We start from the raw sequence: 62709 nt of genomic DNA, 5'->3' as shown, positions 1-62709 counted from the left end.
ACAAACAATGTTCGAGAAATGAGACGTTTAATAATGAAAAGAGGACAAGTGCGAGAACTCAACCTATGTAGTGAGTTCCATGATGGCGGAAACAATATCTCCATCGTTGGCTTTAAGAGCCTTAGTGGCTTTGGCCTTGGAAACACCAGCCTGAGTCATCACGAGCTCAACATCCTTGGCTTCAACACCGGTCTCATCAACATCATCATCATCTTCGTCTTCCTCTTGCGCAACCGCGGCTGCTTCAGCGTTAGGGGGGATCATCGACGCAACATCCGGCATCTTAAACCTCTGAGCAGCTTGAGCTTGTAGCTGAGAGCTCATATCATCTATCTTGGCCTCGCCGAATATGACATAGGTCTCAGAGTTGGGACTCTTGAACACATCCGGCTTCGAGATGACAAACAAAACCTGAAGAGGGGATATGCAAGAATCAAACATTGGTTTTCAAGAAAGATAGGATTAATTAAACAAAAAAAAAATGGTCATTACATTCTTTGATCTCTTGATAGTCACTCTGCTAACATCAGTGACAGGTTTCATTCCGAGTTTCAGCATAGCTTTGCGGCTTTTCTTCTCGCTCCTACTTTGTTTAGAGCTCTCATTGTCACCAGCTCCTTGAAAAATAAGTACAACACAAGTCACAACAACATAACCACAAGACTTTATATAGTATTAACAGAGTCTATATAAAACACAAACGATAATACACATAACAAATTCAATAAATAAATAAATAAAAACCATTTCTAATCATCACTAGAACCAACACATCGACGGAATGAATCAAATCGAGATAATAGATTATACCATCGACGTTGTCATCGTCATCGTCATCGTCATCGACATCATCGTCTTCGTCTCCGTCTTTGACATCCTCAACGACAACATCATCTTCCTTCTGCTCAATACACAGATCAGAAGAAACAATCGTCATATGACCACGAATCGAAACAAAAGAGAGAGCAAGGGAAGGGAAACGAACCTCGAGCTTCATTTGCTCTTTGATGGCTTCCTCAATCTTCACTTCTTCAACAACGGCGCCTGGCATTTTCTCCTTCTTCTTCTTCTTCTTCCTACGAAACAACCCTTTTAGACAGACAGTGCAGCGGCGATAATACTCTTTACCCTTTTTCAGTGGCTACGAATAGATACGATGAAAAGGGAGTGCTTGTGGGCTTGCTTTATTATCAGCCCAGTTTATCAATTGACTGACCCTTATAAAGCCTGTTTTAAAGTCCATTTTACATCAGTGGGCCCAGATACGATGAAGCTTGGTGTGGCGAGCAAATAAAAAGAAACCGAATAACATGTATCGAGCTGTCACGAAAAAATGAATTTAAACTGAAACTAATCAAACATAAATATCTATATGGATCTTCTTTTTTTTTTTTTTTGACTGAATCTATATGGATCTTGTTATATGGTATTTCATATTTTATTTGAACCAAAACAAATACATGAAAGTTTAAAAACCCAAAAAGCTATGACAAATCTAAACTTAATTCCAAATATGTACTCCAAAAGTATTCTAGGATTCAAATAAGTATCTTAAATATCTATAACAGAATAACTAACTTAGATACTCTGTTTAATGTAAATTTTGCTATTTATTTGGTCAAATAATAAGGTTTTATGTTTTGTCAATTGCATTAGAAGTTTAATTATGAATATGTTTGCTTATTAATTATACCAATGTTTTCTATTTTTGAAGTTTAAATAGTGTTTTCAATGTTTACAAAAGATCTGTTCGTTTACTTGTGGCGCGACATGCAAAATGCGATTAGATTTATGTTAGTTTTTATTTTTAATTTTGTTATCAAAGTTTAAATAATGTTCACTTCTAAATATAACTGAACTTTTGTTACTGTAATTTTTTTAAATTTTCACTACAAGAAAACAACGGTATTCTGACGGACATTCCGACGGAAAATGAAATCCTCGGAATATCCCGAAGAATTTCCGAGGATATTCCGAGGAAACACAAAATTTGGTTTCCTCGGAATATACCGACGAAATTCCGAGGAAATATTAATCCGTCGGAATATTCTTATGAAATACCGAGGAAAAATGTATTCCTCGGAAAAAACCAAGGAATTCCGAGGATATATTATAGCCGTTAGAGAGCCGTTGGGGGATTTAAAAATTCCGAGGAAATTCCGACGAACTAGCCGTTTCCGTCGGAATTTCCTCGGGCTGTCGGCAGGATTTCAACTATAAATATAAGCAACCCTCTTCCTCTTCATTCACTCCATATCTTCATCCTCCCTCTTACTCTCTTTACACACGAATTTGATTCATAAAAAACATGTCTTCTTCAAATTATTTTCGTTCTTGGATCGATCGACCTCATTTGGATCCGAACATGAGATTGCTTACGGAAGAATACCAACGAGGTATAACCGAATTCATGGGGTTAGTTCACCGACAACCGGAAGCAAAAACAGGTATGTTAAGATGTCCTTGCTCTAATTGTAAAAATAGAAAGGTTATTAAAGAGTGGGATGTTTGAACTCATCTATATTTGAGTGGGTTTACACGAAGTTACAAAATTTGGTATCATCATGGGGAAACTGATTATGAACATGGTAGTACTAGCGAACCTCAGCCAGCGGTTAGATTAGAAGAACCAATTAGAATGGATGTAGATTATGGTGTAGGTACTGAGCATATGGTAAATGATCATTTTAGAGGGGAAGATTTACCCAATGCACAAGCTAGGAGATTTTATGATATGTTGGATGCTGGAAAGCAACCATTGTACGAAGGTTGCAGAGATGGTCATTCAGCTTTATCATCTGCTACAAGATTGATGGGCATTAAAACATATTATAATTTGGCTGAAGACTGTGTGGATGTGATTGCTGATTTTGTAAAAGGTATTCTACCCGAGGATAATGTAGCTCCTGGTTCATACTACGAGGTTCAGAAACTCGTAGCTGGTCTTGGTTTATCGTATCAGGTAATAGATGTATGCAGCGACAACTGCATGATTTATTGGAGGGCGGATGAACAGCGGGTTACATGCAAATTTTGTGGAAAGCCACGTTATAAAGATACGAGTGGAAGAGTTCCAGTGCCATATAAAAGGATGTGGTATTTGCCTTTGACGGAAAGGTTGCAGAGGTTGTATCTGTCTGAACGCACAGCGCAACCAATGAGATGGCATGCGGAGCACTCAACAGATGGTGAGATCAGACATCCTTCAGATGCAAAAGCGTGGAAGCATTTCCATTCAAAGTATCCCGAGTTTGCGTATGAGAGAAGAAATGTCTACCTTGGATTATGTACTGATGGTTTCAGCCCGTTTGGCAAGAGTGGAAGACAGTATTCTCTATGGCCCGTCATTCTTACACCATACAACCTACCCCCAAACTTGTGCTTGCGACGAGAGTTTTTGTTTCTCTCGATTCTCGTTCCCGGACCAGAGCATCCTAAGAGATCACTTGATGTGTTTCTTCAGCCACTAATATATGAGTTGCAACAACTATGGGCTCAAGGTGCTGAAACATACGATGTTTCGTGTAAAGAAAACTTTCAAATGCGGGCAGTACTAATGTGGACAATAAGTGATTTTCCAGCATATGGTATGTTATCTGGATGGACAACGCATGGAAGGCTATCATGTCCATATTGTCAAGATAACACTGATGCTTTCCAACTAAAACACGGAAGGAAAACGTGTTGGTTTGACTGTCACAGGAGATTCCTACCACCTGATCATCCATATCGTAGGAGTAGGAATTTGTTTACGAAGAACAAGAGGGTGTTTGACAGTCCACATCCAAAAATTTGTGGGAAAGATTTGAAGACACAACTAAGAGATTTTGGTGCAGAAAGGACGCCAGACGTCGGTGGACATGAGCGTTTTCCGGTAGATGATGTTGGAGACCTACATAACTGGCACAAAAAAGTATTTTCTGGGATCTGCCATACTTGGAGGATCATCTGATAAGACATAATTTAGATGTCATGCATATTGAGAAGAACTTTTTTGACAATCTCATGAACACGATCCTTAATGTTCAAGGTAAAACAAAGGATAATTTGAAGTCAAAACTGGATTTAGTCGATATATGTGCTCGTTCAAAACTTCATGTTGATGAGAATGGTAGGGCTCCTTTTCCTATATACCGACTTGATGCAGAGGGAAAATATGCGTTCTTTGATTGGATTTCAAACGATGTGGAATTTCCAGACGGTTACGCATCTAATTTGCGTAACTGTATCGACAGAAAGGAAGAAAAGTTTATTGGCTTGAAAAGCCACGATTGCCATGTAATGATGCAGCGCCTCCTTCCGTTTGCCTCCAAGGAACTATTACCACGAAATGTTCATGAAGCAATTGCAGGGATAAGTGGTTTCTTCCGCGATTTATGCACGAGATCAGTGACTCTTGAAGGTATTGAAAATTTGAAGACTAACATAGCCGTGATTCAGTGCAACCTTGAGAAGATATTTCCTCCCTTATTTTTTGATGTTATGGAGCATCTTGTTATTCACCTGGCAAGAGAATTGGAACTTGGTGGTCCTGTGCAGTATAGATGGATGTATCTGTATGAGCGGTATATGTTCCATTTGAAGAAGATGGTGAAAAATTTAAGTAGGGTGGAAGGATCTATAGTCGCACATATGATCAATGAAGAAACTTCAAACTTTGCCGAGTACTACTTTCCAGCAGAAGTTCAGACCAAAAACAGAAGACCTGCTCGGCATGATGATAGAGGCGAACGGGCAACATATCATGTTACGGTTCCAGACATTTTCACAGACGTTGGACGACTTAGCGGAAAACCAAAGGACCGTCGACTTACTGAGCAGGAGCGCAATAATTTGCAAACATATTTGCTCACCAACTGCGAAGATGTTCTTCAATATGAGAGGTAAATAAATTAGCTTACAAATTTTTATTTTAACAAGTTGAAATTTAAATCTTAATTAATTACATTATTGTCATCATATGTACAGGATTTTCATGGCAGAAAAGCGGTTCGAATATAGATACGCCACAGAGGATGAGCTCGAAGAAATGAAGCAGAGAGAATTTTCTGGATGGATGTTTACTTATGTGAGTGCTTTAAACAAATTAAAATATCATTTATCACATATTTATACTAATTCACATTTATTGATATAACATATATATGTGCTTAATATAGGTGTCTGCTGGTTTAGCCAGAGGTGAAACATTTGACAATTGGATATGCGAGATGGTCGTTGGACCAAAATTTGTTGTGAAGTCATATCCGAGATTTTGTACCCGAGGATATGCATTCACAACTCAGAAGATGAGATGTTCGAGTACGACTTATGATGCTGGCGTTTGTTCTGCATCAGGAGATGATGTATACTACGGACACATACGTGAGATTTTGGAAATCAAGCATTTGGGCATGGTTGGATTGCGCTGTACTGTTTTCTATTGTGATTGGCACGACAACACTCTAGATCGAGGTGTGAGAACAGATGCATTTGGTGTTACATCAGTAAACTCGAGGCGAAAGCTGCAATATTATGATCATTTCATTCTTGCTTCTCAGGCCGATCAGGTAATTAAATGTTAATTATTTAGAATGATTCATCATCATGCGTATTAATTTATAATTTTACTAATAATTTTTTTAATGTTACAGGTTTGTTATATCAAGTACCCCCGGGTAAGGAACAGAAATAATCCATGGGTTACTGTTACAAGACTCAACCTGAGAGGCCGAGTTCAGGGAAGTTCTGAGCTGGAAGACCCACTACAACCAAGCACATCCGACAACTTAAGTGCAACAGAAGATTAGCTGGAGTTGGCCTTGTAGTCGAATTAACCGACTTCGGAGAGGAAGCCGTCGTTCACGTAGATGATGAACCAGTGATTGGAGAGTTTCACCAAGATCCAGATTCATCTGGTGATGATGACTCGGAAACAGACTAGCATCGACTTTTTTTTTTTTAATAGATATTCCGACGGAATTCCGAGGAAGATAAGGGTTTCCTCGGAATTCCCTCGAAATATTCCGAGGAAATTCCGAGGAACTAGGGTTTTTAAACCGAAAACAACGTTTTGCGGTTTGAATAACACTTATATAACCCTTATTAAGTGTCTTAGACTGATTATGAAGTCAAAAATTTGTTCCTTACCCTATAATAAACACTTTTCCGGTTGTATGAACGAAATCCCCACAACATAAAAGAAACACTTATACACTTTAATGAACGGTAAAGGGAATACTTTCAATTCATTTTGAAATTTGTTATTTCATGGTTTATGATCATCTATACAAAGAATTCTCTATGGTATGCATTACAATTGTATAAGAAATGAAATACGACAAAAAAATTGATGTTTTGAAATCCCAAACACTAGTTCCTCGGAGTATTCCGACGGAATTCCGAGGGATATTTAAGTATCCGTCGGAATTTCCTAGGAATATTTTCAATTAACCGGGCAAATATTTCGCGAAAATTGAAATTGGAATTCCGACGGAATTCCGACGGATACTATCCGTCGGACCCTAGGTTTTATAACCACGAGCCGTTTCTTCTTCCCCATTTCTCTCTTCTTCCTCTACGCCTCCTCTCCCTCCTCTCCGGCGATTTCCCCCTTCTCTCCGACGATATCTCCGGCGATCTCCCCCTTCTCTTACACAAATCATGTAAGGACCCTATCCCACTCTCTTAGGTTCTATGTGTTAGGTTTTAGTGTAGATTTGATAGATTTTTATTGATTGGTTAGGATTGTGATTTGGTTGTATAATAGGTTTAGAATTGTGATTTGGTTGAATAATTTGTTTTGTTGAATTGATTTAGAATTTTTTTATAAATTTTTGATTTTTTTGTATTTATAAAATCGATTTTTGTATATAAATTCGATTTTTGTGTATAAATTCGATTTTTGTATTTTATAAAACGATTTTTGCATATAAATTCGATTTTTTGGATATTACAAAACGTTTTTTGTATATAAATTCGATTTTTTGGATTTTACAAAACATTTTTAATATCTATAAAACTTTTTTTGTCATTAAAAAATATTATTTGGGATTTTTTTTTTAAAAAAAATTAAAAATATATATATATATATATTTAATATAAATTTCTATATTTATTAAACATTTTTAATATTATTAAAACTATTTTTTGTAATGATTAAACTATTTTTTAATTATTAAAACTATTTTTTGTTTATTAGAACTATTTTTATATATTTATTAAACCTTTTTAATGTCTATAAAACTTTTTTGTGATTAAAAACTATTATTTGGGATTTAAAAAAAAAAAAAAATCTTTTATATATATATTTAATATAAATTTCTATATTTATTAAACTTTTTAATATTATTAAAACTATTTTTTGTAATGATTAAACTATTTTTTATTTATTAAAACTATTTTTTGTTTATTAGAACTATTTTATATATTTATTAAACCTTTTTAATGTCTATAAAACTTTTTTTGTGATAAAAACTATTATTTGGGATTTAAAAAAAAATAAAATAATTTTTTTTATATTTGTATTATATAAATTTCTATATTTATTAAACATTTTTAATATTATTAAAACTATTTTTTGTAATGATTAAACTATTTTTTATTTATTAAAACTATTTTTTTGTTTATTAGAACTATTTTTATATATTTATTAAACATTTTTAATATCTATAAAACTTTTTTGTGATTAAAAACTATTATTTGGGATTTTTTTTTTAAAAAAAAAATTAATTTATATATTTCTATATTTATTAAATATTTTTTTTTTAATTTACAAGTCGCATGTTGATCACACCCGGCTTCGACAGTGTCGTGGTCGTGGTGGTACTGGGAGCCAGTCTCGGGATTCCAGCCATTTTCAGGATTCCCCTTCGGCCCACAGCTTCTACCATACATCTCCCTCTGATGCACCCGCTCCTGCTCCTCTCGCTTCCGCTGTTGCACCCGCTCCTGCTCCTCCGGGTCCTCCGGACGTGATGAGTGTTGCGGAGTTGGTTCGACAGCCCGGTCGTGACCATCTTCCCTATCTCACTCCGTATCCACATGGACGGGGTCAAACATGGTAATTAAACATTTTTTTTCATTAAAATTTGATTCATTATTAAACGTTTGTTCTTTTTATTAGGTTCAACCGATCCGGGAACGAGATCAGCGCATGGATCAACCGTATGATGTACTCGGCCCTCGACAAGGGACATCCGACTTTCACTGACTTCCCTACCGACAAGCAGCATCTGTGGTTTCGTCAGTTTGCGGTAAGTATTCTAATTTTTTACTTATATTTTTAATCTTTAATATAAATTTTCTACTAATTGCGTTTTTTTTTTCAGCAAGAATTCAACTGGAATTCCGATGAGACACTCTTTATCTATCACCACTTCGTCCATAAAGTTATGGACAACTATGGGAAGCAGATCCACGAGTGGAAGAAGAAGTGGGAAATCAATAAAGTTCGATTTAATTTATTAAACAATTTTTTAATTTATTAAACTATTTTCTTTTTTTTTTTATTAAAAGGTCCCAAAGTCGATAAACAACACGGTCTGAACGGAGTTGTGTGCGCATTGGGATAAGGAAGAGACGAAAGAAACTTCTTCCATCAACTCCACCAACCGCAGGAGCGACCGTAAAGGGAAGGGCGTCTTCAAGCATAACTTGGGTGCTTAATCTATTGCCTCTCTAGGAGATCGCATGGTAAGTTCAGCCGTTTTTTCTTCAAATATTTAAGTTTTGAAATTTTATTTTTTGTCCATTTCTTCTAATTTTTAATGTTTCTTTAATTTATGTTTTTTCTCAAGGCGGAAGAAAATGATGGCGAGCCGGTTGATGATCTCGCCCTAATGAAGAGGGTGCATACCAACAAGAAAACCGGCCAGACTGATGACGGTCTTGTGAGGGAAGTGGTCAGCCTGGTCCAAACTCAGGTGCAAGACGAAGTGTCTCAGCTTCAAACCGAGGATGACGCTTCGACGGCTTCGACCAACTTGTCCCGATTTCGAATCAACGAAATCGTTGAATCCGTAAGTTCTTTTTTTTTTTAAGTTCAATTCATTTATTTCTTGATATAAATTTGTTTATTTGGCTATTTTCTATTTCAGTCGGTTCCAAAGAAAAAGGGACGTTTGGTCGGTTTGGGTCGTCGCACCCGGTCGGTTCCTCCTTCTTCTGCACCACCGCCCTTTGTTGATCAAGAAGTACTTACGGCTCAGTTGAAGGACAAGGATGATCACATATCTTTGTTGGAGACCCAGATGGCGGCTCAACAGGCGGGCTATGAGGCACAGAGGAGGCTGAACCAGCAAATGATGGAGATGATGCAGAGGATGTACCTGAACGAGGTGTTCCCGGACGTGCCAGACCCGTAGTTTTTTTTTTCCAAAAACTCGGAATGTTTTATTTTTAGTTGTACAACTTTGAATATTAACTAATATGATTTCAATTTTAATTTTGATTTTATATTTTCGAATTTAAATTTCAAAATTTTTATTTTTTAAAAAAAAATTAATTTTTTTAAATTCCGAGGAAATGAACCCTCGGAATATTCCAAGGGACCCGTTCCTCGGAATTTTCCGATGAAAATTCCGAGGAACATTTCGTCGGAACTTCCGAGGATTGGACCATCGGAAAGTCCATCGAAATATCCCGAGGAAGTTCTCCCTCGGTATATTCCTAGGAGCTTTCCGACGAACTGGTGGTCCTCGGAATTTCCTCGGAAATTTTATTCTTCGGAATTCCGTCGGAAAATTCCGAGGGATTTCCGAGGAAAAATGAATTTCCGAAGAGTTATTTCCGCGGACTTGTTTCGTCGGTATGTCGTCGGATTAACGTCGGTATGTCGTCGGTATTCCGACGACATACCGACGATTTTTTCCCTCAGTATGTCCATGTTTTCTTGTAGTGTTTCCAAAGTTTATGAATTAAGTGTGTACTTTTGAATACAAACAAGCATTTGGATAATTGAAATCCAAACTAGAATTTAAAACGGATTTGGAAGGTTCTAATTTCAAATATATATTTGAGATTTCAAATATATTTTCGGGTTCTACTTTTATTTCAGGATTTTGGATGTATATTCGAATTTTTGGATACAAAATACATGCACTGAACTATATCTAAAAAGTTCGGATACTTTTCATTTCTCAAAATTTAAGACCAAATAGACTTCGAACCAAAAAGAATTTTATGAAATTTGTAGAAATCTCCGTATATCCATGAAATAGTCACAAATTTTTTTGGGCAAGTTTAAAAAACCACGAAATGAAAAATGTGGCAATTCATGTATAAATGCTGGGAAAAAAACCACGAATTTGCTACGAAATAAAATGTGGCTAATCTACAGAAAAGTTATGTATTTTGCCATAGTTTAGTCATAACATTTTTCATTTCTAATCCACAAAATATAATTTGCCACGATTCAGTCACGAAATACTACGATTTTCCATGATTTTACAAATCTGATATTTTATTACTTTTATCTCACATCTCATCCTAAACCTCTACAATTTTACAAATCTGATATTTTCAAACTTTTATCTCACATCTCATCCTAAACCTCTACAAACCATATATAATAAACACTAAACTTTAAACTAAACCCAAACTCTAAATCAAACTCCAAACTTGAAAACAAGTCAATAATTATCATTAACAAACCTTAAACACAAATTTTAAATCCTAAACTTTTAATCATAAACTCATATTCAAAACCTTAATCCTAGCTCCAAATTCTAAACTCAATTATAAAATTTCAAGTTTAAAATTGTGAAACTTAATTTTAACTATAAAATATGAAAATAAATGTACATTTTAAATTATATGATTGAACCGATAAATTAAATTTAAATTACAAAATGTTTAATTATATTGAACTGTCTCTTGATCTGCCGCAATATTTCATGCTGATGTGACTGGCTTGGTTACATCGTTGACCCGGAAACCATTACCATACAAAATCATAAGCCCCATTCAGTACCGGCCCTGATACCAAGCATTAGAAGCTGGAGCTTCCGGCCAAAAATAATATATCTATTTAACTGGCCATGATTTCCCATAATTTATCTATAGTGTAATGTAGTGATGGTGATATATAGTCGAAAGGTAGTGACTTCGAATAGCCATCCCTGCAAACGGCCCTTAATATTACATATGGTGATGATTGGTTCAACTGTGGTTTTAAAATTTTAGATTGTAAAATTTTAGTTGCGAGTAAGTCAGTTGTAGCTGTAAAGGTGTTACTGTAAATTTTTTTCCGAGGGAATTTTAATGTGGTTATATTTGTTGTATCTGTAAGCTATAGCATGTAGGTATTTTATAATAAAATATGGAAATAAGTGATGTATATTTAAAATAATTCTTTTTATCAATTAAAATAATTTATATTAATTTTCATTTATAAATTAGCAAAGTGTATGGTTATTTAAAATGTGAATTTTTTTTGTTATTTAAAATATTTAAATAATTTAAGAAACACCCAAAATTAAATTAAAATATTTATAAATGTTTTTATTTTGATTATCTACTTTATTTGATATTTTAGATAGTTTTTCTTCATTTTACATGTTCGACAACCTATTAAAAGAAGATGTAGGTTTTTCTCCCTAAAATACATAAGAAAAAAATTGCTTTATTTTTCTGTTATTGCTTTAAAAATAAATCTAAAACATGACTCGTAAAAGTTAATAGCAACTAGATGTAGACTTTAAATTTTAAAAATAAAGCTACAACATGATTGGTAAAGTTTAATGATTTAAAAATAAATAAAGCTAAATTAGAGAGATAAAACCCAATCAATCACCCCAATACATCTACTTGTAAAAAAGTCAGAGTTATATAAATTCCGTGGTATTATTTTCTCCAATTTTAATGAATATCAATTTTTAATATTTGTTTTTTCCGAAGAATTATTGATCTCCAGAATGTTTAGATACCCAAAGAAAAATATTCTCTAAATATCCAAAACATTCAAGCTTAAGATCAGTGATTGAGCGGACATTTGGAGTGTGGAAAGCAAAATGGAGAATTCTTGACCGTAGGCATCCAAAATATGGTTTGATCAAATGGATAAAGCTAGTGATGGCAACGATGGCTCTACACAACTTCATACGTGATTCACATCGAGAAGATAATGATTTTGTGCATTGGCAGAGAAGAGAAGAATATCATACTCATGGTGATAATGATGAAGAAGAAAGAGATGAAGAGGAAGATGAAGAAGAAGAAGAAGATGGTGATGGTCATGGTGGACATATTCCATATGAGCCGACTGGTGATAGAGCCATAGAAGGTTTACGTGATCATATTGGTAATGAGTTGAGTAGAGGATATCGATTACCTTACTAGTTTATTTGATTTGAGTTTGTACTGATTATTATTATAAGTTACTCGTATGATCACTTTTTTTATTATTTAGATTTTTTCAATATTCTAAGTTACAAGGAATAATATTCAAGTGTAGACTTTTTAATTAGAGTTATAGTTTATTAAACTTTTGAATTAAAAAAATTAAGAAAGTGTTGGTTCTATAAAACCTTGATATTAATTTTTAATTTAAAATTTTAAGTAGTAACTTTCTAAATAAAGATATATTAAATTAGAATTATGTTAAATTGTATATTCTATGTTTAACTGTTGATATACATCTACTTGTATAAAAGCCAGAGTTGTATAAATTTTGTAGTATTTATGATTTGCTCTATTTTTAACAGATATTGATTTTAATATTTATTTTATCCTAAGAATTACTGATTTTCAGATTTTTTTGGACATCCAAATTAAAATAATAGGATATCCAGAACAATTATGAATATTTGTAAATATTTACGAATATCTTATGCACCTCTTCAATATAAGTAAATCTAGAAAACATACAATTTTGTTTTCAAAATAACATTTTTACATAGTATGAAATAAAAAATTACTGAAACTTTATATTTAATATTAAAATTTCTTAAACTTTTGAATTACAAAAACTAATAAAATGTTGTTTCTCTAAAAACTTGATATTCATTTATTAATTTAATTTTTATTAGTAATTTTGTAAATAAGGATGTATTAAATTAGAATCACGTAAAATTGTATATTTAAAACTCTCTGTTTAATTGTAGATATACATCTACTTGTATAAATGCTAGATTTGTATAAATTTTGTAGTATTTACTATTTATGATTTGCTCCATTTTTAACGGAATTTGCTTTTAATATTGATTTTTTCCAAGGAATTACCGATCTTGAGATTTTTCCGGATATCCAAATTAAAATATATTCTGGATATCCAAAAGATTTATGAAAAATTGTAAATATTTACAAATATCTTATCAAGTTTGTTCAATATAAGTAAATATAAAAAGCATAGAAATTTGTTTTCAAAATAATATTATTTACATAGTATAAAATAACAATTACTGAAGCTTTATATTCAATATTAAAATTAATTAAACTTTTGAACTGCTAAAATTAAGAAAATGTTGTTTCTATAAAGCCTTGTTATTTATTTCTTAATTTAAAATTGTTTTATTCATTTTTAAATAAATATATATTAAATTATAAATATATAAATATATACTTTTAAAAATTATATATTTAAAACTCTATGTTTAATTGTAGATATACATCTACTTGTATAAAACCTAGAGTTGTATACAATTTGTGGTATTTATGATTAGCCCCAATTTTAACGAATATTAATTTTCAATATTTGTTTTTTTAGAATTATTGATCTCCAGATTTTTCCGGATATCTAAATTAAAATATTTTCTAGATATCAAAAACATTTATGAATATTTGTTAATATTTATGTATTTCTTATCCATTTTGTTCAATATAAGTAAATCGAGAAAACATACAAATTTGTTTTCAAAATAACATTATTTGCATAGTATAAAATAACAATTACTGAAACTTTATATTAAATATTAAAATTAATTAAACTTTTGAATAAAAAAATTAAGAAAATGTTGCTATAAGGCCTTCATATTCATTCTTAATTTAATTTTATATAAGTAATTTTGTAAATAATGATATATTAAAATAGTAATTATATATATATATATATATATATATATATATAGCTCTATGTTTAATTGTAGGTATTCATCTACTTGTATAAAAGCCGGAAAAGTATAAGTTGGGATGTATTTCTGATTTGCTACATTTTTATTTGATATTGATTTTTGATATTTGTTTTTCCCAAAGAATTACTCATCTATAGATTTTTCCGAATATCCAAATTAAAATATTTTCTCGATATAAAAAAAAACATTATTAATATTTATAAATATTGTGAATATCTTATCCGCATTGTTCAATATAAGTAAATCTTGAAAATATACTAATTTATTTTCAAAATATATTTTTATACATAATATAAAATAACAATTATTAAAAATTTATATTTAATATTAAAATTAACAAAATTTTTGAATAAGAAAAATTAAGAAAATGTTGTTTCTATAAACTTTGATATTCATTTCTTAATTTAAAAATTTCATAAGTAATTTTGTAAATAAAAAAATATTAATATAATTATGTAAAATTATATATTTAAATCTCTATGTTTAATTGCAGATATACATCTACTTTTATAAAAACCAAATTTGTATAAATTTGGAGGTATTTGTGATTTGCTTAATTTTTAACGAATATTGATTTTAATATCTATTTTTCAGAAAAATTACTGATCTCTAGTTTTTTCCGGATATCTAAATTAAAAAACAATTTAGATATCTGAATTTGTTTATGAATATTTGTAAATATTTACGACTATGTTATGAATTTTTCAATATAAGTAAATCTACAAAACGGACAAATTTGTTTTCAAAATAATAATTTTAGATAGTGTAAAATAACAATTACTGAAAATTTTATATTCAATTTTAAAATTAATTAAAATTTTGAATTACAAAAATTGAAAATGTTATTTCTATAAAGCCTTGATATTAATTTCTTAATTTAAAATTTCTATTAGTTATTTTGTAAATAAAGATACATTAAATTATAAATTTATAAAATTATATATTTAAACCTCTATGTTTAATTGTAAATATACATCTACTTGTATAGAAGCTAGAGTTGTATAAATTTTGCAGTATTTATGAATTGATTCATTTTTAACGGATATTAATTTTTTTTTTCAAATAATTACTGACATCTAGATTTTTTTTTGGATATCCAAATTAAAATATTTTCTAGATATCCAAAATTTGATAAATATTGTAAATATTTACGTATATCTTATCCAATTTTTTCAACATAAGTAAATCTAGAAAACATACAAATATCTTTTCAAAATAACATTATATACATAGTACTAAATAAAATTTACCGAAACTTTATATTCAATATTAAAATTAATTAAATTTTGAATAACAAAATAAAAAAAATGTTGTTTCTATAAAGTCTTGATATTCATTTCTTAATTTAAATTTTTATAAGTAGTTTTTTAAATAAAGATATATTAAAATAAGTTTGTAAAATTATATATTTAAAACGTTATGTTTAATTGTACGTATATATCTATTTGTATAAAAGCCAGAGTTATACAATTTTTGTGGTATTTATGCTTTTCTCCATTTTTAACAAATATTGATTTTTAATATTATTTTCCGAAGAATTATTCTTCTCTAGATTTTTCCGAATATCCAAATTAAAATATTTCTGGATATCAAAAAAAAAATGAATATTTATAAATATTTATGAATATCTTATCCACTTTGTTCAATCTAAGTAAATCATGAATATTCATGATTTCAAAATAATATTTTTTGCATAGTACAGAATAACAATTACTGAAACTTTATATTCAATATTAAAATTAATTAAAATTTTGAATGTAAAAAATTAAGAAAATGTTTTTTCTATGAAGCCTTGATATTCATTTTTTAATTTATTTTTTTATAAGTAATTTTGTAAATAAAAATATATAAAATTATAATTATGTAAAATTATATATTTAAAACTCTATGTTTAATTGCAGATATACATGATAATACATCTACTAGTATAAAATCATTAGTTGTATAAATTTGGAGGTATTTATGATTTGCTCCATTTTTAACAAATATTAATTTTTAATAACTATTTTCTTAAAAATTACTGATCTCCAGCTTTTTCCGGACATCCAAATTAAATATTTTCTGGATATCCAAAACAATTATAAAATTTGTAAATATTTACGAATATTTTATGCATTTTAAATGTAAGTAAATCTATAAAATATACAATTATGTTTTCAGATTAATGTTTTCACATTGTATAAAATAAAAATAACAATTACTGAAACTTTATATTCCGTATTAAAATTAATTAAAATTTTGAATATCAAAAATTAAGAAAATTTTGTTTTTATAAAGCCTTGACATTTATTCCTTAATTTAAAATTATTATAAGTAATTTTGTAAATAAAGATATATTAAATTAATAATTATGTAAAATTATATATTTAAAACTTTATGTTTAATTGTAGATATACATCTACATGTATAAAACCCAGAGTTGTATAAATTTTGTAGTATTTATGATTTGCTCAATATTAGCGGATATTGATTTTTAATATTTTTTCCGAAGAATTATTGATCACCAGATTTTTCTGAATATCCAAACTGAAATTTTTTCCGGACATCCAAAAAAATTATGAATATTTACAAATATCTTATCCACTTTTCCAGTATAAATAAATCTAGAAAACATAAAAATGTTTTTTCAAAATAATTTTTTTAACATAGTATAAAATAAAAATAACAATTAATGAAACTTTATATTCAATATTAAATTAATTAAACTTTTAAATAACAAGAATTAAGTAAATGTTGTTTTTATGAAGCCTAGATATTCATTTCTTAAATTAAAATTTTCATAAGTGATTTTGTAAATAAAGATATATCAAATAATAAGTAAATAAAAATATATTTTTAAAAAACTATGTTTAATTGTAGATATAAATCTACTTGTATAAAAGCAAGAGTTGTATAAATTTTGTAATATTTATGATTTGTTCAATTTTTAACGGATATTAATTTTTAATATTTGTCTTTTCCGAAGAATTACTAATCTCTAGATTTTTTTGGATTTCCAAATAAAAAGTTTGAGTATTTGTAAATAATTACGAATATCTTATGTACTTTGTTCAATATAAGTAAATCTAGAAAAAAACATACAAATTTGTTCTCTTAAGATCCTTGTACGAGAAGTAAGAGTGATGATCCGTTCTTCAAATGGATGCATTATTAATCTGTAGAAACATTGAATGAATCTTTATACCTGTGCAACAGTCCATGGCCATGGCAAATAGTGTAACTAAAATTATTTGATCCCAGATCCAATTTTGTTACTACTAGTCAAAGCTTATATTCCCGTTCCCCATAATATAAAATTTTAACGATTTCATTCCTTTTAAGTGTAACTAACAAAATTGAAGATGCTCACTCTATAGTCCAATACTTGTTTCTGTCTTTTCTCTTTCCAAACTCGAAAAACAACAAAAGTAACATCGCAAAAGAAAAAGACAAAACACCCACAAGTGTGTTGGATGATTAAAGTGCTTATGCAAAGAAAGATTCATACTACAAGTTTATAAATGGTTGATGAAGAAATGGTAGTGAGAACTTCAGTCACTGCCCAGTGCTGCTTTCAATACGTCTCTACAACATCTTGGCCTCACTATTGTCCCTTAATAGAAGTTGCTGCATTTCATTAATATTCGTTTCTCAAATCTCCAGCTTTCAGAGAAACAGAACTCGAAACGAGTTTTTGACACGTCTACTGTTTCGATTTTGGTCCAGACAAAACAAAAACAAACAGTACAGAAGCACAATTTTGGTCTAAAACTCAGGACACATATTACATAAAAGTGAGAATGCTCTTCTCCAGAATCCACAGCACGCCTGCAAATAAAAGAAAATATGTCTCATTTTCTGACTTTCAAACTACCAAAATCCAAGTTTTATCTGACAAATGCACTAAAAACACACTAACCTGAAACACAAGATCACTCTTCCATCTGATCTTCAGCGCCAGACTCCTTGACATCAACGGAGAAAGCGTACTCTTGGTCACAGCCTAAGTAAGAGTCGCACATGAAGTAGAGTGTGTACGACTTCTCTCCTGCTTCACTCGGTACTTGGAAATCGAGCTTCACCTTCGCTTTCTTCTGCAAGGATACACGCTTGATGGCAACCAACTGGTTCGTCTTGGTGTCCCCCACAACCAGCCACCACCCTTCTTCTTTGGTCTTGGGATACCTGGGTGCATCCACAGCTCCCACTTCCGTCCTCCCCTCCATGTCTCTCTCAAGCATCACCTGCAACGTCACCTCCTTCCCAGCGGTCACATCTTCACTGCCCACAACCTCGTAAGTCAGGTCAATGTTTGGGAAGCGGTTGCAGAATCTGGCAATGTCTAAGAGCTCAGTGTCCTTCATCTTGAGAAGCTCTTGGCGTTCTTCATCCTCCATCTCCACAAGATCAAATACGGTTTCAATGTTATTCTCCTGGCATCTTTTTGCCAAGTCCTTTGTGAAGTGAGGGAGCTGCAAAAGCATCGAGTCACGCTCCCACATGCCTTGAGTCACCATCTGGCTTGCTTCCATTGCTAACAGAGCAAGATTCAGCCAGCCATTGCTTGATATCACATCCACCATCGCCTGTAGAAGTCTGGTTGCTGATAGAAGGACCTCACGCTGATCCATTTCCAAGTTCGTGGTAATGCTTTGCCTCGAGAAATGAGCCTGAAGAAGAGCGTTTGCTTTCACATGAGGATCTGTGCAGTTTGGGTTTTCAAACGAGAACCTCTGGTGATTGATGAGCCTCCTAACTCTGTCCTCTTCGCCAGGCCTTATTGGGATCATGTCGTACTCTGAAGCCGATGTTAAGATCTCAAGAAGTCCCTTCATCTTGGTTTTAGAAGACAGAAGAGAACTGAAGCGCTCGATGGTGGTGTAACTGATGTAATAGTAGGATGAAATCATCCCAAGGTTGAGAGCAGAGAGGTCCATCTCATCCTCTATCTCAATGCACTTACTGGCTTCAAGATCAGACAAGGTGTTCTCAACCAGCTCTGATAAGTGATCAGACAAATGTCTGTGGCTCACTCCTTGAAGATTGTAGTAGTTAGGATTCTGGGGAAGCCTCCTGTACATCAAAGTCCATGTAAGATAATCAACTGCATCTTGCTTGTTCTCTATAACCCCAGCAACCACTTCTGCATTGAAATTATTATGCAAGAAATGCTGGAGATGACTTTCCACAGGGAAGGCTTCATAAAGAAACTTCTTGTAATACTCTTTTCGAGGAGCATGGCAGAATATCACACACTTTCCAGCATTGTCAAGTAGAGGTCGGCTAGCACGCCCCATCATCTGAAGCAAATCAGAGACTGCATAATCTGAGTGTGAATTCTCCCTTCCATCGTAGTACTGCGTCCCCATCACCACCACCAGATGTGCAGTTAATGGAGTGCCCCAACACAATGAACTGCTCATCACACAAACCTGAATCCGTCCAGCTTCAAAGAGTTGTGTCACGATCTCCTGATCTTGACTGCATAAACCCTCGTGCAAGTACCCAATACCATGGCGCAGTGTCTCCTTCAATGTTTTCTCGCGCAGTTCATCAACAAAATCCTCAAGTTCTTCTAGTTTCCCTAACAGGAAATCAGGGCTCTGTGGGTTGTCAATGTGAGAGTAAGCCATCAGATCCACAGCAGTCAAGCGGACATGTGTACGGGTTGGGACAAAAACTATAGCCGGCTTCTTGTTCTTGGCATGCTGGACTATGGCGGTGTAGGTTGGCTTGGTCATTGCCTGCATCCTGGCTTCAAAACTGGATATATCCACTCCTTGTATGTGGATCTCCAGTGGAACAGGACGGACACCAGGAGGGAAATTGAATAGGCCGTGAGAACTGGCCCCAATCCACTCCCCAAGATCTTTCGCATTTGCAAGGGAAGTAGAAAGCGCAACAATCCTAATCTTATTATCACCCTGACTAGAAATATATCTCATTCTAGAGACTATCACCTCCAGCACTGTACCACCTTGACCTTCACCAATTAGATGAAGCTCGTCCACAATGAAAAGACTAACCTGTTGTACGTATTTTCTCTGTTTCCACCTGCGAGACAGAGCATCCCATTTCTCAGGAGTACTTATAATTATCTGACTTTTCTCCAGCAGCTTAAGATCCAACGCTGTCTCCCCGGTCAGCTCAACAACCCGTAAACCAAGAACCTTCCCAAACTTCCTCTCCCAGATGCGAAACTGCTCCTTAGCAATAGCCTCTTTCGGAGCAATATAGACAACACGCATTGTAGCATCAGGTCCACTTTGCCTTTTAGTATCATCTTCCTGCCTTAGGAGTACTTCTTGATGATTCTTCAATACAGCAAACTCAGCACATATAGTCTTCCCACTTCCCGTTGGAGCAGCAACCAACACATTATCGTTAGTGTTATACAAAACATTAAAGACTTGAGTCTGCACCGGATTGAAATGCTTGAAATCCTGATAGAGTCTCTCATAATTCGGATTCCTAAGCGCTGTGACAGGGAGGGGCTGCAAGTCCAGTAGCTCTGTAGGTGGCGGGTACTTTTCTGGAAGTATAAGGTGTCTAAAAGATACAGGCAACACAGTCTGCGACCCAAGCCACTTGTCTGAAACCACTCGGACAAAGTACTGAGGTGGCAGTGGTTCAAAGATTGGGACAGTGAAGTTCAAGGTGTGATCCTCACTGATATACTGCTTCTTCAATAGAAAATACTCATGATGAAGGATCTTCTCACAATCATTGTCTTCCACAATGATCCAAAACGGCTCCACGTATTTATGAATTTTCTCGTCCCACTGGAAGTCTGGTGTAATTGTGAGCTCCACCCGCAGAACAGTTCGAGTAATAGGCTGAACTTGTGCTGCAAGAACCAATTTTGGGAACTGGTGGATGAACTTGTGAAGCGGTCTGCCCATCTTAGGACTACGAATAAGCTCTCCTAGCTCCTGTGACGACAGGTCATAGTACCTCTCCCACACCAAATCCTTCTTCTCCAACTTCATCAAAATCTCATTAGGAATTCCATGAAACTGACGGAGAGGTGTCTGGACACTCCACATCCTCTTCCCAACCATTTTAGACAAGTTCAGAGCTTTCTCAGCCAGTTGAGCCCATCCGCGCTTCAATACAATTTCATAGAGAGCTCGTACAAGACGTCCAGCACTCTGAAAACGATATAAAAAATGAGACGTAAGCACCAGAGAACAGATACAGAAATTTAATAATGTAACTAGGAGAGATGAGAGAAGAAAGCACAGAGAACAAGGAACACAACAGAGACGAGATACATTATGTAACTAGGAGAGATGAGAGAAGAAAGCGGAGAGAACAAGGAACAAACCAGAGAACAGATACAGTAATTTAATAGTGTAACCAAGAGATGAGAGACGAAAGCAGAGAGAACAGATACTGCAATTTATTAATGTAACTAAGAGAGATGAGACGAAAGCAGAGAGAACAGGGAACAAATCAGAGAATAGATACAGCAATTTAAAAACGTAACTAGGAGGGATGAGAGAAAAAAACAGAGAGAACAAGGAACAAACCAGAGAACAGACACAGCAATTTAATAATGTAGAGATGAGAGAACAAGCAACAAACCTGAGTTATATAAACCATGTCTGATGTCAAAGAAAGACCCTCAAGCTTTAGCTGTGAAATGTATGCCTGTAGCAAAACATTAATCTTTGCACTGGGCTCCTCCAGTGTTTCCTTGATCGGAATTGGGACACGATCCAGAAGTTTGGCCAGTTCCATCTTCTCATCTTGCCGAACAGTCACATACTTGAACTCCTCACTCAGTGAGAACAGACGATAAAGATCTATATCACCCATCGTTGGCTTCAAATGCTCATTGTACGTAGCTATGGTCCCATGACTTATATAGTAGTAGCTAGCAATCCTTCCCAAATCAGTAACTTGGAAATATCCACTTTTCCTGTCATACTTAACCAAGTTGTTTTTGTCCAAGATAGTAGCAGCTGAGTGTATCTGCAAAGAACAATGATTCAAGTAAACGTTAGACACAGATGGCCATAAATGATATATTTTTTTAAAATTAAACTTTGGAGCAATGACATTAAATCTGTGATCAACTTGAGAGAAACAAGGCATCCTACGGTTCATATTGGAGTGCTTGTAAGTTGTAACATACAATGAGAAAGCTACTGATACTAGGAACAACATTTACTGGAAAAGAGCAAACAAATGGCAACGTCGTTATCATATACACTTCCCACTAAAAATTCTCACAGAGAAATCTACAATACCAATTTCACAATCAATGTGATAAGCACAAGATATCCAAACCGTTCATCAAGGGCATATAGTGGACAGAGGCAAAGCTACCCATATTAAGCTCAAGAGTTCATCAAGAATATTAAACATATGAAAAGCAATTTCAGGGAAATGACATCAATTCATCAGATGCAAACTTCTTATTCAAATTCTCAGAAAATATGAAATGAATACTAAATTTGTAATCAACTTGAAGGATAAAAAGCAAGCAAAGTTGATAACAACAGCTCATCATGGAGCGCACATATTAGACAGTGGGAAAGCTTAAGTTAATTCATTAAGCTAGCAAATAATTTTTCTACAGTGGGAAAGCTTAAGTTAAGGCATTACGATAGCAAACAATTTTTAAACAGTGGGAAAGCTTAAGTTAAGGCATTACGATAGCAAGTAAATTTTTAACAGTAGATAATAACAAGTAAAAGCAGATTAAGTACGTACCAGGTCAGCTCTTCTTTCCTCCAAGACTACGTCTTTTACAAGGGCATCAGGCGCTAAACCATACAGCGTTGGATTACGAACCATACGGATATAGAGATACGTATACCCAAGCCAGTGGCAAGCCTCTTTAGCATTCTGGACAGTTCCAAGAACAATTTCAGCATTAAGCTGATCAGCAAGTTTGGAAATGAACTGGCTCTCAATAGGTAGTTGCTCATTCATCAAAGACAGATAATACTGCAGCTCGCTGTAGCCAGTGATAATTATACCCTCCCCATATTCATCATACTGAGGTCTTCCAGCACGACCAAGCATCTGCATAACATCCAGGGGACTGAGTTCCATCCACGCTCCTTTCTCAGGATTATAGACCTGTGTTCCTTTGATTATGACAGTATGAGCAGGCAGATTCACACCCCATGCAAGAGTTGCTGTGGAAACCAAGACTTGCACATGCCCTTCACCAAAAAGGGCCTCAACTATCTCACGATCACCCCTTGTTAACCCAGCATGATGAATAGCAAAACCGTAAGGCAGAAGTTTCCTCAGATCACCGTTCTTTATAAGTTCAATCTGACTCAGAAGAACTTCACGACTTGCACTGTCTTCTTTCAAGAATCTGCTGAGTGTATCCTTCGCCATTGCGGTGTCCACTATTGCTTGTGCAGTTTTTGCCGTTTCCTTCCTCGAGTGAACAAAAATAAGAACCTGTTGCTTTCCAGCACCATCCACTACTTTCTCATAGCAAAGATCATTCATCAGCTGGAACCTCTGCAATGGTTTTCTCACACTGATTCCAATATACTGCTGACCAAGAGGCACCGGTCTGTAGCTGCGGTCGAATTTAAACAACCCTTTCTTAAGATCAACCCGCAAAAATAAGGCCACATCTTCGTAATTTGGCAGTGTGGCTGACAAACCCACCAAGCGAATATTCTCCTTCGTGGTTTCAATCTGCCTCAGAGTCCTAGCGACAATGCTTTCAAGCACAGGCCCTCGATTATCATGAAGAAGATGGATCTCATCGATTATAAGAAGTCTCACAAGCTGGGTGTAAGTGCGATCACCAGACTTCCTTGTGATGATATCCCACTTCTCTGGTGTGGTGACAATTATCTGGGTCTCCTCAATTTCCTTCCCACTGAGGGACTGATCCCCACTGAGTTCCCTCACAGTGACTCCATAATCCTTCAGACGATTAGACAGGTTACTTACAACCTCAGCAACTAGGGCTTTCATGGGTGCAACATACACAATTTTGTACTTTCCATGGTTGAGTGTTCCATCTTCGTTCCTACTGGACTCAATTTGCTGCAGTATGGTGAGCATGGCAACGTTGGTTTTCCCAGCACCAGTTGGAGCACAAAGAAGTATGTTATCTGCCTTAAATAGCGCTGTATCGTACACTTTGCTCTGAACCCTGTTCAGCTGTTGCATTCCCTTAAAAGCCGGCTGAGCCCAACCTGGCATCTCGGTGATTTTCACAAGCTTCTCACCGATATCCACCTTTTTAGAAACCCATGGCACGTGAACTTCATCATACCCCTTGCCATGAGTTCTGTAGGAGCCAGCTGGAAGGTCACACTTCTTATTCGCCATCAGGAGACCACCTTGGTCAAAAGCCAAGCTCTCCAAGTCCAGCATCTGACGCTGACCCTTCAACCAACCACTCTCTAAATCTCTATCAGTAACATCTCTCCTGCCTCGACCTCCATCTCCAACAGTTTCGTCCCTCAGACGTCGGGCCTCTTCATTAATACTTTTCTGCAGGTTCTCCTCCCTCTCTTTCGCTGTTGCTCTTGTTGCATGCAACTGATCCACAATTGCTGCCAGTTCCAGACCCAACGCTCTCATCTCCTCTTCAATTCTGTTCCTCTCTTCCTGGTCCTCTGCCCTAGCCAAACGAGTACACCACACAATTTTAAAACGGTTCCGCAGCAGAAACTTAACGAGGCTGAACTTTTCAAACTGAAGATGCATAAGCAGCTTGTTCTCAACATCCCTATCATCCCCTTCAGCGAGTATCTTAAGCAGCTCTTCAGCTAGTACTTGGCACTGTTGCGGATCAATCTGCTGTTCATAAGCCTGAGATATCTTTCTCTGGAGCCAGTAAGCATCAATATCCTGAACGTTCAGACTGGTGCCCTCATTGGCATCTCCTGCATCCTCTTCATTTATCCCTGCATCCACTTGCATACCTCCAGTTTTCTGAGGTTCCTCATCCTCTTCATCATCTTCCTCCTGTACCATATCAGGATCACTCTCCTCGCCATCTTCTTCATTGTCCTCAAACTCAACAGCCACACCAACATCATCATCAAGCCCCTCATCTACATTTTCTTTACCGCCACCAGAATCACCACCCTCTTGAAAGTCGGTGATCAATTTCCCAATGGAAACAAGCTGATCAAAAACCTGATGAATCTGATCAGGCATAGGGTTCAGCAGCTTCTGAATCTCCGCCTTCTTTTCAGAGTTCTTCACTGCGTCGTTCTTGAGAACAGCCAAGATCTCATCCGCAGCACCACTAACAATATTCAGAGGCAAACCACCCAGCTGCTGCTGAATCAGACTAAGCATTGCCTCATAAGCAGCCCTCGTCTCCTTAGTCTTGGGCTGATAAACCACGTCGTCAGTATCGGTGAGCACACTCTCTTCCCTGAGCCGACGCCTCTTGCTCTGCCGAGCAGAAACAGTATCATCCGCAACAACATCACGCTCCTTCTTCTTCGACTTCTTAAGTTTATCCTCCAGCTCCTGAGGCTTCCCCTTAGCAACTCTATCTCCAAAAGACTTGGGATCAATCTTCCCCCAAAGAGTCTCAGGCTCTCCCGTAGGCTCGTGTGTGTCGCGAGGACGATTCTCACTGGTTAGCACCAAGCTGGAGTTGGCTCTGTACTCATACTGCTTGAATCTAGCATGAGCTTCCGCACCGCCTCCCAAGTTCGCCATCGCTGGAAACCCTAGGATTCAAAATCAAACAGATAAACAATGTTAACACCACAAATCGGATCTAATCGAATTTAAAAACACCGGCGAGAACCGCCAAGCAGAGAGAGAAGGAAACTTACGGAAACAGCTCGAATCTTCTTCTCTGCAGAGAGTGAGTGAAGCTTCGTGTAGATTATTAGGGTTTCTCCGTTCTCGCGTTCTCTAACTAACTCCGACAGACGGATCTCTCTTATTTCACAGACTTGAGGAACGACGGCTGCGAATCCTTAACTATTATCGAATTAACCGCACCCAAAACCCATACCCGGCCCAAGTATGTACGTCGGTTCCGGTTAGGTTTTTCCTATATGACTGCACAGATTTTAACTTGTTTACAAAATTGGATTTCTTAACCAAACCAGATCGGTTATTATCTATCCCAACCAGACCGGTTAAAACAAAGATATTCGACACTCGACAGTATATAATCCAAACTGCAAAATATATTTTTTCTATAATAAATATTCAAGTGCCTCGAGCTGACCTTGCTAGTTATTATTATTTTTATTTTTTTAACTCATCCTCAACTTTCATTCACCAACTTTTGGAGTTACACATGATTTTAAACTTCTCAGGAGATTGAACCACTAGGACAAACGAACTAACCTAATATCGCTTAAGATCACTTGATTGGACCCGAAATTAATCAAACATGAGAGATTGTTTATTACTTCGTTTTATCAAATGAGTCCCATAACCGCATTCAGAGAGGAGATGCGTCGGTCTTTAGAAGCTATAGTCACCTTCTTCTCATCCACGTCGATATAGGAAAAATAAAGAGAATAGTATATATATATTATACAATGCAACAACGTGTGATTTTGACCCTAAAACTCCCCAACTCTTCTGCTCATCATCTTCAATAGAGAAAAAAAGATGACACATGAAGAACATATGGGTCCAAATTTTGTATCAGATAAATACATTTGGAAGAAATGATCCGTGCATCGCATCATCTCATAGATTTGGATTATAATCTGAAGAAAATCTCATCAAAGAAGTTGCAAAGGTAAAACATTCATGATCGTAGTTGACTTGGTTTGTCAATTTCCCTAGCTACTTATATTTTGTGCTATTATTATGGTTTTATCTCGACGATCTTTTTTCATCTCAATGATTTACGGATGAGGTTGTTGTGATATATGGACAACAAATTCTAACTTTGTAGAAGAAAAAAAATCTGTATAGGACAATAATTTCACCACTACAAAAAAACAAAAATCAAAAATCAAAAACAAATTATTAATTATTAATTTTAGTTGAAATAAGATTTATTAAATTTTTATTTACTTTTTAATATAGTATTTTTTTAATTTTTTTTACTGTCTTTGATAAAATATGAAAATTCAAAACATTAGTATACATCTATAGTTTCTTGAGATTTCAAAATAATTTATTAGTTATTAAGTTTTTTTTAAATGTAACAGTAATACAATATCCAATAATGAAGAAATATTTTCAAATTTAATAATGATTGATTAAAAACAGATGAGAGTTAAAAACAAAGGAGAGTTCCATCTAGACGAAAGTAATATAAATTATGCTTTTGGTCGATTACCAAAAAAAAGATTATTCTTTTGGTTTAAAAAAAAAAATGGAAAGAGAATTTATACTCAGGGCGGTTATGGGTCATAGGGCAAAATATTTTTTTTTACTCTTTAAGATTTATATTCAGATAATATTAAAAATATTTTTAAAATTTAATCAGTAATATTTTTTATATTTTGTGATGAAAATATAACTATCTACATATCAAATATTTTTGGACCATTTTCAGTTTTATTTATTATATTTATAATTTTTTAATATAAAAATATATATTTTTTTAAAAAATTGGGTTCATTAACTATTAATATACAGGGGGACACAGACTTGGATCCGAGGCGGTCGCACCGCTTGTCCCCCTCCTCAGCCGGCCCTGTTTATACTACGGACGAAGGAAATCTCAGAGACTTGACAACGACCATGCGCTGGGATCAAAAACAGAGGAGAGTTTCACCTTCAGGGTTTTTTTTTTTTTTGTCAACCACCTTCAGGGCTTTTTTCTTCTTCTTTTGATTGGCTAATTTATTGTGTATTTTCTGTGTATTTCTCTGCTTTTGATTATTATTATTTTGACCAAAGTAATAATAACCATCTGCTTCATGTTATCAATATACGAAGCATCTATTTTACTACTCTTTTTCTTTTTGGTTCTGTCTTTGTATATTTGTACTCTGTACAACCAGTAGTTCATGTTATTATAAGTTGTAAATTTAGTGCTAATCTACAGACTTAAGGAAGTACAATAACTTCCGATCCAAAAAAAAAGGAAGTACCATAACTAAGTAGTTGTGATGGTAAAATCAAAAGTACCTTATGGATACACGTTAGAATGAATAATATAAATGGTTAAACTTGGTAATTCTTCCCGTTATTTTTTTTTCTCTATTGAAGGTGATGAGAGGATCGTATTGCAAAGAATCTGATTTACTTTAAAGGTTACGGAGATACAACTTGTATATAGAGAGATAATAGTATATAACTAGGCATATTATTAGAGATCGAGTTCACGGAATCAAGAGAAAGTTTGTTAAAGAGAAAAGTCTTTTGTATTATTCAACTCAACTGTTTTTTACATACAATGCATGTATTTATACTCACTACTCTACCGGTTTATACATTCCACCGGTTCAGTCAATCTTATAATCTGATACACTCTAATACTCTCCCTTCAAGATGGGAGACACGAGTTGTGCATTCCAATCTTGCCAAGCAATGATTTGAACAGAGCCGTTTGAATAGCCTTTGTCAAAATATCAGCAAGTTGGAGCGCATACTGAACATGTATAGTCTTCAAGAACCCGCTCTGTAGCTTCTCACGGACCACATGGCAATCAATTTCAACGTACTTCGTACGCTCATGATACACTGGGTTGGAAGCAATGTAAAGAGCAGATTGATTGTCACAAAAAAATATTAGCAGGTACGGAAGGGGGACAATGAATCTCAGTCAAGATCGTAGATAACCATATGAGCTCACAAGTTGCGTCTGCCATAGCTCTGTATTCAGCTTCATAACTACTCCGAGATATTGTATGTTGCTTCTTGGACCGCCACAAGATCAAAGAGTCACCAAGAAAGACACAGTAACCGGTGATAGACTGTCGTGAGTCAGGACAAGCAGCCCAGTCAGCGTCAGAGTAAGCAGTAAGCTTCAGTGCCGAGTTCGCAGATTAAAACAGACATTGGGTTGGATCATTCTTCAAGTAACGAAGTACTATATATGCTGCTGTTGACTCAGTTTGTGGACTGCATACGTGATGTCCAGACGCATATGTGTCAAGTATAGAAGGCGACCCACGAGTCTCCTATAGACAGCCGCATCAAGAAGAACAGTTCCAGATGTAGCAGACATCTTCAAGTTTGGTTCCATAGGAACACAGAGAGGTTTACATCCCAAATAACCCGCTTCTTCAAGTAATTCAAGTGTGTACTTGCGCTGATTCAGAGATATTCCAGTCTTATTTCGAGCAATCTCAAAGCCCAAGAAGTATTTAGCCGGTCCAAGATCATGGAGCTTAAAGGCAGACTGCAAGACTTCTTTAAACCTCACATTGGCATCGTCATCATTTGCAACAATGAGGATATCATCGACATAGACAAGCACTGCCAATAACACATTGTCAACATATTTGATGAACGATGAGTGATCTGAGTGTGTCCTAGTAAAACCATCTCCAAGAATCACACTAGAGAGCTTCCGGTTCCATTGTCGAGACGCCTGTTTAAATCCATAGAGAGACTTGTGAAGCTTGCATACGGAATTAGGAGGAATCTTCTTGCCAGTGATCTCTTCATACCCTTGAGGTAAGCGCATATAAATCTCTTCATCTAAATCGCCATTGAGAAACACATTGTTGATATCCAGTTGTGTAATGGACCAGTCTTTGGTAGCAGCTAAGCTTATAAGTAAATGGAGAGTTCCAATCTTAGCCACGGGAGAGAAGGTATCCAAGTAGTCGAGCCCTTCAAGTTGTGTATAGCCTTTCACAACAAGGCGTGATTTATGGCGCTCAATCGTGCCATTTGGATTATACTTGATCGTATAAATCCACTTGCAACCAACATGGTGCTTCCAGGGAAGCAATTCACACACCGTCCAAGTACCAGTATCTTCTAGAGAACCCATTTCAGACTTCATAGCAAGCTTGAACTCATCAGACAGATAAGCCTCAGCATATGTTTTGGGAAGTTTATGTGTAGTGATCGAAAGGATAAAGTTTTTGTGTTCAGGATCAAACTTGTCATAGCATAAGAAAGATGAAATGGGGTACGAGGTTGTATGTGTAGAATGGGTAGGGGAATTAGAAGAATGATCTAAAAGATAACAATGATACTTATCAAGATATGCGGGTGATTTTGTCTACCTCTTTGACCTTGTTTCATTATTAGAAACACCTGATGGTTCATTAGGAATAGAAGATGTACTAGGCAAAGAAGAATTTCTAATAGGAATGTTAGCACTAGAAGGATGATGAATGTTTGATGTGTTAGATGGTATGATAGTATCATCGTTATTAGAAACAGAAGAAGTATGAGGAACTGAAGATGAAGTAGAAGGCATATGACTAGGATCAGGAAACGTTGTAGACTCATCAACAAAAACAGAGGAAGGAACGTCAGTGCCTAAATCAAAGAAATCAAAAAAAGAAGAATCTGGAACATGCATTGGAAGAACATCCTGATCAAACAATGATTTTTCTAAATCTAGAGAATGAGGATCAGTGGCATAAGGAAAGATCGTTTCATGAAACACTACATTGCGGAAAATTATGATTTTGTTAGTCATGGTATCTAAAATTCTGTAACCTTTGTAGCCGTGTGGATATCCTAGAAAGGCACATGGATTAGCACGAGGAGTGAACTTATTTCGATCTTTCTGAAGAGTAGATGAATAACACAAGCAGCCAAAAACACGAAGATGATCATAAGAAAGAATCTTTGTAGTTAGAAGTTCATATGGCGGCTTGTTTTGTAAAAGTGGAGAAGGTATTCTATTTATCAAGTAGATAGTTGTTTGTATGCATTCTCCCCAATATATCAAAGGAACTTTAGATTGAAAAAGAAGTGCTCTAGCTACATTCAAAATGTGTTGATGTTTTCGTTCTACAACTGAGTTTTGTTGAGGAGTATATGGACAAGAAAAGTAATGTTTAATGCCATTAGCTTTTAAAAGATCTGTGAAAGCGAGTTCAGGTGCATTGTCTGTTCTAATTGCTTTAATATTGTACTTATATTGAGTATGAATGAAACGTAAAAACTCTGGAAAGACAGTAGTCACAGAACTTTTATTTTTAAGCAAGTAAATCCAAGTCACTCTTGTACAATCATCTACTATTGTGAAAAAAAAAATTGTATCCTTCATGAGTTGGAGTCTGAAAAGGACCTCAAACATCAAGATGAATCAAATCAAAAGGTGATTGTGAAATATGAGGATTAGAAGGAAAAGACATGCGTTTTTTCTTAGCTAAAGGACAGACATGACACTGACTGTGATGGTCAATTTTACAAGTAGACAAAGGAAGGATTTTGGAAAGAATTTTAATTTTATTGAAAGATGGATGATCGAGTCTTTGATGCCAAATGTCAAGTGAATTTTTTAAAACCGAGTGAGCTTCAAAGTAATTTGTAGAAGATACGCTTTCAGAAATGTGATGATCCAGGACATATAGATTCTGGTAAAGGTTACTCTTCCCAATCATCTAGTCCTGAATATGCTCCTGAATAGGAAATGGGTTATCAGGAAAAATGTAACATGATTTAGATGAAAAAAGTACAGAGATTGTGATATCTTTTGTTAGTGCACTAATACTAAGAAGATTAAATTTGAACTGAGGAGTGTATAAGATGTCAACAAGTTTTAGCTTTGGTGAATGAACTACCGTGCCAGAGACAGTTACGAGAATTCTAGAACCATCAGGAAGAGTCACAATCGTGTCAATTATGTTTTTAGTGTTAAGCAACAAGGTTAAATCAGCACAAACATGACAGCTAGCACCCGTATCAATTATCCAAGCATCATGTATTAAAGTAAGGCCATTCTTCATTCCCGCAGAAATAAAATGAGGGTGATTAGTGTTACCTGAAGGTGGGATATTGAAGGATGTTTGGGGAATGAGATGAGGTTGTGGTTTGGGTGTTGAAGCTGTTCCATTTGGAAGACAAATTGTGCTGCCTGAAATCTGAGAAAACTTGTCTTTGAGAGGATTAACACTCAAGACGTTTAGAAGCTGGTGAACTTGTTCGGATGTGACTGTTCCCAAGCAGACACCTTGTTGATCGTGCATAGAGATACCACCTGTATCTTGAAACACTACGTTAGCTACATTCTCCTTTCGAGGAGGCCAGTTATGTGTGGGGTTTAGAAGTCTGACCCTGAGCTCTGAAGTTGTTGTTCTGTTGTTTGTAGCCTTGGGGATAGCCATGGAGTTCGTAGCATCGTTGGATGGTGTGACCAGCAAGACCACAATGTGAGCAGATAGGACGATTCTTGGCCTTGTTATAGTCGTTATTGTATGCAGCGACAACATTATCATCAAGAGGGTTGTGCTGAGATATCTGAAAAGCAACGACACTGGTGCTTTTCATAGATCTTTGTCGTTCTTCCTGTGACACAAGATTGAAGACCCTAGCAATGTCTGGCTTAGGCTCCATCATCAAAATTTGTCCTCTGGTTGCTGTAAATGTATCATTTAACCCTGTTATGAACTTTAATATCTTGTCTTGTTCATCCCTCTCTAGGATCCTCTTTAGGTTTGAACAATCAGGGCGACTACAGCAGCAGGTATAAGGACTCTCATGGTTCTTTAGCTCTTCCTAGAGTTGCTTCAATCTTGTATAGTATTCACTCACACTTTGTGAACCTTGAATTTCAGTACAGATTTGCTGTTTAATCTCAACATTTTGTAGTCCATCGCTCTGCTTGAACTGGTCATGAATATCCAGTCACATCTACGCGCAATATCTAGATACATGACACTCTTAGCGATTGGCTTGTCCTCTGCATTCAAAATCCAGGTACAGACTATATTGTTGCATCTAGACCATGAAGCAAAATCCGGATGAATCTATCAAGATAGCTACCGATTAATATGTAGCCATTAGCCACAATCCGTTGCTAAAATGGAATAGGCGATGGATAGAGACAGATGATTTCTCTGGCCTCAGCTCCCACGCTAAATCATATCTGTAGCCAATCGGTAGCCAGATGGCGACGGCATAGCAACGATAACTTTTGTAGCCACTAGCAACAATATGGCTACAACTTGGTTTGTTGCTCATTAGTGACAAATTTAGCAACCGACTTTCCATAGCTATTTGGCTACAAATATCAATAATAGATTCCTTCAGAAAATTTATAGCTAATTTTGCCATACATTTAGTTTCAAATCATATATATAGCTAAATATTTGTTTATATTATGGAGCTAGAATAAATTATAATTTTCATAAAAAAATTGGTTTTCAATAAATAAATAGAACTACATAAAATCATTCAAAACAATATATATTACATAGACTAACAAATACTGAAAACATAATAAAGTAGTCAAACATCATACAAGTAGACATTCTAGTTGAAAATCATCACCAAATCGTATATCTTTTCCCCTTGCTGATGTTGGAAATCATCCTTCTGAGCTGTTTAGTCCATAGATACTTCACCAAAGTCTGATGATCTTTGCTAAAAAGGAGAAAAAAAAACAACACTTGACAATGAATGAAATTGTTCAAATGCTAGAACAAGTCCAAATTTAGAAAACATACATCTTAACACAAAATCAGAATACCACTATTAATGTGGTATTGACAATGGAGACCCTATCAGGAGATAAACTTGCATCAGTTGTTCTCACTTAAGAAACTTTTTTCTTTCAATCAAAGACAAAACAATCTCGTCACAAAAAACTACCCTAAACTATATTTTATAAGAATGTTGACATTAAGTTAGCAACAATTACCAATTATATGGAGTCCCGTTCCAGAAGTTAAACTCGTTGTGATGCTGCCTACGACTTATACAACAAGCTTCTTCAAAATCCCTGCAGCCCTGAAGTTAATCAAGGATTCCAAAAGAAAGTGAGTGAGTCTTGAGTGAATCCCAAAACATAATATATATAGGTCACAGTACCTCAACACTCAAGCATCAGTCTAGGAATAAGAAAATTTGACATCACACTTGCTCACCTGACCTTATTTAACAGCATAACATAGTTTATTTCGGAATCTAGTATATGCAGAAAATGTAATTTGGAAAATGGAAGTAAGACTCACTTGACAAGGGGAGAAGATTCACCAGCCTACAAGTGAACATCTCGTCTCCTGGAGCATTGAATAGTAACGCTGCAAGAGGAAAATAGAGAAACATAGACTTAAGAAGTAAGAACGTCTTCAAACACTTGCAATAAACAACAGAAAGTAAACCCAATTGTTGTATAACTGGAAACTGAACAAAAATGTACACAAATTTGAAATCTAATCCAATGACGAGATTAAAACTCAAGCACAGAGCAAAAGGAAGAGCCCAGCCACAAATAAAGAATCTTCTGAAAGTGATACGAAACAAAAAAAAAATAGATCTACTGAGACGAAGAAGAGAAACCCGAAATCAAAATGAAAACTTAGTCGAGACCCATTATACAGAAACAGATAGTAAGGACAAATCGAAACCTTAATCCAGAACCCCAAATCAAAACCCTTATGCGAACTAATAGAAGAAAGAGGGGTGTGGAAGAAACGTACCCAGGAGATTCAACTTCGGTGGCCGTGGACGATGACGAAAACCACCTGATAACATGAGGGAGGCGAGATCCAGAAGAAAACTTAGTGAGTTTCGAGAGAGAGTTTAAGACTTGTCTTTTTTGGGGTTTTTGGAGCTAAACCCAAAAATGCTTAGGAGGGAAATGATAAAATGCCAAAAATATTTAGTAAGGAAATGTGTGAAGGCAAAATAATTAATGGAGGGAAATAAAATTTTCTGATGTCAAATGAAAAAAAAAATTAATAACCAAATTTATACATTTTTAATAGTTAAAAATTATAATTTACAAACCAAGTTATTATATTCTTTTTAACAATTTCTTAACTATAAACTCTTAACCCTAAACCACAATCTCTAAAATCTAAACTCTATACCATACCTAGCTAAAGTAGTAGCCAAATATTTTCATTTCAGCATCACAGATTTATACACTTTTAATAACCTAACATCAAATTTTAACAAATTATAATTTACTATATATATTTTTTAGAAACGTTTTTAACAATGAAACTGCTAACCCTTAACCCTAAACCACAATCCCTAAAATCTAAACCCTATGCTATAATTCCTAACTCAAGTATCAATCAAACGCAATAAAAATTAAAACTGAACTGTTTCAAACATTTAACACAAATACACATTATCTTGTCATTTTAATCACGAAACAGATACAAATAGTCACGGTTACATGTTTCGTAAGGACTATTCCGTGACTAATTTTTAAAAGTCACAGAGCTACAATGACTAAAACATGTCTATATCCCATTTTTACTAGTTATTAACATTAATTATCAGCTAGATACATAATTATTTATAGTTATGTCTTGCTAACTATTAAACTTCAGCGACAATTTATTCTTCGCTAATTAGTAGCTATTTAGCTAGAAAATGGCTATGGATCATATTCGTAGCTAGATAGCTACGGATCGCTATAGATTAGCTACAAATTTAACATTTTGTTGTTTTGTCGCTATCTGTCGCAACTTTCATCGCTAATAGTTATGGCTACGGAAATGTTCTCGCCAGTCCTTTGCTATTTTTCATAATTCTTGTAGTGATGATCACCAAGCAATTCCGGATAGGTTCCATCTACAAACACAACCTTGTTTCTAGCACCTAAGGCCATGAGCATTGATCGCCGCCAAGTATTAAAGTTCCCGAAACCAGTTAACTTCTCTGAGACAAGAGTAATACCAGGATGATCCGCACTGTGAACATAGAGAAGATTTGAATACGGATCTTGAAGCGATGCTGTTGCGTCAGATCTAGGCATCGTCGGATGTTGAGCTGACGGTGGCGTCGACGTAGAATTGACAACATTTGCATAAGAAGGCGGCATATCGAAGCACGAACTGAACTTGGAGACGAAATCGTAAAATCAAGAATCTGAGATTCGACAAACAGAGATAAAGATCAATAAGCGGAAGATCGCAAGAATGAGAGAGCAATCACCACTGAGATGAAGTGATAGATCGCAAAGAACTCCAGAAGAATCGATCGAACGAAAACGATGACGGAAAAGGAAATACTCATAACATTGAATCGTGAATCAGAGACGGTCGGAGCTGAAATCGAAGAGAAATGGAGTTGAACGGAGCTCAGATCGGCGGAAAGACGAAGCAGGAAACGTGAATCTCACCGCTCTGATACTATATTAGAGATCAAACTTCCTAATCAAGAGAAAGTTTGTTACAGATAAAAGTCTTTTGTATTATTCAACTCAACTCTTTTCTACATATAGTACATGTATTTATACTCACTACTCTACCGGGGGTTTATACATTAAACCACCGGTTCAATCAATCTTATAATCTGATACACTCTAATACATACGAAGTATGAACCTGATAGGCACATATCTGGGGTAATATAACTAACACGTTATCCTTGGGGTATCTTGTTGATTCTCTACATTATCATTTAAAATCGTATGTATATTATATGAAACAAGATCGGTGGGAAGCAAGAGAGGAGGAAGCAATGACAGATTGAGAATAGGAATCTTGCCACATAGAACCCCAAAAGGCCATGACAGATTTAACGATTCCCACGTGGATTGTGGAGCTTCTTGAAATATCACAAGTCACTATATATTTTGAGTCACCCACTCGTAAGTACTGAAGGATTCTTGATATTAGTGTGGTTTCGTTAATTTGGGTAATTGATAGATTAATTTTAATTGTTTTTAAATATATATATATATTATTTGTTGATCAATTCTTAGTTTCTTAGAAAATGCATGTTTTTAACTTAGTCAGTAAAAAATAAACGTTAAATTAAAACCTACAATTCCCTTCAAACAATGCGTGGTTTTTGCAATCAATGGAGGATTTAGAAGTTATTTTGTTCGAGGACAAACATAAAATTTATTAACAAAGTATTGTATATATATAGGAATTCATTAAAAGTTTAAAGAAAATACGTTGAAATTTAAAAATCATGGTGGGCAACTGCCCCACCTTTTGTCCAAGTAGCTTCGCCAAATTGTAATGATTTTTTTAAAGGTTTGTGGTGTATTTTTAGTGTTAATTTTCACAAACAAAAATGGGAACAACATGTTTTACATTTAACCAAAACCAAAAATTGGATGGAAGATAAACTGTGAGTGGTGAGTCTCAGTTCTCACTATATATCTGAATGGGAGTTACAGCTGAGGTGCCTCTCTTTTCCAAGATGCCATTAGCATTATGTAGTAGCTTTTTGCCTTTTTTTCTTCTATGTCTCGTTATGTAAGTATAACATAATAAAAGCCAGATAATTATAAACACACTTTTCATATTTTCAAAATACACCAAAATTAAAGGTTATATACGTTTGGTTACAATGTATTCAATTCAGAGCCAGGCCTGAGATTTCCGGGGCCCTATTCAGAAAAAAAAAATTGATTTTACCTAAGAATCAAAAGAAAAAATCTGTGGTTTTCTTATGAACTTATGTTTACAAAGAAAAAGCTAAAGAACCAGTTTTGTAAGTTTCTTCTGGTGAGTTAAAAAAAAAATTACTATAATATTATAAATCATTTAAATAAATAAAAAATAGAAAAAGTCAAATAACTTACTTGGTAATGCTACAGACCCAAATAATATTTTATTCTGTACACCACAAACCAAAACTCTGATTTTTAATTTGTCTTGCACTGTTGCACATAAGATTACACGTACTAACATTGCATAACATTAGGTGGAGGTCCCATACGAATGTTTCGTGAGCCTTGGTACAAGCCCGACTTGATTCAATTAAGCATATGCACGTAAAACGTAAAATATTTTACTTGTAAATTCCTGAATTATTAAGGACTGAACAGCACACAACATTATACATTAACATTACATTAATTAATATCAAAACTAATTAAACATTACACATTGTTCCTATTCTTATTACTTCATCCCCAAATTTAATCAATATAATATCTCCCTCTCACCCAACCTGATGAGAATCTCCCAAGGATGATGCACTCTAAGGTGGTGAGGGGATAAGCTTTGCATCCTAGAGACTGTGAAATCTCAAAGATCAAAGGATGTGGATTGAATAGCACACAAAGGTTGCGGAAATTCCTTTGATTCACCGGTGGATCGATTCTCTAGATATTACACACCAAAGAAATCGACAGCTTGCTGGATATGACACACCAACAAGGAATGGATAGAGAGATGGATTGAGAGACGCCACAAAGATCTGTGAAAGGATCTATGATAAGTCTAGACCAGCCATGAACATAGATATGACACACCATGAACATGGAGTTCCAAAAATTACAAGACATCACATCTTGAAAGAGAGAAACTTCTCTAATTTTCACTGAAAAACAAACTTATTATTATTCATGATTTTTGGGCTCTTTTTATAGAGAAATACAAGTAATTTTCGTCCATAAAAGTATCCTAACATGCAGCACAACTTGGGAGTTGAAATTCAAACTCTATTCTGCATGCAAGAGAGAGAAACACACTTAAATAAATGCTATTTTGAATCTAGACGAAAATCAGTCTTCTTTTGATATTCTTGGGCTGGATCCACTTTTCTGGGCTTCTCTGATGTACCAAGATTGTAGAACAATTGGGCTTGTGGCTTAATTCCATCTGGGCTGGTCGGAATTGTTTATTGAATGCACATAGGTTCAAATTCGCGTAAACTGAAGATCACCTGTTTTGTAAATTGCGTAACTCCTTCATCTGAAATCCGTTTAATCTGATTCTTCTTCGAGGAGCTCCGTAATTGAGTTGATCACATTCTCCAAGTGATTTCATGCCTAGAAGCCTCGTAGTTTCGAAGATAGGAGTCAAACAATGAACGTACATCTTTAATGCTTTCCATGATCATATCATTCCCTCCCTCTTAAAAAAAAGATTTGCCCACAAATCTGGTTCGTATAAAAGAAGAGTATCCAGTAGCACTTTCTCTCTGACGAAATAATTATAAAAAGAGAAGGAAAGAAACAAAATAAAAAGAAATAGAGAATGAAAGACGAGAAGATGATTGAAAGAAGATGAATAGGTGAGAAAATGATAGAAATATGGAATAATAAAACCAGACTTAGAGTGTTGCTCTGATACCAAATGATGAGAATCTCCCAAGGATGATGCACTCTAAGGTGGTGAGGGGATAAGCTTTGCATCCTAGAGACTGTGAAATCTCAAAGATCAAAGGATGTGGATTGAATAGCACACAAAGGTTGCGGAAATTCCTTTGATTCACCGGTGGATCGATTCTCTAGATATTACACACCAAAGAAATCGACAGCTTGCTGGATATGACACACCAACAAGGAATGGATAGAGAGATGGATTGAGAGACGCCACAAAGATCTGTGAAAGGATCTATGATAAGTCTAGACCAGCCATGAACATAGATATGACACACCATGAACATGGAGTTCCAAAAATTACAAGACATCACATCTTGAAAGAGAGAAACTTCTCTAATTTTCACTGAAAAACAAACTTATTATTATTCATGATTTTTGGGCTCTTTTTATAGAGAAATACAAGTAATTTTCGTCCATAAAAGTATCCTAACATGCAGCACAACTTGGGAGTTGAAATTCAAACTCTATTCTGCATGCAAGAGAGAGAAACACACTTAAATAAATGCTATTTTGAATCTAGACGAAAATCAGTCTTCTTTTGATATTCTTGGGCTGGATCCACTTTTCTGGGCTTCTCTGATGTACCAAGATTGTAGAACAATTGGGCTTGTGGCTTAATTCCATCTGGGCTGGTCGGAATTGTTTATTGAATGCACATAGGTTCAAATTCGCGTAAACTGAAGATCACCTGTTTTGTAAATTGCGTAACTCCTTCATCTGAAATCCGTTTAATCTGATTCTTCTTCGAGGAGCTCCGTAATTGAGTTGAGCACATTCTCCAAGTGATTTCATGCGTAGAAGCCTCGTAGTTTCGAAGATAGGAGTCAAACAATGAACGTACATCTTTAATGCTTCCCACGATCATATCACAACCCAATAAACATCAATACTCCAGTCTATATGTACTTACCAATCAACACAGCAAAAAAAAATACAATCATTTCCATATTCATATAAACACTCCTAACTAATTATCTCCAAAGTTCTCATAATTAGCCCCCTCTGACACGTGGAGTTACCCCAGTAACACCTCCATTTCCTCCACCGCGACCGCCACCACCACCGCCTCTACTTACACCGTCCAAAATGGCTTCACCAACACCTTCACCTAGACCTTCCATCATACCACCAAGAAAATCAATCACAACCTGCGACGCTAACCTCGCCGCCGTTCCCAAAACCGCTGGAGACCTATCCCTCCCTTTGTGTCCGTTCTCACGAAGGCCGTTCACGGCGGCGTCCTTGGCGCATACGGCATGCAAGTGGTAATCACAAACGGTGCAACGGTAAACCCTCCCGGCTCGCTTACCTCTCTTGCACTCTCCGCAGAGGAACCCGCCGGTGGTGTTGGCAGGGGAGGAAGAGGGGAGGAGCTGTAGAGGGTGGCGATGGAGAGAGGAAGAGGAGAGGGAAGGAGATAACATGGCGCAGCCAGGATGCATCTGGAAACTGCAAGCTTTGCATCTATAGGTGTAACCTTTAGGTGATCTTCCACACACGTCGCATTTTGATTTCATTATTCCTCCTTTAGCTGTTATACATCATTGAAAAAAACTATTCAGCAATATAATATCCTCGAAAGTATAACGTACTAACATGAGACATATTCTATCTTTATTAGTATACGGTTATTGGAATACTTATAGTAAAATTATAAGTTAAAATCCGCATGATGTCGAGCAAAAACATTCACCGAAATAGATGTTTAGCCCTTACGTTGTTCAGTTATATCTAATGACAAATATTAATACTATTAGCTAGTGATTCAGTTCTAATTATTGTATTAAAGTGCAATTTTTAAGACTTTACGACCTCTTAGAAAGCTTATCTGTTGCTCAACATAGCCAAATTTAATTCTTAATGTTGATGCCCACTTAACCCTATATTTATCGTGTATAAAGCAAAGCATTATTATTCTATGTAAAGTAGCTAATAAATAGTCTAAAATAATCAGGATTTCTTTATAGTGACATGCATCTAGTACTTGGTCTGAAAAACAAACAAAACGAATATAAGATTAGCATCAACACGGAAAAAATGCTGAAGAAAATAAAACCGACCAAGTCCAGCCATTTCCAAAATTACCTCTTGATTTTATTCAAAAAGTTCCGACAAATAAGAGCATCTGAAGAAGAGGGGACATGTAAAAGAAGCGTACCAGGCTTGGCAAAGAAGGGAAGCTGATGCTGGTAATGAAAAGGATGCGACTTAAGTAGAGGAGGAGCCAAAGCACAAAACTCATGGAGCTGATAATCACACTCTTGGCACACGTACCTAATCCCAGCTCCTTCTTCTTTGCACCCTGCACACGTGTAGATATCTGGCAGTTCAACTTTGACAAGCACGTGTTGCGGATGTCCGAAGTGGACCATCTCTTCCCCTTGTATCAGTTGGGGAGATACCGGAAACTTAAATGACCGCGGTCGCCGCGGTTCTCTGTTAAGATCATTAGTATGTATCACGGGGCTTGCGTTTGAAGCAGAACGTCTCATAGCTACAGCTGCGGCAGCGACTGTGGAGATATTATTTTCGGAACTGGAATTGATGACTATGGATTTGCTTCTGCTCATTCTTCTTTAATTTGGAAAATGAAAGCTTTGAGTTGGTGGTGGAAGTTGTGGTTGATTAGGGTTTATGAGTTTTTTTTTTTTTTGCGTGGTATGAAATTTGTGGAGTGGTGAATTTTTATAAAATAAATTATTTTCTCAATTGGAGTGGTGGAGTTAAAGAGGTGGAGGTGAGAGTTTATTTATGGTGGCGAAAATATTGGAAACTGTTTTAATTACATTGACAGGTTCTTTGAGAAAGAGAGAGAAGAGAAGTGTATGGTTTGCTTTTAGGGTTCTAGAAAGGAAAGAAGATGCTTCGTGGACTTATTTGTCACTAATTGGTTGTGCGTTTTACGTTAAGACCAGTGTTTTTAAAACCGGACCGACCCGATGGTTGGACCGGGTTCGACCATGAACCGGTTATATAGCCGGGTTGGTCTAGTAATTGGTTCGACCATGAACCGGCCACATAACCGGATTATATTTCAAAGTTATTAAACCAATAAAAACCACTAAAACTATCGAAAATCTATAAACCATCCATATAAACAAGCAACTAATTTATATTTATAATATTTTATGTTTAAAATTGATTTATATTTTAACTATGCATCATGTTTACTAATATTACTTTTATATTTACATACTAAAAAAATATTAAACCATATTATTGAACCAGGTTTGACCCGGTCGAACCATATTGAACCGTGACCCAAAATACTTCCGGTTCTGCTTCCGGTCCGGTTTTAAAAACAGTGGTTAAGACTTAAAGAGTTTAAACTAAATAATGATTGTATATTTTATGTCTATTTTCATTAGCCTAATATATTGGTGCACAAAAACAAAAGCCTAATATATATAGTTTACCATGATATGCCCAGAAATCTAGATATGTCAGTGTTTTCAGTCAAATTCTAAATTAGAAATGTAAACACATCTTAATTAAAGAGGTGGAGGTGAGAGTTTATTTATGGTGGCGAAAATATTGGAAACTGTTTTAATTACATTGACAGGTTCTTTGAGAAAGAGAGAGAGAAGAGAAGTGTATGGTTTGCTTTTAGGGTTCTAGAAAGGAAAGAAGATGCTTCGTGGACTTATTTGTCACTAAGGGCATCTATATCGCGCGGTTTTTAGCGCGTCCTTAGCATAATAGGTAATTAATTTAAATCAATTTAAATCAATAATACAGAAAACGTTTGCTCACGTATGTTAATTAAGAAGTTTTAAGTTTGTGTCTTTAGCTGCACGTGTCACAGAGAGAGAGGGGAACGAGTGTTCGGTGTTGGGAAAGTCTTCCATCTCTCTCGACGAAATCATTCGCATCGTCTCCCATCTCTCTCGACGGTTTCCCTCCACCGAGCTCTCGACCGCGGACTCCGTCGAATCCTCCGGCGATCTGTCCCATCTCTCCCATATCCCCTATCTCTCTGTCGATCCCAATCTATCGGCCTCAATCCCTCGCCCTAAATCTCTCCAACGAAGCTCTCCACCGATCCTCTCCAACGAAGCTCTCCAACGATCTCTCCTCCGATCCGAGCCCCAATCTCTCCCATCTCTCCACCAATCTCTCCAGCGATCTCTCTGCCGATTTCAACGAATCACTCCACCGGATCTCTCCACTGATATCTCCGCCGATCTCTCCCCCGCCGATCTCTCCTCAGATAAACAAGGTATCAATCAATCCTCAGTCTGTAGTATAGAGATTTAGAGTATTTATTTCTCGATCTAGGTCGTGTGTATCTGAGGCTTGTTTGTTTTTGTTGTGAGGATTTGATTGTATGCTTCGTCTTTGTGATTGAATGCATGTCGTTTTTTGTAAATAAAATTTATAAATTAGGGTTTGTAAGTGATAAAGCCATGTCTGAGAATCGTTTTCTTGAAGAGATTAACTCTTGTTTTGTTCTTTAGGATGCTTAACTCGTATATGATATAACTGTTATAGGAGTTAAGTTAAGTTTGTTCTCAACCAAATATGAATAGTGAGACTTAGTTATAGTATCAGTGTCCTGTCTTGTTGCATTGGTGAGAATTATAGGATCATTTTGTGGATATCATTGTTGATATTGTTTACATTCGTTTCTTGTTTGCAGATGACGATTCCACATGAACCTCATTTCTTTAAGCCTCTGCTTCCTGGTTTCCACAGTGGCGTCGTAAGAACCTCACTCTCTCTATTTGTGTACATTCGTTTCTTGATTAGATGTATTTCTTGTTTGATTAACTTCGCCTTTTCTTTCAGACAATACCACTTGCCTTCTTCTCAAAGCACATGGAAGGGAAGACGAACCAGAAAACATGGAAACTAAGATCGGACGCTTCAGATCAAACTTGGGAAGTGCTACTAGAAGGCAGGACACTCACCGGTGCTGATGACAATAAGATTAGTAAGTTTCAATCAAAGTTCATCGTTTTGGTCCTGCCTGTTGTGAGATGTTTTGACGTGGAAATTGTTTCTTTTATTTCAGGAGGAACAGGGGCAATGTCTTCTTTCTCATACGACTTCTGTTTTTTGGCTGAGGTCACTGCTTCAAATCTAAAAGCAGACAAACTTGTGAGTCATTTTTCATACGTATAAACCAGATTTAGTTAGTCAATTTTGATACCTAAAAACCATATTCTGTGTTTGCAGTATCTTCCTAAGCTAGCTACGAGTTCTACTGCTTTGAACAAACAATGCCAAGAGATGATACTAGTGAACAAAGAGGGAAACTCATGGACTGCGAGTTTGCGATTTAGCGAATCAGGCGGCATGTATTACATCACAAGGGGCTGGGGAAAGTTCTGTCGTGATAACAGATGCGACATAGGAGACCTATTTGTCTTCAATCTGGTTGGAGATGGGAAAACTACTCCCTTGTTGTGTGTATGCCCGGAAAGTAAAGAGTGTTCTGAACTACTGAGCAAACACTTGAGCATAAAGCGTGGTGAGACGTCTTTAACTTGCTTATTCTTTCTTTGCTTCTATTTGAACTTGCTTGTTTGGTTTTGTTCTGTAGGTGACATTGCTTCAAGCTCACGGGTGAATTAGAAGAATGGTCAAGTAGTCTTGCGTCTCTTTAGCTTGCGTCTCTTTAGCTATGTATCTCGGACTTGTTAAGAGCTTCTATCCTCTTGTTTTCCTTGCTACAATGTACTTGTATGATCATTTCAGTTTAGACTCAAGTTCTTGTGTTTCTCTACTCTCTACTCATTTTAGTTTAGACTCAAGTACTTATAAGTTTAAATCTTTGTACTCTCCTCTTGTAAGTTTAAATCTGTTTAGTTAACTACAATTTTGCTTCTCTTCATTCTCTTCTCTTTTATGTTATACAAGTAAGAAGATAACTTGTACAAGTAAGAATAACAAAATCAAGCTAAGAAGATAACAAAAGTTGTACAAGTAAGAAACATAATTTATTTACAAAATGAGAAATTATATACAAAACTTTTACTTATAGATAAAAAAAATTTAAAAACCTAAGGACTTATCAAAAGTCCCACCCATAATCAACATTTTAACAAAAGTCCTTAACCAAAGTCCTAAACTACATAAACTAATTAAATACTCTAAGGACCATTCTAAAAGTCCTATTGATGCACTTGCTCTAATTGGTTGTGCGTTTTACGTTAAGACTTAGGGACCTATTGGAAATAGAATCTGTGTGGAGTTTGAAAATTTTAAGAGTTAATAGATTTTTAAAAGTTAAGTAGATTTGATGAATTCTTACCCAATGTATTGTATAAATTGTCATTGATTATTATAGATTTTCATATATACTTTTCTTTCCAAAATTATCTTTCTATTATTCTTTTTTAAAAAAAAAATTCTTTCATAAAATAGAACTATTTAAAAATTAATTAAAAATTTTGGTCCTTTAATATTTTGACATTTTGATTTGTCTTGTTTGATTTTTGTTTTAAAGTTTTTAAGATCAAACTATGAATTTTCTCATGATTTTATTTTAATATCAAATAGTTATATTCATGAAAGATTTTTTTTTAAATTGTTATTTTTAATAATTTCTTTTATCTTTAGTTTTCTTTTTACAATTATCTTTGACTTGACAATAAAAATGTAAAAAAAATCTTGTTGTGTTTGTGTATTTGTGTTTCTGTTACATAGATTTTGAGAATCCTATGACTATATGTGATATTTGTAAAGTTGAGTGTTATGAGTAAAACTAGAGAGAATTTATGTACCAATAACAAAAGAGTTTAATAGAATTATAAAATCAATAAAAACTAAACTTTTTGAATAACATAGGATTTCCATAGAATTTAAAAGTCCACAAACCAATAACAAAGGATTCTAATAAGATTTTAAGAATCCATAAACCAATAACAATGAAATCTCTAAATTTTTAAAAAATTTCAAAATTTAACTCCCAATAACCCATCTTAAAAGAGTTTAAACTAAATAATGATTGTATATTTTATGTCTATTTTCATTAGCCTAATATATTGGTGCACAAAACAAAAGCCTAATATATATAGTTTACCATGATATGCCCAGAAATCTAGATATGTCAGTGTTTTCAGTCAAATTCTAAATTAGAAATGTAAACACATCTTAGTTACCTTTCTTTTGGATTGGACCTTCACACCATTTAACAAGAATCTTTTTGGAGCAATCTCACTCAAGTTCTCTCACGATAAGTTTCTCAAATATTTTTTTTTGACAAAGAGTTTCTCAAATATATTATACATACTGTATATATTTGAATTTTTTTTGTTGAAACATTTTTTATACATATATATTTTTATACAGTATTAGAAGTACTTTAAATCATTTTGAGATACCCAAAATAAACTATAGTTTTATATAATTTTTGAGAACTCTTGTAAAAATTCTCCACTGAATATATTCTTACAAAATCGCATTACGCGCAGGGCCGGCCCTGAGATTTTGGGGACCCGATACCATTTAGTAATGATTTTAATAGTTTGGAGGTCTAAATTTTTTTAAAAAAATTTAAGAACTTATTTGCATGGAATTTTTTTCAAAATTTTGGGGACCTGAAATAAGTGTTTTGTTAAGTTTGGTCCAGGACGGGACGCGTTGAAGTTTTCGTTTGTTCACCCACCAAACATTTTATGTTGAGTCATGAGTGTGTGAACAGAAGGAAAGGAAAAGTAAAGGTTCGAAATATAAGAGTTGGTTTTTTAAAAATCACATAACGAGAAATGCTTAGTTCCCTACCAAATCCAGCATTGGAATATATCACAGAAATGTACTGGGACCCGTTTTAATTCCGGGGTTTTTGCCAAAACTAACCCATAACTTGATTTTAATCCCAAACTTATACCCAAACTCGAATCAAATGCAAAACTAACCTAAAAGCCTAGTGAAATTACAGCTCAACCCCTTGTGACCAAACAAAAAAATAAAAGCCATTTTTACGAATATAGCCCCAGTAAATCGTCTGAGTCGTCTGAGATGTTGGAAGTCGTCTGGACGACTGAAGTTTAAGTCGTCTGGTACCAATTTATTTTAAAAATAATTTATAAATCTTGTAAAAAAATATTTTGATGCGTGAAAAATAAAAATCAAGTAATTATAAACAGTTTTAAGTGATATAAATTAAGATATGATAAAATTGATTTGTTTTGAAGATAGATGAGTGGAAGTAGTGAATCATGAAATACTTTGGTTTAGGAGTTTGGCAAACATATGTTGTAGTATTGTAAGTATTGTTAGGGTTAGATTTTGGAAAACTAAAATGTTTTTTTCAAAAATTAGTTTTCACCTATATGTGTTTATTTATGTCTATAGTAAACACTTTTCAAGTTTGATTTGATTTCATGAAGTCTTTAATTAGATAATTAAGTTTAGGGGTTATGTTTAGGGTGTGGACGACTTATATTTCAGTCGTCTGTTGAATAATTTACTCGGACGACGTATATTTTAGTTGTCTGTTGAATAATTTACTCGGACGACTTACATTTCAGTCGTCTGGTGAAGAAATTAAAACAGATGACTTACATGTAAGTCGTCCAAATATTCCCGCCTAAATTTTTTTAAAAAAATTACTTTCCCGCTTAAATAATTTAAACCAGACGACTTACTTGTAAGTCGTCTGGAAAGTCTTCTATTTTAGTTTCCCGCTAAAAATATTTAATTTCCCGCTAAAAATATTAAACTCTTCTGGACGACTTACATGTAAGTCGTCTGTTTTAATTTCTTCACCAGACGACTGAAATGTAAGTCGTCCAGGAAGTCGTCTGAGTAAAAAATATTTAATCTAATTGGATTTTTTGTCTCCCTATATAAAGAAAAATTTACACATTCTCTCTTCTCCTCTCAAATGGCTGCAACAAAAATGTAATGTTCATCATTCTAAAACTCTCCAACCTCTCTATAATCTCTTTGACTTGAAAACACCAAACTTTATATGAATTTTTCAGTTTTGTCTCATGTATTTCTTACTAATCTATCTCTTTTACAGGTTTTTAATCAAATGGTACTCATCTTCCATTAATTTAAAGGTAAATCTATTAATTTTAGATATGTATTTTTGTGTGTTCTATAAATGTAGATTTATCTAATCTTCCACTCATTTTCTCTATTTTTAAGTCATTTGAACGTTTTTGGATATGCAGGTTTTTCAGATCTGGATTTGATATGCAGGTTTTTCAGATCTGGAAGAATTCTTGGACGACTTACCTGTTAGTCGTCTGGAAGTCGTCTGGAAGTCTGGACTTCTTAGAAGTCTTCTGACAAAGTCGTCTGGACTTCCAGGAAGTCGTCTGGACTTCCAGGAAGTCGTCTGGACTTCAGGGAAGTCGTCTGGACTTCCAGGAAGACGTCTGAACTTCATGGAAGTCTTCTGACGAAGTCTCCCTTTCATAATAGATCTGAGCGTTTTGGTAAGTTCTTATGTTTGATTTTTCTTCATTTGAGAACTTCTTGTTGTATAAAGTTCTTACTTTTTTTCCAAACTAAAACTCTCCAAACCCACTCTAATCTCTTTGACTTGAAAACACCAAACTTTATATGAATTTTCCAGTTTTGTCTCATGTCTTTCTTACTAATCTATCTTTTTTGCAGGTTTTTAATTAGATGGTACTCATCTTCCACTAATTTAAAGGTAGATCTATTATTTTTAGATATGTATTTTTGTGTGTTCTGTAAAGGTAGATTTATCTAATATTTCACTCATTTTTTCTGTTTTAAGCCATTTGAACGTTTTTGGATATGCAGGTTTTTCAGATCTGGATTTAATATGCAGGTTTTTCAGATCTGAAAGACTTCTGGGACGACTTACCTGTTAGTCGTCTGGAAGTCGTCTGGAAGTCGTCTGGACTTCTTGGAAGTCTTCTGACAAAGTCGTCTGGACTTCCTGTAAAGTCGTCTGGACTTCCTGTAAAGTCGTCTGGACTTCCTGTAAAGTCGTCTGGACTTCCTGTAAAGTCGTCTGGACTTCCTGTAAAGTCGTCTGGAAGTCGTCTGAACTTCCTAAAAGTCTTCTGACAAAGTCGTCTAAACTTCTTGGAAGTCGTCTGGACTTCTTAGAAGTCGTCTGGACTTCTTAAAAGTCGTGTGGTCTTGTCTACTCAAGTGGAATCCAAGCTTGTCTTTGAAGAGGAATGATCTATAATAGTTTTGTTTGTGGTCTGTTTTGTGAATTGCATGTCTACTCTTTTAGTTGTGATTTTTTTGTAAAATCAGTAATAATGTTTTCCAAGATGTATTAAATGTGCTAACAATGTGTTTACACATTTACAAATCAATGAAATAATAGACTTCAGTAGCCTTTTTCTTATCTTTGGATCTCTCATATGCAATAATAAACTCCAATGACCTTTTTCTCATCTTAATAAACAAGAATGTTAGTAGCTTTATATTGATACAACATTTTAAGAAGTATTTTAACCCTTCTTCCAACTCATAACAATAGTCATCATTATTGTCTATAACAATAATACTTAAGAGATGGAAACAAACAATAGTAACTAGTCAAAGCATATCATATTTTATTATAAGGTTGCGTTGAAAAACTTAGTCAAATTTAGTAAAACTAAGGGAGAGAACATATTTTGTAAATATGAGTTTTACATATCTTGAAGTTACTTATCACTCTTAAAAATACAAGTTATTCAAAAACTAACGTAGAAGACTTAAAAACTAGCGGAGAAGACGCGGACGACTTCAATCTAAGTTGTCCAGACGACTAAACTATACGTCGTCTGGTCAACACAGAAGTTATTTTTGCAATTGACTTTGAAATCTGTTATTTCAGACGACTGAAAAATAAGTCGTCTACTATTGTTTGGCTAAAAAAAAAACTCCAAAAAAGCTAGAGGACTTACATTTCAGTCGTCATAGGTTAGTTTTGCATTTGACTGGATAATTTCAGAAGTTTGACTTTTCTGGACGACTTACATTTCAGTCGTCTAGTGAAAATTAAAATAATAATATTTTTTTAAAAGTAGACGACTTACAATTAAGTCGTCATAGGTTAGTTTTGTAATTGAAAAAAAAACTTCAAGATTTAATTATATACAGACGACTTATAATTCAGTCGTCCACGAGACGACTGAAATGTAAGTCGTCCAGGATTTACGAGGTTTGACCAGAATCTCAGAAAAAAATCCTGGACGACTTACAAGTAAGTCGTCTCGTGGACGACTGAAGTATAAGTCGTCTGTGTATAATTAAATTTTGAAGTTTTTTTTTTCAATTGCAAAACTAACCTATGACGACTTAACTGTAAGTCGTCTACTTTTTAAAAAATATTATTATTTTAATTTTTGCCAGACGACTGAAATGTAAGTCGTCTGGGGAAGTCAAACTTCTGAAATTATTCAGTCAAATGCAAAACTAACCTATGACGACTGAAATGTAAGTCGTCTAGGTTCTTTGGAAATTTTTTTGAAACCAAACAAAAACAGACGACTTAACTTTCAGTCGTCTCAGGTTACAGATTTTAAAGTCAATTGCAAAAATAACCTCTGCGTTGACCAGACGACTTCCAGGTATGTTGTCTACAGCCAGACGACTTCCCAAGTAAGTCGTCTGACGAATAGATCTGGAAAAAAACTCGATGTCATACCTTAAATTGGTGAGATAAGTTCCTTAGCATACATAAGGCTTCTCCAAGCACACATAATCACAAACGAAAGTAACCCACCCAGAATCGTTAGCTTCTATGACTCTAGAACCATAAAAAATTTAGAATCAAAATCTTGGGTTTTTTTAGCTCATTGTGGAGAGAAAGTGAGAGATATGTTGTGTTTAGTTCACAAGAATGGAAAAAGAAGAAGGGTAAATCGATTTTGGGAGCATTAAGAGCTTCAAATTGGTTGTTCATGGTGGTTGTGGTATTGATGACAATGGCAATCTTGTAATTACTTGAAGATGATGAGGGTGAGAGAGTAAAAATGTCATTTTCGAAAAAAAAAGAAAAAAAAAATTGATGGTATTTTCGTAAATTATATGAACTTGTGGGGTGAATAGGGCAAAACCAATTTTCAAAAAAAAAGGAGGTTAGTTTTGTGTTTGACTTTAAGTTATAGGTCAATTCTGCAAAAAGCCCTTTAATTCCAGTTCTTCGCGAAATCATACAAGTATAGTGATAGTTTCCAAGCAAACCCAAAAGATTTAACTATAGAACTAATTTCTTATAGTAACCAATTCAAAAAAGTAGTATTCGTTCCTAGACTTTTGTTCAATGATTTACTTAGTGGTCGATTTAAGAAAAGGTGTTTTTTTTTGCTTAAACACATGGTCATTCTATATGATATCATTCAAAATACAATTATCGTTGGCTATTTTAAACGTTAAGAATTTTATATAAATGTTGTTCAGAATCACGAGTTGTTAATTAAATTTCGGGATTAATGCATAAGAATATCAATTTGTGTGGATCAATAAAATATAGAGAAAAAAAAATCTCAATTACTTGAATATGAGCAACATTTATGACCACACCAGATCATGCATATTGGATGCAGTCGACCGTGGGAATAAGTAATATTCCTCTCTACGAGAAGCTTCTCAGAACGTACATGGTACTGAAGTTAAGAAAAACTCACTCACCGTTTCTTTACTACACTTTTGAAAATATTTATATATTTTCAACCATTTCCATGAAAAAAGAACTATAAAATACAAATACCTTTCAGCTATGTATGCGCTGTAAGGGAAGGAGAAGGCATCAACGAACAACAGAGGACTGACACCATAATTAAGATTCTCACTCAATTCAACTTTCGTTACATCCGATCCGAACCGAACCCGGAAGGAACCGAACCGAATCCGATCTAATAATTAGTAAAACCCGAATGGTACTTCTGAACATAACACCGAAAATCTGAAAATCCGAATCACCCGGACCGAAACCGAACGGTCCACCGAACACTCATGCCTAGTGTGGCGTGCAAATAAAGAGTCCGTTTCATAATGGAACATATTTTGCACTTTTTTTTACATGTCAAGGCACATGTTATTGGAGGGATGCTTTCTCTCATGACTCATGACATTTTGGACCATTCTGCCCCTCGCTTGCTGAACCGAAACATGACCATCGTTAGATTTTTATTAATTTTTAATTCTGACTGGTTTGTGGGGACCAAACATAATATAAATTAGTTTTCTCGGGGTGTATACGAAAAATGGACCATTGAGAGCCGTTGGATGTCAATAAATCTAAGGGTGAGGAGCTTTTGTGTGTAAAAAAGTGGGTTTTGATAATAAATGTCTGGTTTTGCTGCTTTTTTTTAAACTGGAACGAGCTGTAGATAGGAGCTGGAGAAAGGTAAAATTTTGTGGACGGGTTTTTGAAAGAACATACTCATTTTCAACAAAAAATTGTAAAATAATGTTTCATATTTTTTGTGTGGACGAGTTCACATCAATCATTTTAAGCGTTTTATTAATCCATATATTTTTTTAGCTTTTTCCAAACCTACAATTTATATGTATGAAGTTTGTTTTGTGTACAAGGAGTTTGATCCAAAAAATGTTTTGTAGACGGAAAAACATAGTGAGTCGCTAAAACATGAAAATTTATCCAAAAACTGTACCTTTCGGAGCATTTAAATGGTTTTCGGGAGTTCACGTCTTCCAAGGAGTTCACGTCTTCCAAGGAGCAGAGCCTTCCAAGTTCACTCGGGTTTGGATGAAAGGCACCATGTCCGTCTAGACACCAAGACAACTCCAGCCACTAGTAACCACCGCCCCTGTTCTCTTCAGCCGAGAAAAAGTCGTTCCACCGCTACAACCTCCAAACAAAACCCCAAAAAAGATGAAAAAATGTTCAGACCAAAGTTTTAATCTCTTAGTCCTAAACCTAAAATTCTCCGACGAAGTCTCAAACTTTGACCCATTAAACAGCAAGTCTACTTTGCATCTGAACAACCTTTATCTACCCAGGTTGTTGAATTTTAGAATGTCCCAAAAAAAAATTTATCGATTAAGTGTTGATGGACAGAGTAAAAAAGTGGACATGGATGTATATAAAACGTGGACATAGACACAATTGATCAAACCCAGATTTTATAGATAAAAGCCCCAAATCAAGAGCTAGAGAGCCAACATGGGTTTTTATGAAATCTTAACTTTACTATGTGTATCCCTGCAACATAAGTTAAGAATACCAACATACAAAAATATACCAGTTAACACAAAAAGAATAGATTACCAATAACAACCTCGTAGAACTAGGTTTTGACTCCATAGAAGAGGTCAAAAAGGCATGGCCTTTTGGAATAGATTCAAAGAGATGAAGCAAATAAAACATCTGGAATTTTATTACAGTGTTTGGACATCGGTGGCGAGACCAGAAACGCCTACGAAGACACGATCGTGGATCTTGGAGATTCTCTGGAAATTGGTGGCAATTGTCTATAGCTGCAAACTGAGCCTACGGATCACTGGCGATGACATGGACACAATTGATCAAACCGATATACAGAACCATACTTTCGGAAAGAAAAAAGAAACATATAGGAAGAACAAAACCTCATGCTGCGGTTTGCGATGGGGTTGGTTCCTCAGAAGTCTAGGATTTCTTCTCTTTTTTGTTTGGCTTTTATTTCGTCATGGTTCGTTTGAAGATATTAAAAGGGTTTTCTGAAAATTATCGGGAAGCGGAGAAAGATGGGTAGAAAGCAGGAGAGGAAATGACGGAAACAAAACAAGCATCGAACAATCTGGATTCATGGCGTGCTTCGACGGACGATGAAGGAAGAATGAGAGGATTCGAAATTAGAGTTGGGAATTTGGGAAATTGAAAGTGGATCAGAGTTTTGAAATCGGGAATGAAGAGAGAATATGTGACTTGTGACTTTTCAAAAAATAAAAAATAGTCTTTTAATTATAAGATTCTCGGTTAGATAAGATATTTGGTCTAGTTTAAGGGCATGAAAGACAATACACATCCATAAAGTGTCTGACTAGCTGGATGTGTCTATATGTGTAATTCATAAGTCATAATGTGTCTTAGAATGTAAAAAATTCATTTTGTTACTACTAGTCAAAGCTTATATTCCCGTTCCCCATAATATAAAATTTTAACGATTTCATTCCTTTTAAGTGTAACTAACAGAATACTTTTTAGAGAGAGGAGTGAGAATTTGCTCTCAAGGAACCCCAAGTGGGTTAAAGTTTTCTGTCAGTAGAAAGAGTATTTTAATACGTCTTTGGTGAGTGGAGGTGGTTAAAACACGTTTTTATTTACCTCTTCATACCCTCTTTTACGGAATTCAAGTGGTTTTGCTCAAAAATCAAGATCTTTTGAGTGTTTCTGAAAGCTGTTCGTCAAGCATTCAAGTCTGGGTAGCTGGAAAAATTAACTTCTATTGGTATTTAACCTATCTTCCGGAAAAGATGTCTATTGCTATGGATAGGGCTTTAATGGCTCTGTCTCTGGAAGAAGAAGAAGAAGAGCCCTTCACTATGCCAGATCGACCGGGCTTCACTTCTGTCGAGGAAAATCGCCTCAGTCTCATGGGGAGAACCTTGAACCCGGAGTGTCAGCGTATGTCTCGGCTCATAACTACTATGCCTCGCAAATGGCAAAAGGAAGGGAAAGTTAGGGGTATAGCTTTATCCCAAGAAAGGTTCCAGTTCATCTTCAACACTGAACATGACCTTCTGGACGTACTGGAAAAAGGTGTACAAACCTTTAATGAATGGGCAATGGTGCTGGAACGCTGGGTTGAGAACCCGCCGGAGGATTATCTCCAGTATTTTCCTCTTTGGGTAAGGATCAGTCATATACCAGAGGAATACTACACAATAGAGGCGCTAACTACCCTGGTTGATATGATTGGAAAAGTGATAGTTGTGGCTTTTGACCCCCTGAAGCCGGTTACGCAGCCGTACATCCGGGTCCAAGTTCTCTTCAACGTCACTAATCTGCTGAGAATGTCTAGTCATAAATCGTAAGGGAGGAAAGACGGCCACCATTCACTTTTATTATGAACAGGTTCAGAAGAGATGCTTCACTTGCAAGCGCCTCAATCATGGAAAGACAATCTGTCCAATTGAAGTGAGGAAACATCAAGATGAAGCCCAAGCGAGGAGAAACAAAGCTAAAATGGTGGTTCCTACTACTCCTGTGACCCTAACCAAGGACGACCCTCTCTTTGGCGTCTTGGATGAGACGCAGGTGGGTCTGGATCCACTCTCAGGAAGACCAGAAATTGCAAAAGAAGTGCTTGAGGAAATGAGAAGATACATGGTTGCGAACACAGGGGAAGACAGAGCCCTTAAGATGGACAGATTGAGGTCTACGGTTAGAGAAGCTGAATCAGATCCAAGAGCTCAGAGGACTGTGCTTCGCCTTGAAGCTCCCCCCATTGTAACGAGTGACCTCAACAGAGGAAAAGGCTTGGTGTTTGACTATGGAGACAAAAGCCAGAAGAAGGTCTCTTTCGAGCTAAATGATAAGCCAGAAAAGCTCATGGCGGGGGCTTTCAAAGCTTTCAAACCCCAGTTCGTCTCAAGTGACCCTATACTTGAGATTGGCCACTCAGATGCAAGCAATGTAGCCAGTGTACAGAGATCCTATTCTGATAGTCCTACGGTTTTCCAAATAGGTTCTATTGAGCCTAGATCTTCCGGGACTATCACCAGGAAACAGTACGTGAGGCGCCGGCCTCCAAAAGGAATCAGAAAGGCAGCAACACTGGCTTTGATGGACCAATCTCAGGAAGATGTGGAAGATAGGAGGGAAGGTAAGCAGGAGGTAGGAAGCAAAAAGAGAAAGAAGGTGGAGTCAGGAACGGGTGGAAGGTCAACCCCTAAGGCGCAATGCCTTACGACGATCCCAAGTGAGGGATTATCCAACGCCCAATGAGCATTATGAGCTGGAATTGCCAGGGCTTGGGGCGACCTCAAGGTCTAACAATTCAACGTCTCCGAGAGATGCGTAGAAAACACTTTCCAAAGATTATGTTCTTGATGGAAACTAAACGTTGTCGGGATGATCTAGTAGATATTCAGGTGTGGTTGGGATATGATCGTGTATATACTGTTAACCTAGAAGGCCTCAGTGGAGGTCTGGCCCTTTTTTGTAAGAAAAACATAAAGATGGATGTTAAATTTGCGGATAAAAATATGATAGACTGTTTGGTTCAGTTTGGAGAAAACACTTTTTTCCTCTCTTGTATATATGGCGAACCCACCACAGAGGGGCGTGATGCTGTGTGGGAAATACTCAATCGTATTGGTACCAACAGGAAAGAACCGTGGTGCCTTATCGGGGATTTCAACGAGATACTTAGTTTTCCATCGATAACTGCCAATGCATCCATCTGCAAAGAGTTACATCGCCTCGAAGAGGAGTTTCACCCCAAAAGTCGAAGATATAACAGAAGAACAAGCGTAGACCTTGATCGCTGTCCCACATCAAGAGAAGAGATTGTGTGCTTCTTGAACGAGCTTGGTTGGCTTCTTCAGAAGTAGCAGACCTCTAAGCCTAGAGAACAATCCGACTTTCCCCTATCACTCTTCAAGTTTTTGAGCCTAGACCTCTAAGGTGCTCTCCTCCACATGTTTGGTAGAGAGAAACTTAGTGAATGATGAGCTGAACAGAAAAGCACAGATATGGTAACTACTCATTCATTAATCTGTTATCCCCATCTCCTCACCAATGATACACAAGAGGTTTCTTTCTTTCTAACAGAAAAAGTTGGTTTTTATCATTGTATCAGATGGGATGATCGACAAAAGAAACAAGCAAGCCTCACTAAACATCGAGATTGTTTAAAGCAGGAGATTAAGTTCAGTGACAAACAAGTTATCATCATGTGGTACTTGTGCAACTGTGACTCTAAAGTAGAGGAGAAAAATAGCGTTTAAAGTGGCGGAACACAAACAATGTTCGAGAAATGAGACGTTTAATAATGAAAAGAGGACAAGTGCGAGAACTCAACCTATGTAGTGAGTTCCATGATGGCGGAAACAATATCTCCATCGTTGGCTTTAAGAGCCTTAGTGGCTTTGGCCTTGGAAACACCAGCCTGAGTCATCACGAGCTCAACATCCTTGGCTTCAACACCGGTCTCATCAACATCATCATCATCTTCGTCTTCCTCTTGCGCAACCGCGGCTGCTTCAGCGTTAGGGGGGATCATCGACGCAACATCCGGCATCTTAAACCTCTGAGCAGCTTGAGCTTGTAGCTGAGAGCTCATATCATCTATCTTGGCCTCGCCGAATATGACATAGGTCTCAGAGTTGGGACTCTTGAACACATCCGGCTTCGAGATGACAAACAAAACCTGAAGAGGGGATATGCAAGAATCAAACATTGGTTTTCAAGAAAGATAGGATTAATTAAACAAAAAAAAAATGGTCATTACATTCTTTGATCTCTTGATAGTCACTCTGCTAACATCAGTGACAGGTTTCATTCCGAGTTTCAGCATAGCTTTGCGGCTTTTCTTCTCGCTCCTACTTTGTTTAGAGCTCTCATTGTCACCAGCTCCTTGAAAAATAAGTACAACACAAGTCACAACAACATAACCACAAGACTTTATATAGTATTAACAGAGTCTATATAAAACACAAACGATAATACACATAACAAATTCAATAAATAAATAAATAAAAACCATTTCTAATCATCACTAGAACCAACACATCGACGGAATGAATCAAATCGAGATAATAGATTATACCATCGACGTTGTCATCGTCATCGTCATCGTCATCAACATCATCGTCTTCGTCTCCGTCTTTGACATCCTCAACGACAACATCATCTTCCTTCTGCTCAATACACAGATCAGAAGAAACAATCGTCATATGACCACGAATCGAAACAAGAGAGAGAGAGAGGAAGGGAAGGGAAACGAACCTCGAGCTTCATTTGCTCTTTGATGGCTTCCTCGATCTTCACTTCTTCAACGACGGGGCCTGGCATTATACCTTCTTCTTCTTCCTACGAAACAACCCTTTTAGACAGTGCAGCGGCGATACTCTTTACCTTTTTTTTCAGTGGCTACGAAGAAATATGATGAAAAGGGCGTAATCTAGTGCTTGTGGGCTTACTTTATTATCAGCCCAGTTTATCTTTAGACCCCTATAAAGCCCGTTTTAATGTCCACTACATCTCGTTGAATAACTTTTATTTGCTTTTGTCACGCTGACGCTTGGTGTGGCGTGCAAATAAAGAGTCCGTTTCATAATGGAACATATTTTGCACTTTTTTGACATGTCAAGGCACATGTTATTGGATGGATGCTTTCTCTCATCACTCATCACATTTGGACCATTCTGTCCCTTGCTCGCTGAACAGAAACATGAACATCGTTAGAGTTTTACTTCCTCCGTTCATTTATACATGACGTTTTAGATCTTTTCTGGAGTATCAAAATACTTGACGTTTTCTGAAAACTATGAATAACATAATGATAAAAGACTTTATTTACCCCTTATACATTCCACATATTTTTCAGTTCAAGTTTCAGTGGAATTAACTCGGTGGAATTAACTCGTACTCTACACTTTTTACAAGAAGTTAACATTTTCAGTCAATAGAGTCAATACAAAAAATTAATTATAAAACTTCATCGCTCCACTATTTAATCCATATGCTATTTTTATTCTCTACTAAGCTTATACACAAAAATGAAGAATGGAGAGATCAACGAGAAAGAGGAGACCAAAGATAAAGATGATCTACCAGTTTACAAGATTTTTTTCCGTTTCAATCACGACTTCGATTTGAATGAGTTGTTCTTCTATGATGAAGGGGAACTTCACCCTGACATAGCAACTGAAGAAATCATACTTGAAATGTTGAAGATTTATCTCCCACATTCTTTTTAAATCCAAATCTTATTCTATTGTATTATTGGAAGTTATTTAGTAAGAATAAATATGTGAAATATAATTTCGCAAGTCTACATTTTTTTTATTCATTTGTTCTATTTTTTTTAATAAAACTTTACTAATGGAAAATTATTTTAAGAACTCGATATGTTAAATTTAAGATCTATCCATATTTGTTAATTTTGATAAATGTCTTTTTGTTTATAATGAAGTGACAAATTATGTTTGACAAAGGTTTTTTGTCTAGTCGTTGTTAAGGTATTTTATTCAATTTTTATTCACAAAACAATTTTATGTAAAATAAAAAATAACAAAAAAATTATTCAATTAAAAAACATTAATATATATAATAAAACCACAAGAAATCTGAATAAATAAAAAAACTCCAACGATAGTTCAACAATTTAACAAAATCATGAAGATGAAGCTAGTGTATCTATTACACTTTGGACTAGTGAAACATCACAACTTATTTGAAGAGGAAGACGACCTTCTCTATCGAACGTAGCTTTTTTCATATGTGGGATTTTATATTTGTTTTCCCCTCTAACTTTCATGATCTCTTTCATGCAAGTTTGAAGGGTCAAAAAAAATATAATTTACCCTTTCTGTAGGGTATTCATCAAATGAATCTTCCACGGCATGAACAAGCATCTACGGTATTCGGACATGCTTGGTGTTGTAGTGATTGGATCGCACTAAAAAAACCCAGATCTAAAATATTTAGATCAGGTGAATTTGGTGGCTGGCACATTAAACGTATATTAAAACCGTTTTTAGACGCAGCTTCTTGAAACTCTTTATCATCGCATCCAACATGCGTCCTAGCATTGTCTTGTTGAATGAAAATAGTCTTCTCCCGATCTTCAATTGGCCATCTTTCATGAATTATCGGAATAACCTTTTCAATCAAATACGCTTTTATATCTTCTCTTTTGATGGAGGTTAATGCTTTTAGCTCTAAAGTTCCGGCTTCTCGGTTTTTTACTTCGCCTTTGAGCTGGTTGGAGGGTGACAAAAGGAAATATTCCTATTTTTCCAGAAAATGTCTCATTTCCTTCATCGTCAAATCTTGGTCGAGCCATCACCGCTAAAAACATAACTTTCGTAATGTGGTTCTTACTTTGACATGTACGATGAGGCACCTCTTCTTCGGGAACCACATAATACTTCTCTGTTTTCTTTGTCATGTAAAACCATTTTTCGTCAATATGTACAATATTGTACATATCAACGAATTTTGGTTCATGAGCCAAAGAGTCCTTTTCCAACATAGACAAACAGAACATCAATCTAGCTCTCATATTCTCATCACTTAAACCTGGTTTGATAGCATTAGTATGGCGTCAAAGGATACCTTCTTTGACACGTTTATGTAATGTCGAAGTAGCAATGCCCAAACCCATTGAAAGCGACCGTAGTGACGTTCTCTTGCGAAACGGAATTTCCATAACTTGATTTAAATCAAGTGGAATTTTCTTACGACCACAGTGTCCGGTTTTTTTGTGCGATACATTGACTTCTTCATCATTTGAAGTGTCTTTTGCCTGTTTCCATATCCTTTGCACTGTTCGGATAGGTACCAAAAACAAATCAGAAACTTCCCGCGTAGTATCTTTCTCTAGTTCTCCATTTTGACTTCTCTCCAACAAAGCATTATATATTGCCCATCTTTCTGTGTTTGAGATATTCAACCTTTTGCCGTTTGGGAGTTCTGTTTGATCATCAATATCTGCATATTAATATAAAAATAGAAAAACTTAGGAAAACAATATCTGCAAGACTGAAACATAAGAACGGCACATGTATATTTGTACATAGAAACATACTCGGTACACAACTTTTCATCGATATTGCAAGAAAACTATCAAAACAAGTAGAAATAACTGTGTGGGGTAACTTTTAATCAAATTGCACATACACAGCATAAACAAACAAAAATAGCAGCCTTTGTTGACTAATCTATGAAAACTTGTGTACACAAATCACAAATATAACTAAAAGTAAAATTTTATTTAAGGCACTATTGATCGTAAACTTATTTGAACAGCAAAGTGTTGACCAAACAAAAATTATAACAGAAAAATTACCTGGATCTATTTCGGTAAAACAATCGTTGGAGGCAATTTGATCGATCGCATTAGCTTCATCATCTTCATTATTGAATACTATTATTTCTTCATCAGTAGGAGTTTGATTTAGATCAAACAAAAACTCACTTTCATTACTTGTAAATGGAAGGTTTAGATCAAAATTAGAATTCATGAGATAAATGGTGATTCGTTTGATTGTGTTATGTCAATATATAATCATGATTTGTTTTAAGTTTGGCTCCAATTTTCGTTTTAAATTTTTTGTTTTCGCTCCTTGTTGAAAAATATAAGAAGGATTTTAACACTAAAATTTTCTTTGCACGTATATCTCAAATGAAGAACACAGAAACTTGACTCAAAATTAAACGAGCATTTATAAATTTTCGTATGATAGTTTGTCATTATATTGAAGAGCTAAGACAAACAGAAATTGGGATCAGTAAAGTTGACAGAATAATGATAATAATAATGATCTGAAATAAATTAGAAGCACTAAAAAAGTAACGAAAAAGGATAAAAGAGGAAAAGCAATAGTTGCCTTAATTTGTGTGAAAAGGCTATAGCGTCATGTATAAACGAACGGGGGGAGTATTAATTTTTAATTCTGACTGGTTTACGGGGACCAAACGTAATATAAATTGGTTTTCTCGGGGTGTATAGGAAAGAGGGACCATTGAGAGCCATTGGATGTCAATAAATCTAAGGGTGAGGAGCTTTTGTGTGTAAAAAATGGGTTTTGATAATAAATGCCTGGTTTTGCTGCTTTTTTGAAACTTGAACGAGCTGCATATAGGAGCTGGAGAAAGGTACTCCCTCCGTTCGTTTATACATGACGCTATAACATTTTCACAAAAATTAAGGCAACTATTGCTTTTCCTCTTTTATCCTTTTTTGTTACTTTTTTAGTGCTTCTAATTTATTTCAAATCATTATTATTATCATTATTCGGTCAACTTTACTGATTCCAATTTCTGTTTGTCTTAGCTATTCAATATAATGACAAACTATCATACGGAAATTTATAAATGCTCGTTTAATTTTGAGTCAAGTTTCTGTGTTCTTCATTTGAGATATATGTGCCAAGAAAATTTTGGTGTTAAAATCCTTCTTAAATTTTTCAACAAGGAGCGAAAACAAAAAAATTAAAACGAAAATTGGAGCCAAACTTAAAACAAATCATGATTATATATTGACAGAACACAATCAAACGAATCACCATTTATCTCATGAATTCTAATTTTGATCTAAACCTTCCATTTACAAGTAATGAAAGTGAGTTTTTGTTTGATCTAAATCAAACTCCTACTGATGAAGAAATAATAGTATTCAATAATGAAGATGATGAAGCTAATGCGATCGATCAAATTGCCTCCAACGATTGTTTTACCGAAATAGATCCAGGTAATTTTTCTGTTATAATTTTTGTTTGGTCAACACTTTGCTGTTCAAATAAGTTTACGATCAATAGTGCCTTAAATAAAATTTTACTTTTAGTTATATTTGTGATTTGTGTACATAAGTTTTCATAGATTAGTCAACAAAGGCTGCTATTTTTGTTTGTTTTTGCTGTGTATGTGCAATTTGATTAAAAGTTACCCCACACAGTTATTTCTACTTGTTTTGATAGTTTTCTTGCAATATCGATGAAAAGTTGTGTACCGAGTATGTTTCTATG

The 62709-nt window shown here is 35.2% G+C and overlaps 7 protein-coding genes across 14 annotated transcripts in view; 3 read left to right on the top strand and 4 right to left on the bottom strand.

Moving 5' to 3' along the window:
* LOC106399100 (nascent polypeptide-associated complex subunit alpha-like protein 4) overlaps window positions 1-1210 on the bottom strand; it is a 1244-nt gene extending 34 nt beyond the window's left edge. The window contains exons 1-4 of the mRNA XM_013839572.3: window positions 986-1210; window positions 811-901; window positions 493-617; window positions 1-411 (exon numbers count right to left, since the gene is read on the bottom strand). The exon at window positions 1-411 is cut by the window's left edge and continues 34 nt beyond it. Of these exons, the coding sequence (XP_013695026.1) occupies window positions 64-411; window positions 493-617; window positions 811-901; window positions 986-1051 (630 nt within the window). The 5' untranslated portion in view covers window positions 1052-1210 and the 3' untranslated portion in view covers window positions 1-63. The remainder of the gene's footprint in view (window positions 412-492; window positions 618-810; window positions 902-985) is intronic.
* Window positions 1211-17641: 16431 nt separating this feature from the next.
* On the bottom strand, window positions 17642-26041 carry LOC106399090 (DExH-box ATP-dependent RNA helicase DExH12). Its single transcript, XM_048762605.1, has 5 exons — window positions 25820-26041; window positions 22749-25711; window positions 21615-22004; window positions 17947-21178; window positions 17642-17855 (listed from the first exon to the last, which is right to left on the bottom strand). Exons 2-4 carry the CDS (start codon window positions 25698-25700, stop codon window positions 17960-17962), a joined length of 6561 nt encoding a protein of 2186 aa, XP_048618562.1. The 5' UTR covers window positions 25701-25711; window positions 25820-26041; the 3' UTR covers window positions 17642-17855; window positions 17947-17959.
* Window positions 26042-33223: 7182 nt separating this feature from the next.
* Window positions 33224-42573, bottom strand: LOC106423319 (diacylglycerol kinase theta-like). 8 transcript variants are annotated; one of them, XM_048762600.1, is made up of 8 exons: window positions 41288-42573; window positions 40003-40660; window positions 34523-37970; window positions 34055-34123; window positions 33912-33972; window positions 33742-33830; window positions 33548-33601; window positions 33224-33464 (listed from the first exon to the last, which is right to left on the bottom strand). In XM_048762600.1, the coding sequence occupies exons 1-2, from the start codon at window positions 41697-41699 to the stop codon at window positions 40122-40124; spliced, it is 951 nt and encodes a 316-aa protein (XP_048618557.1). In that variant the 5' UTR covers window positions 41700-42573; the 3' UTR covers window positions 33224-33464; window positions 33548-33601; window positions 33742-33830; window positions 33912-33972; window positions 34055-34123; window positions 34523-37970; window positions 40003-40121. The 8 variants fall into 8 exon arrangements, with proteins under 8 accessions (XP_048618557.1, XP_048618554.1, XP_048618560.1 ...); XM_048762597.1 differs by lacking the exon at window positions 33548-33601; XM_048762603.1 differs by lacking the exon at window positions 33548-33601 and having other exon boundaries at window positions 33742-33822.
* On the top strand, window positions 42090-46527 carry LOC111211049 (merozoite surface protein CMZ-8-like). The gene is made up of 4 exons (XM_048764113.1): window positions 42090-42110; window positions 42920-43348; window positions 43769-43831; window positions 43918-46527. Exons 1-4 carry the CDS (start codon window positions 42090-42092, stop codon window positions 44251-44253), a joined length of 849 nt encoding a protein of 282 aa, XP_048620070.1. The 3' UTR covers window positions 44254-46527.
* A 7959-nt stretch (window positions 46528-54486) lies between these two features.
* Window positions 54487-55047, top strand: LOC106412899. The gene has a single exon (XM_013853775.1). The coding sequence runs from the start codon at window positions 54487-54489 to the stop codon at window positions 55045-55047; it is 561 nt and encodes a 186-aa protein (XP_013709229.1).
* A 151-nt stretch (window positions 55048-55198) lies between these two features.
* On the top strand, window positions 55199-55960 carry LOC106412888. Its single transcript, XM_013853767.1, has one exon. The coding sequence runs from the start codon at window positions 55199-55201 to the stop codon at window positions 55958-55960; it is 762 nt and encodes a 253-aa protein (XP_013709221.1).
* Window positions 55961-56941: 981 nt separating this feature from the next.
* Window positions 56942-58189, bottom strand: LOC106399081 (nascent polypeptide-associated complex subunit alpha-like protein 4). The gene is made up of 4 exons (XM_013839559.3): window positions 57965-58189; window positions 57786-57876; window positions 57468-57592; window positions 56942-57386 (listed from the first exon to the last, which is right to left on the bottom strand). Exons 1-4 carry the CDS (start codon window positions 58028-58030, stop codon window positions 57039-57041), a joined length of 630 nt encoding a protein of 209 aa, XP_013695013.1. The 5' UTR covers window positions 58031-58189; the 3' UTR covers window positions 56942-57038.
* Between the last annotated feature and the right edge of the window lie 4520 nt (window positions 58190-62709).

This window comes from Brassica napus, chromosome C7 (assembly GCF_020379485.1).
Source record: "Brassica napus cultivar Da-Ae chromosome C7, Da-Ae, whole genome shotgun sequence".
NCBI lineage: Eukaryota > Viridiplantae > Streptophyta > Magnoliopsida > Brassicales > Brassicaceae > Brassica > Brassica napus.
The sequence above is the reverse complement of the archived record's forward strand: the minus strand, read 5'-3'. Positions and strand labels throughout refer to the sequence as shown.

Excerpts from the sequence above, each read along its gene's own strand:
- LOC106399090 (XM_048762605.1), bottom strand. The coding sequence starts at position 25,700 with ATGGCGAACTTGGGAGGCGGTGCGGAAGCTCATGCTAGATTCAAGCAG. Across the intron at positions 22,005-22,748 it reads AGGAAAGAAGAGCTGACCTG|ATACACTCAGCTGCTACTAT; the intron begins GTACGTACTTAA and ends TGTTCTTTGCAG. Across the intron at positions 21,179-21,614 it reads ACATGGTTTATATAACTCAG|AGTGCTGGACGTCTTGTACG; the intron begins GTTTGTTGCTTG and ends TATCGTTTTCAG.
- LOC106423319 (XM_048762600.1), bottom strand. The coding sequence starts at position 41,699 with ATGAGCAGAAGCAAATCCATAGTCATCAATTCCAGTTCCGAAAATAAT. Across the intron at positions 40,661-41,287 it reads TCCCTTCTTTGCCAAGCCTG|CTAAAGGAGGAATAATGAAA; the intron begins GTACGCTTCTTT and ends GATGTATAACAG.
- LOC111211049 (XM_048764113.1), top strand. The coding sequence starts at position 42,090 with ATGAACCGGTTATATAGCCGG. Across the intron at positions 42,111-42,919 it reads TGAACCGGTTATATAGCCGG|CTGCACGTGTCACAGAGAGA; the intron begins GTTGGTCTAGTA and ends TTGTGTCTTTAG. Across the intron at positions 43,349-43,768 it reads TCTCTCCTCAGATAAACAAG|ATGACGATTCCACATGAACC; the intron begins GTATCAATCAAT and ends TCTTGTTTGCAG.
- LOC106412899 (XM_013853775.1), top strand. The coding sequence starts at position 54,487 with ATGTCTATTGCTATGGATAGGGCTTTAATGGCTCTGTCTCTGGAAGAA.
- LOC106412888 (XM_013853767.1), top strand. The coding sequence starts at position 55,199 with ATGGTGGTTCCTACTACTCCTGTGACCCTAACCAAGGACGACCCTCTC.
- LOC106399081 (XM_013839559.3), bottom strand. The coding sequence starts at position 58,030 with ATGCCAGGCCCCGTCGTTGAAGAAGTGAAGATCGAGGAAGCCATCAAA. Across the intron at positions 57,877-57,964 it reads AAGAGCAAATGAAGCTCGAG|AAGGAAGATGATGTTGTCGT; the intron begins GTTCGTTTCCCT and ends TGTATTGAGCAG. Across the intron at positions 57,593-57,785 it reads TGACGATGACAACGTCGATG|GAGCTGGTGACAATGAGAGC; the intron begins GTATAATCTATT and ends TTATTTTTCAAG.